The sequence below is a fragment of the Adiantum capillus-veneris genome, chromosome 3 (assembly GCF_014529385.1).
Source record: "Adiantum capillus-veneris isolate H3 chromosome 3, ASM1452938v2, whole genome shotgun sequence".
NCBI classification, from domain to species: Eukaryota; Viridiplantae; Streptophyta; class Polypodiopsida; order Polypodiales; family Pteridaceae; genus Adiantum; species Adiantum capillus-veneris.
In genome coordinates, this window is record NC_140933.1 from 97,330,472 (window position 1) to 97,402,560 (window position 72,089).

A 72,089-nucleotide genomic window follows, 5' to 3' on the forward strand; every position below is an offset into this window, starting at 1 on the left:
CATGATGTTATGTAGAAAAAACAAAACTCTGAAAGCCCTAGGAGTGTTAGTATTTGGAAACAGGAAGAAGTCCATCCAAGAGACCATCACCATCCTGCAAACGAGAGAGTATTCCAATCCATGTGGCAAGTATACATCAACGGCCATGATGCTCTTATGCTTAGCTATTACTGCTAAACCCAAGACATTTCTACTAATTTCAAATTTATACCGAACAATAGCCCCATATCCGCATCTTTACCGGTTTTGGTCCAGTAAACTAGGTCAAGATAGCTTTTATATCTATCCTAAGGGGTACAGTAAGACTAGCCAGTCAGAGTCTATGTCATATATATGAAAGGCCAAGAGTTTTATACCCGAGGTCAAGCTTATGTAAACCTAAACGAATCCCAAAAAGGCCAGTACCAAAAACTGTCCAACATGAAAATCGCAACGGTCCAGAATGTATTATCATGAGCTAGATCAGTTAGTTTATGAAGGAAGTTTTCTTCAAACTTGAATCATCCTTATATCAATATGTACTTCTTTTATCATGCTTTAAGCAAGGTAAGGTTAGCATAGGTCAAGACCTAGGTAGCAAATGAGTTTGACAATAGCACTATCCTTTGTTGGAAAAGATCAGTTTCATTAGCAAATAGCAAAGGAGATTTACAAGAATGAAATTTCCCGGCTACTCAACTCAGGGTCGACATCCTATGCCTAGGTCAAGACCTTATAATGGCTTAGGCAAGGTCTATAAGAGAATTTGATAGTAATCATTTAGCTAAGAGACCGTCACTTTCTAGCAAGGATCCCATAATACCATCTGGTTATTAATTCACCCCACAACATAACCCTATTCAGTACCATACCAACTACGGCCTAGAAAGATAGGTACAGTAAACCTTTAAGACCTAGACCAATGAGCCGAATGAAACCAGCCTATTTAGTAAGAAGTCTAGACTATGGAGTCTACTAAAACTAGCATTAGGATGAAGCAAACAAGAATATATCCATTATCCATGCTATATCTATGAGCATCCCATGAGTTTGATATCCAAAGTCAAGCTTATATAAAACCCTAAAATTCAGCAATGACTGTGCACAAACATAACCAGCAAGTAAACCTCCCCTCATTCCAATTTCTCGACCAGCACATACCTGGTTATATTGTTTTAAGCCAGGAAAGGCTAGTATTATGTCAAGACATTAGTACTTAATGAGTATAGAGTAAACCAATGTCAGTCGTTGGAATGGTCAGCAGTTGGAATGGACTAGCTTCCAAAGTAAACCACTAAATGAAAAATTACCCATCAAACCATACCCAAGGTCGAGACCTTAATCTTAGGTCGAGACCATATACTATCTTAGGCCGGGTCCATGAAGGGTGTTTAAGTCTTTGACATCAGTCTCATGCCAGGAAAAAAGTATGATCATCTTTGTACACTTGCATCCAATACTTATCCCTGAGCTAGTTTACATAGCCTCCTAATTAACCCAATTCATTCCACAAGTGGTATGTCATAATAATCAATATCTAATTCTCCTAAATGATTTTCTCATGTTAAACTGATCATTTAATATGGGGAAGTGCCAAGGGAGAAAAAGCTATAATATTGGTTAAGCTAGCAGACCGGCCACGGTAGGGATCCAAAGGAGGGCAAATAGGGATCCAAAAGGGGGGCTATCTGCAAAAGAGCAATGTGCACCAATGGGCTTAAAAGACCCTAAGGTTCAGCCCATTAAGACTTCCAAAATGCTAAGGTTCCAAAATTCAAAGGTTCTGTCCAAAATTCAAAAGCCTAGGGAAATTGGATGCTTTGTGTGTGTCCCAAAAGTCTTCAACCATCCCTACATAGGAGGGGGCGAGCCCTAGAAGTAGGAGAGGAGAGAGAAATTCACACACACACACACACACACACACACACACACACACAAGATCCCTTTACACAAAGGGAATGAGGGACACATGTCAGCTCCAGCCCAAATTCCCACAAGGTGTACTCAATTCCTATTGGATGGCCTTGGAGGCGGACCAATGAGAATTAAGCTAGAGTAAATCTAGTTTAATTAATTTAAAAACACTTAATAAAAGAACCGATAAGAATTAAGCTCTCTAGAAGACATAATTTAGTTAATTAAATTAATTGTTCATGCATTTATCAAGTCCTCTCTCTCAAAGGGGAAAGGGAGACACTTGTCCTAAGGCTAGCAAGGTTGCTTGATATGCACTCTGCATGTGATTGGCTAAGCCTCTAGGGGTCCAATCAATTTGAAGCTTGAGTTACAATGAGGGGTCGACCAAGGAATCTAGGGGCTTGCTTGCAGGGTATACTCTCCCTTTCTCTCTCTCTCTCTCTCTCTCTCTCTCTCTCATTGGGTGAAGTCCAAAGTGCAAGAACTCCATCTCCTTCTCCAAGCATGTTGAGAAGTTGAAAGCCTACACCAACACTCTTGGCTATGGAATGTAGATGCAACCAAGAGCTATGCTCCAATGCCTAAGCTTTCCATCTTCTTCATCATCATTATTATGCTATTATGCTATGCTATGCAAGAAGAGTGATGATAAGTGAGGAACTATTTCTTTCTCATGTGAATGTTTTTTCTTCCTCTTCCCTACCCTTATTCCCCGCTTTCTCTCTTCACCTTTGAAGGTGTTTGAGTCCTTGGGACTGAGGCCGAGGATGGTTAATGCTTTTACAAAGTTTATGTTATTCTCATGATGCGTGAAGCTTTCCATCTTCATCGCATCACCTAGGTCACAAGGAACACAAAGATTGTGTTGTATCGAGTCTCTCTTTATGGAAGAATCTATAATACAAAAGACTATTTGAGGGGGGACTGGCTCGACATAAACCCGGTCCTCAACTGTTGTCAAGTTCTCTAATTATCTCTCTTGCAAAAGTATTGTCCATGCCAAGTTAATTAAGTATAATGGTTGTGTTTCTACCACTAATTAAGTTCACCCTCTATGTTCTCAAAGTAGTCTCATAAAAATTATCACTATAATTCTCTTCATTCCACTATCCTCAAAGCTCATAGGCCATTTCCATTACATTTAAGCATATGATGAAAAAAGAAGCCAATGTGGCAAAAATAGGGGTAGGTACAGAGTCCCAATTGCTTAGGCTATAGAACACATACGGGGATAGGTATTTCCATGGCATGTTGTTCCCTGGGCACTGCAACAATCTAAGCAAAAGATGCCATGTGTTCAAGATGTCTACCACTGGCCAGGCTATGGAGTCGAACTTGTTAACCGAAAGCAACAAGATGGCAGTGGAGACTTAACGAAGATGGGTTTACTTTGAGCATGTTCACAGGGTTGTGGGGTGGACAACAATGGTTTCACATGTATACAATCCTACGTAAGTAGTCGGTACACAAGTCACAAGTTGTTCTATTCACTGCAAATTTTATGTAATACACTTCTCATTTTGATAGAATTCAAGAAATGCAAACTATTCCTATATGTGAGATGAAAGAAGAATATACCCAAGGGCAGATCATGTTTTGGAAAATGATGAATGCAGTGCTACTTGACAATGGACATCTCCTAGCTGATTTCAGAGGATTCATGGCCGATGATGCAGGAGAAAATTGGAGAGCAGTCCGCACAATCTTTAACAATGCCCGTTACGTAACAACATAATGGAAGGTAGAGAGCATTCTTGTATTTTTCATTGAGAACAATGCGTACAGATCCACACTAGTCAATATGTGCACAAGAATTTTCAAGAAGAGCACAAGCATCTGTGTGAATTCTAGCATCGTGCGAGAAGTGAAATGAAGTTATAGCTTTGTATAGAAAAATACGAGCTAGGTGGGCTTTGGGCAAAGTGGCTGACTCAAATTTTTCATAATGGACTGTTTGCTAAATTGGTGGCATGTGCAATATCCTTGGTGGAGAAAACACTTTGGGGTCAATATAGCCAAATAAAATTTTCTTTGTTTTTTTATAGAAACAACCTCTATTGAAACTAAAGTGCCTCTTTGATGCAAGCAATGGATGATTTATGGTCCGTACCCACCACAACCAACTTGGCGGGACTGTTAGCAGATTGATCAAACAGGTGTCCACCTGGCCGGACATGTGTTGGATGCCACATTTGTATTCTATTATTTTTCCAAGCTACTGTAGTGATACTCTGTGTAAGTCTTGATTCCATAGTAGCGGGTCAATTCCCTGAGTTATAATTCTGTCATGATATTTGTAAAGGTCCATGTGAGCCGGCCACTGGCCATTTAGAAAGCCCTAAGTATAAAGGTCAATAACTTTAATGTGAAAGGAGGCTTATCTTTTGAAGAGGAAAGAGCTCTATTGTACATACACTCAAGCTACGAAGCAGCTCCAACTTGTAATCAACTTTTCTAATGGTTGGATAATCCATTTTTTATTTCAAAACTTGTATTGTGTTTCTCTCTCTTTTTTCTTTCATTCAAGTGTAAGCATTGTCAATTTGTTGTGGTTCACGAATACACCTTAGTGAGCCTTAATTGAATATTTGAGTGCTTAAATCACTATTTTTTGACGTGTTGACTATAGGAGAGTGTTCCTAAACCATAGGGCGACCCAGTTTTCATGACCTTTTTCATGATGGATCGTGATTTTGTACCTTGTTGGATTGCAAACAAACTTGGTAGGATAGTTCCCCTAGGTGTTCTAGACCTCCTCCAAAAGCTTCATTGCATTACAAGTTCGTTCGAGTGCCGAAATGGTGTGATGACCTAGAGCAGTGAGAAAGGACATAGGGAGACTTCCCTGATCATTGAGTGGTGATTTGCTTGTTGAGTTGGTGTGTTTGCTTGCTAGGTTCACTTCTTGAGATTGAGAACCTCAAAGATTCTTCATGCCCCATCCGAGTCACTTCCCAGAGTATTGACATTATGTTAGTGCCAGATAGCTATGCTACAAACGTCTGTCTGCGGTGACCCGCTAACATTGGTGCCATTGCTAGAGATAATAATCCTTAGATGGTGAGTGAGCTAGTGCGTATGTAGAGCGTTCTTTTTCAAAGATTTATCCCTCCATTCCATTTACATCTTAGCAATGAAGCAGATAGACACTGGGTTTAGTGCTTGGTAGAGTCTAGAAGTCGAGGACTTGCTAGGTCTATTCTTGAGAGGTAAAGAGGGTTGTGAGTGAGATAGCCAAAATCATTTCATTCTTTGATTTTCTCTATGCTTTCAGAGTGTTGTACCGTTTTCCAGTTTGACTTTATTTTGTACCGTTTTGTTTGTTTTTATTTCATGTTTCATTTCATCACTTGGGAGTAGGGTAAGTAGAAACTACCACCATCAAATTTGGGCTAAAAGATTGAGGGAAAAAATGGTGAAAACCATATTTTTATCAAAAAAACCATAACTCTGAAATTCTAAAATTTGATGGTAGAGAACTAAAAAGTGATCCAAATACAAAAATTTGTGGATCAAGGACATTAGCAGACTCTCTAAAAGCAATCTGGAAAGTTTGGCTAGACGGATCGCGATCCATGACTCCCACATACCAATTTTGCAAAAACCAATGAGATTGTGAATCACTGGGATATTGCTTTGATCGAGTTTGCTTGAAAGAAAAACTCAAAAATCACAACAAAATTGGCTGGTTGGTTTTTCAACTTTTTGGGATCTAAATCAAAAAAGGGGTGAGATTTGTCTTCTACACGGAATAGAGAACCAGCAAAACAAAAATTCATGACAAAATGCTTCCAAACATGGATCACGATCCATGTACCTTTAGTACATTTGGGATTGATATTTGACCAATACATCCCTGATAACTAATGGAACAACTTTGCCAAAAGGGACCATAGCCAAAAATTGAAAAAAGTTGATCAAAACACCAAAATTCTGCTAGATAGCCAAAACCGCAAAGTAGACATAAAAAATTTCTTTTGGTTGGGCAAAAGTGATTCAAATTGAAAAACATTTGGGGAAGAGTGCCATCATAGCATGGACTATAAGTTGACCAAGTTTCTTTCAAAATGAAGTCAAACATGGATCGCGATCCATGTACCTCATCATGATTTTTGGTTGAGATTTGAGTAGTAGGTAGCTAAGACATAGACAAACACATTTCCCAAAAGAACCATTTGCAAAAAAGTTAAAAAAAGTGTTCGAAAGAGCCAAAAAACAGAACATTCTCAAAACTGCTACAACAAACTGTAGAAGTCACTTTTGGTTGGGCAAAACTGATTCAAATTCAAAAAAAAATTGTGTAGTAGACTACAAAGATCATAACTATCAGCACAACAAAGATTAAGTCCAAAAGTGATAGAACATGGATTGCAGTCCATGACCCCTAGAGAAATTTTTAGACAAAAACTATATCAACCTGTAGAAGAGACCATTGTGAACAAAAGTCTCCAAAGTAGTTTTGTCAAAAAAGTCAAAAAGTGGGTCAAAAGGGTAAAACATAGTTAAAGGTAAAACCCCTAAAACAGATTTTTGGATTGACTTTTGCTTGACCTAATCAAGTCCAAATCACACAAAAATCATATAGCAAAGATCAGTAAACCAAGGGGAAGCTGTGTGCCAAGTTTTAGTGCATTCTAACATAGGGGTACATGGATCGCGATCCATGTTTTCCTGTCACAAACTGCCAAACTTGCACCATAGCTAGAGGACATCACAAGGAGTCTAGTGGTCTTTTTTAAACTGAAATTGGATATCAAAAACCAAGTCAAAAGCCAGAACTGTCAAGCATACTGACAAAGTGCTAGAGGTGACCTAATTTTCAATCCAAAGGTCCATTTTCACAAATTTCTGATACCATAGGACCTACTAGTCATGTTGATTTTGATTTACCAAGAAAAGTCCATTTGGGATTCAAACATGGATCACGATCTATGACCCCATAGTGACATCTTGACCTGAAAATTTCCAGAGCAATAGTGCACACATAAGGAAATATATGCCCCAAGTCTATTTTTGAAAAAAAATCAACAAATTCGGGTCAAAAGGGAGCAAAAGAAGTGACAGGCTGAAAATCGCAGTACATACCAAGTATTGAGCATTTAACCTATCAAAACAAGTCCAAATCCAAAAATATTTGAGATTTAGCTTGTGGACATAGAGCGCAATAAGCTGCCAAGAGATCAAGTCCATATGTGGTTGAACATGGATCACGATCCATGTATCCCAATCTCAAAATTTGATGAAAATTGTTATAGATTCTGCATATGACCTTGTCTACATATTGTCAAAATTTGGGCCGAAAATTTGACAGGGGGTCATGGATCACAATCCATGTACCTCAGCATAGTGGGGGTATCTGACTTGATGATCTTGTATTCATACTTGAGCATCTCAAACCTCAAATTTGAGCTAAAAATGCCCTCTGGAGACCGAGATACAAGCCAAAGTTCTTGTGTCCTAGTCCTGAAACTATTTTGAGTGTTGTTTCAAGTGTAGTTCATTAAAATTGCTCAAAGCCATGAGAATTCTAACGGATTATGCTCATGAGGGCTTGTATAGATTCACAAACGGGGATCAATATATATTCTACAAGTGTGTAGAACCCAATGCTAGGGAGTTGACCACTCATAAGAATCTCTATGCATTCACGTACACAGATGCCCAAGGAGTGCAAGTTTTGATGGTAGATAAGTATGGTAGATAAGTATGGACGTGAGTATAAACTTGTTGATCCAATTGACCTAGAGATATATACGTACAATGGTACTCCAATATCTACTTCCTTTTAGTCAAAAATGATGCCATATGATATATCAAAGAGGATACCATCGAGATTTTCTCCACAAGAGAGAAGAGAGTGAGAGATGTCTTCCCACGAGACCATGAATTGGTTAGATTGGTGACTAAACCGGAACAATTAAGACCATATCAAGTGACCCAATGTGTTAAGACAAAGTACAATGGGTTAAGTGATCCATATTCTCATGTCTCACTCTTCACAAGTTTTGAAAGCCGAACAGAGTGCAGATTTCCACACACCGTATGAGGGATTTGGGTTGACATTGGAAGGAATAGCTTTGTCATGGTTCCAACCACTAAATAGAGATGATTTTCCCAACATACCACAACTCTTGCAAGAATTCATAGAGGAGTTCTCAAAAAGTGGAATCAAGCACAACACGATGTCATAGATCTATGCTTTCGAACAAAAAAAGGACAAAAAAGTGAAGCAAGCTCTGCTTTGCTTCAAACAGTACATAGATAGATGTCGTGTGAGAGAGCTATTGCAATATGAGAGATTATCAATTCTCTTCATAGAGGTCTTGAGGAAATCAAAAAGTACTATATTTGAAAGGATGCATGGTGTTTAAGCAAGTCACTAGAGAAGCTCTATATCTAGTTGTTGACAATTGTAAGGCATGTGGAGAGGTGACATACAATGTAGAAAGTGTGACTGGTAGTGCCTCTTCTCCAAAGAGTGAATTTGCAACAAAGCAAGATATTCAAACTTCTACGATGCAAAGCTTTGACCAAGTGGTTGAAGAGGTGATTAGAAGGATAAACAAAGTCTACATACAAAACCTAAATGTACGACAACCTCAATTGAGGAGATGTGAGACTTGTGGAGGGGATCACCCCACTCCATGGTGTGAACTCAACCAAAGTTGCAACAAATACTAGGGCAACAAACACCTCTTCTGAATACTAGTAGAGTAGTAGGCAACTACACTCAACCAACACATGTGCCACAATCCGTGAAAAACCAATACTCCATGGATGAGAATACACTCATGTTCAGAAAATCAGGAGTATGGTTTGAAGAAAATTCTTACCATGCAATAACAAACATTGACTAGATCACTAGTTATGCAACAAGAAGGTCCATGCTATGAATATGGAAGTGACCATTGGGCACGAGGTTGCCCAAACAAGGGTCCCCAAATAGAAATATTTATATTTAGTGACGGTTGTGGGAGAGACCATCTACTCTAACATTGTGCTAAGAATCTAGACTACAGAGTAAAATCAACAATGAATGTTGTAGACGTGATACCTTCTTCAAGAGGATTCAAGGTAGAACCCACGATTCCTTTAAAAGTAATGACTCGAGCTCAAGCTCAAAAAGCTGCCAAAAACAAATTGGTCAAGGAACCCACATTGCCACCTCAAAAAGAAATCGAGAATATATCGGTGAGAACTAGAAGAAAATCATGGAAAGCCAAACGAGACAAAATGAAATCAAAGGGCTGAATGAGAAAACAGCTTTAGAAACAGAACTAAAGCAAACAAAAGAACAACTTAAACATGAGCAAGAATTTAAGAAAGACGCAAAGGGAGTGGAAAAGTTGAAGATTGACTCAGGCGATTCAGTCTTGGTGGACAAAGTCTTCGAACCTTTAGATGCAATTTTAAAAGCCTATGAAGCTAGGCTAAAACCCAACCAAACCCAAGATCATAGATGGCTGATCCTCATCTAGGGTATGAAAAAGAGAGATTGCAAATGTGCAAGAAGCTCATCCGGGCGGCCCAAGCTCTTATGGAACCACATGTTCCAGATGCTTTAGAAATGGAGGTGCTAATCCGCAAAAGAATCAAGGAAATGGAGAACCAAGGTGTTGCAACTAGAGATTAGGAAGAGTCAAAAGTTGAGGCACCTTTAGATACAAGGAAAGTAGCCAATACCACAGATGGGGTGGGCTCACAAGCAGTGATGCCTATTTTGGAGATAGAAGAATCGTGGCCACAATCCTTATGGGAATTGATCAAAAACCAAAAAGATGGTAGTGCTACTTTATAGTCATCACCTATCCTTGAGATAAACATGGATCAAAAATGTTTTCCAAGGGATATACGATCTCTATATGGAGATGTCGAGTCTATCGCATCTGAAGAGAGCAAACCACGCTCTCTACAAACTTTTTCATCTTTCACAGGAGAACTAGATCTGCCATCTTTGCCATTTGCCACCTTTTTGGTGGAAAACCGCACCAAAAATGATGGATACCAAGAGCTTGCAGGAATTGATGTCTTCACCTATACAATGCACACTTTCTCTCTCAGAGTTACTAAAAATTAGACCACATCTATGGGACCAAATGGGTGATTGAAAACAAGGATGAAACTTTGCCTACAAAACCACAAGCAAAACCAGTACCAGCAGTAAATAAGGTGGGTGATTACTACAAAATCGAGGAAGGAAACACGACCTTACTTGTGGAGCACAAAGGAGTAAAAGACTATTGTAATATTAGATAGTGGGGCAAGAATTGCCATTGCAACCAAGGGGATGTTAAAAAATTTGGCAAATCTTGCTCTTAGGAAAACTTGAATGAAACTACAATTAGTGGATGGATACATGGAGAGACTGATAGAAATGTTAGAACAAAATCATTGTATCCTCGTGTGGCATTGCATATGAGCACACCTTTGCCATAATGAATTTTGACAAGAGCAGCAACTTTGATATCATATTAGGCATACCATTCATGCGTCAGCTCAAAATGGTACAAGACTGGGGTTATGACTAAATCTCCTTGAGACACAACGAGGTCAATACAAAAATTGATGTCAAAGATCATAGTTACAGAGATGTAGAGAAAACCCCAGGGGAAGAATTAAACTCCACAATTGAGCAGGAAAAGGAGGTACCTGCTTGGTTGCAAAGCAAATCGCACATTTGGATGTGCGGGGCATCAGAATGCGGGAGTCTTAGAAAGGAAGATTGCATCCTAGAGCGTTCACTAGAGGATGACTATTACATAAAGGAACCATTCCCACGTGAGTTGTTTGAACCATTTGGATGGGATCAAATACTAGCAACTCTTGATGTTTACGTAAACAAGGTAACCATTACCAAATTTTGCAATGACTCATGGCTATGGTATAAGACCCTTTCTAATGGTTTCGTGGTCCAAGAAATTGAAAACCACTCTGAAGCTAATGAATACCATGATTCAAGGAGCGGTGATTAGGAAAGGATGCTAAAGAAAAAGATTTAAAGTGGCTAATGTCTAACTAACCCAAATTATTTTCTCATATTAAACTGATCATTTAATGTGGGAGAATAAACGAGAACAAGAGTTAGAATATAGACATGTGCTTATGGATCTATCTCAGCACGGGACCAAAGTCAATGGGTCCAAATGGGAGATGGTCTGAAAGAGAAATGCTAGCTAATGGGTCTTGAAAGACCTTAGAGTTAGCTTCATTAAAGACCTCCAAAGGTTAGTGTTAAAAGTTCTTAGACCTAGGACCTTAGGCTAGCTAGGGTTGAGCTTGAGGTGGGAACCCGGCCCAAGCTTGAGGTGTTTGTCGTGCTTGTTGACTAAGGTGCTTGAGGTGCTTGTCATGCTTGCTGACTAAGGTGCTTGAGAAGCTTGAAGTCAAACCAAGGCCTACAATGAAGGGGGCGATCCCTACAAGTAGGGGATGTGAGAGACTACTCAAGGGTCACCCTTTCCGCAAGAGGCAACAGGGACACATGTCAAGCCTCCTCATGTTGCCCTCATGGTGTACTTTTATCCTATTGTCTAGGCTTTAAAAGTGTCCAATGAGCATTTAATTTAATAAAATAATTATCTAGGAATTATGAAGCTCTCTCTCTCTATCTCTCAAAGGGTTAAGAAGGACACTTGTCCAAATGCTACCCTTGTTGCTTGACATGCACTAAGCATGTGATTGGCTAGTTGCAGGGGTCCAATCAAATTCACTCATGAGTTACAAGGAGGGGTCGACCAAGGCAAGTTGGGGGTGTACTTGGGGGTATACTCTCCCTCACACACACTCACATGCTCTCATTCTAACTTTGTGAAAGTGCAAGAACTTCATCTCCTTCTCCAATCTTGAGAAGTGGAGAGCCTACACCAACACTCCTGTCTATGGAATGCAAATCCTACCGAGCGCCATGCTTCAATGCTAAGCTTGTCATCTTGTTCATCTCCATTACTATGCTACTATGCTATGCTAAGCTCTATGAGTAATGGTATGAGAGGACACTACTTCATTCTCGTAAGAATACTTCCTCTTCCTCTTCCCTACCCTCATTCCCCGCTAGCTCTCTCCACCTTTGAACGTGTTTCAGGTCTTGGGACTGAGGCCAAGGATAAGTTAATGCTTTCATTTAGCTAATTTATGGGCATAATTATGGTGCATGAAGCTCTCTATCTCCATTGCACCATTAAGGTCTCAAGGAACATAAAGCTTGTATTGTACAAAGTCTCTCTTTATGGGAGAAGCTATAATACAAAAGCCTTTTGGAGGGGGGACCGACTCCACATAAATCCGGTCCTCGTCAAGCTCTCTAATTCTCTCTTGCAAATTATTGTTCGTGCCAAGATAATTAAGTATAATGGTTATGTTGCTACCTCTAATCAAGTTCTCTCTCTATTTTCTCAAAGTATTCTCATAAAAATGCACACTACGGCTCTTTAAATTTTGCTATTCTCAATGTTCATATTCCAATTTCATTACATTGGTATCAGAGCTATTGGTTTCTCTTTTCTTGCTTAAGAAGAGAGGTAATTAAGTTGTTCATGAAAGGTCGGACATGTTCATTGCAAGAGAGTAAGTGGAACAGGGATCTATTATCTTGGTTGAAAAAGACTTAGTTCGAGGTACGCCGTTGGGAACTATAGACTTAATAATGGAGTCTCTCAGGGCTTGCCTTTGGCTTAATTATTATTGAGCTACTAGCAAGGTCAACAGGAACCATAATCAATCGAGCAATGTTAGATTCTCTCCACTACTCAATGCAATCAACAGTCTGTAAACCACGGGTGTGGCTGCTTGTTGAGAGCTAATTTTCAAAGGTAAAGAAGAGTAGCAACTAAGGTTTTTGAGGGTACCAAAGCACAATGTAGCATATACATAAGCTTAGTTAGCATGGCTGACAATAATAAAGAGAGTAGAATGAATATTGAAAACTTTGATTTTGCACATGAAGGTGCTACTGATGCTGCCCCAATGTTTGTGAACTGCCTTGTTACTAGGTTGCAACAAGCTATGGGAAATCCTACCTTGCAAGCAAAAGTTACCCCAACAACTTTGTGCTTATGGGATTTCCCTACCTCTCCAAGAATAGAAAGAGCTTAGGAAGCCTCTTGTTGAGACTTCCAAAAGAAGACTCTCTCCGATAAGAGAAGAGGAGGAATCCAATGAACGAGAAAGAATTGAATCTCCGAATTCCTCTGAAGATGTGGCTCCACAAAGATGGCGTTCTCAACAATCCCCAACTCCTCCCAAGAGAAAAAGATCATCCTATAGTCCTTCTCCTTGTTCGTCACTCTGAAAGGGAAAAGAGGAAACAAAGGAAAAAAGGCAAGAAAGAGATCACCCTCTCTTCTCCTTCTTCATCACCTTCCTCCTCTTCTGATGAAAGCAGCGGTTATTCTCCTAGGAATATAAGAGGAGAGGACATTGCAAATCCTACCCTACTTGGAAAAGGTCCCACAAGCTTAAGAAGTTCAAACAGTGAGGAAAGAGTATCTCTTTTCTCACCTACGATGGCACCTTTGGTGCTACTAACAAAGTATTGGCTTTCATCCAGCAATTTGATGCAACCTTTGGAGACGTGGGCTTCATTGACTCCTCCAAGCTACGTCATGTAGCTATGTACTTTCAAAAAATTCTCGTCAATGGTGAGCTAGCCTTCGTGGCATTAGCAAATCTCCAAAGACATGGAAAACTCTACGAGTTTCCATCATGAAGCAATTCCTGGCAAGCAATGCCAAAGATAAAGTGCTCACAGAATGGCAGAGTTTGAAACTACTTTCCAACAAGTCTATCCACAAATATGTAGAGAAGTTTTGGGATTTACATCTCAAATCTACAGTCTTTCAGAAGATAGACTTCACCAAGAAAAAGCAACATTTTTTTGCGGGATTACCTAAAGAAATGGCCGCATATGTCAACTCCCAATGGCCTGGTTCTATCATCGAAGTCATTCACCACACTATGGTTGCATCTCATATCGATTTCCAACCAGGGATTAAAAGGAATGCCAAGCCCATGGAAAATAAATATTGAAATGATGCAAGGGGGAAGAACAATGCTCAAAGTTCTTTCCAAGGCAATCCCAACAACAACAATAACAAGACCAAGGAGAAAGGAATTTACAAAGGTAAAAACAAACTCTCTCATGAAGATCTAGAGGCTTTTGCAAGGATCACAAATGCTTTAAGTGTGGGGAGCAAGGACATGGCTATCGTTCTTGCCCCAAAAGAAATTCCCGCAATGAGACTCCTAGAGCTTCCACGATCAAAGCTCCAAAAGAGGATGCTCATTGCAAAGGATCATCCCTTTCATATGCTTGGGGGAAGGTGGTGGAGCATGATGCCTTCATCCTATTTGATCCTGGCTCTACTCACAACTTCGTATCAATGGAGTTGGCCACAAAGTTGGGTATACAAGCTTTAGAGATGGGCGATATTGTAATTGTCAATGGGGCTTTCGGGATAGCAAGCCTCCTTTACTCCCTTGATTGGGAAGTTGAGGCTTCATATCCAAAGCTATGACAACAAAGATGACTTTTTCATCTCTCCTCTCCAATATGAGGATATTATCCTAGGGTCACCATGGTTCAACCGCATGGCTGCCAACATGAAGTTCCCTAAAAGGAGAATCTACTTCACCTACAAGGAAAAGAGCATGTATATAGATGCTAATGAGTCCGATTGTACTATACCAAATAAGTCAATGAAAAGCTGGGTTTCCTCATATATTATTTTTGTCAAAGAGTCTCTTAATGATGCTAATGTTTTAACAAAACAAAGTGATAGGAATCAAGGAGAATTAGACTTGTCTGGTTTTCTAAATAGACTCCAATATGTATTTATTCATGACATCCCTATGGAGTTACCTCCAAAACGAGGGGATGATGACCATAAGATAGAGTCTCTACCTGGGAGCTCACCGCTTAATAAACCTCCTTACAATGTTTCTCAAGCTCCACAAGAGGAGATTATGAGGCAAGTGCATGAGCTGATGAACAAGGGGATGGTGAGGCCTAGCTCCTCTCCCTTTTGTTCACCGGTCCTTTTAGTGCAAAAGAAAGATGGCACAAACCGCATGTGTGTGGACTATCGAGCACTAAATCGTAAACAAATTTCTCGTACCACGGGTAGAAGATATGTTTTATAAGCTACAAGGTTTGACCTACTTTAGTAGGATTGACCTTAAAAGTGGCTATCATCAAATGAGGATAGTGAATGAAGATACCGTAAAGACCACATACCGTACAACGCTTGGTCTTTATGAATATCTTGTCATGACTTTTGTTTTGACAAATGCTCCAACTACGTTCAACCACCTAATGCAAAAAATCTTTAGACCCTACCGCAAGTTCACTGGAGTGTTCTTCGATGGAATTATCATCTACTCCAAATCTTTGGAGAAGTGTAAGCAACACCTCCAGGTAGTTTATCAAGCTATAAGGGAGAATAAACTTTTCATTAACCAAAAGAAGAGTGATTTTTTCCTCCAAGAGATTCAATACTTAGGACATATTATCTCTCAAGATGGTATTTATATGGATCCAACCAAGCTTGAAGTAATTAAAGGATGGCCTTACCCAAGAAATCTACATGAGCTACGAAGCTTTATTGGTATGTATGCATAATATAGATGCTTCACAGCTAAATTCTCCCAAATAGCACGACCACTACATGACTTGACCAAGAAAAATGTTAAGTACATATGGACTACTAAAACGCAAAGTTCTTTTGAAAAGCTTAAAGAAAATCTTACCTCTCAACTCTTGCTTACATTACGGGATCTCTCAAAACCATTTGAGGCGATGCTTGTGGAGATTGCATTGGAGCAGTTTTGCTTCAAGAAGGGCATGCCATAGCATATGAGAGTCGAAGACTCAATTCCGATGAGCTAGTATTGGGCATCTAGAATAATGAGCTACTAGATGTCCTACATGCCCTCAACACATGGAAGCACTATCTTTTGTGGAATCCATTCATCCTATGCACTGATCACCAAAGTCTTAAGTACTTCATGACGCAAACCAAACTCTTTGACAAACAAATGAGGTGGGAAAATTTTCTTTTGCAAATCAATTTTCATATTGCTCACATTGTTGGAAAGCACAATCAACTAGCTAATGCACTATCACGATGGCCAAGAGCCAATGCGGTGTCCATAGCAACTCACAATGATCTATCTTCTATGATAGATGAGTATGCTACTGACCCGAATTTCAAAGATGTAATCTCAGCCCTTGCCTTAGGGAAGAAAGAAGAACCATCCACCTTGAAGGATGTTTATCTTCTCTATGGCAATAGGCTATGTGTTACTCACTCTCTTTGTGAGAAAGTGATGTATGAATCCCATGCTCCTCCCTATGCGGGGCATCGAGGGATTCAACCTACCTTTTGCGGAGTAGAGATGTATTTCTATTGGCCTACCATGAAGACGGACATATAGGACTATGTTTCAAAATGAATGGTATGCCAAAAGACAAAGTATGATAGGGGGAAGCAGCCTCGATTGCTCTAGACTTTGCCAATTCCTAATTCACCATGACAGAGCATATCCGTGGATTTTATCTTTGGATTGCCCAAGTTCATCCATGGGAATACGGGAATATGGACAATAGTAGACAGGTTTAGTAAACAAGCACATTTTATACCTGTCAAAAAGACTATAAAGCCACACCAAATGGCAACCCTCTTCATATCCCAAATTTTTAAACACCATGGCATGCCAACATCAATAGTGTCGGATAGAGATCCTCGAATGACCATTAATTTTTGGAAGGGTCTCTTTGAGAATCTAGGTACGAGGCTTAATTTCTCTTTGGCCTATCGCCCACAAATGGATGGCCAAAGTAAAATACCCAACCTTACGATTCTAGATCTACTAAAGACCTATGTTACCGAAGTAGATCAACGTTCACAATGGGAAAAGTACCTACCTCTAGTAGAGTATGTGTACAATAGCATTGTCCATACTACTATGGGGAAGGCACCTTTCAAAATCATTGAAGGAAGACCCAAATGTCACTTGCTACCCTAGGTACATGGGAAGATATTTGTTGCCAATGAGTATAGCCGAGACCTACAAGAATCTTTCCAAAAGATTAAGGAGGCTATATCCATCTCGTAGCAAAGGCAAAAGGTTGCTGCTAACAAGCACAAAAGGGCCTTAGCTTTCAAGGAAAATGATTGGGTACTACTCAAATTTCCCAATGCTCGATTGAGGCAGACTACGGGCAAAAATCCAACGGGCCACCAAAAGTATTATGGTAAACTAGCAAAGAGATACTATGGTCCTTTTCAAATCCTAAAACCAATCAATGAGATGCCCTATCAACTCAAGTTGCCCAACCATTGGCTCATTCATAATGCTTTTCATGTGAGCCTACTTAAGCCTTACAAAGGAGAGCCACCACAAGAACCAATCGTTGAGAACCCGCCCGAGATTGAAGATCAAGAAGAGGTGCTTCAACCCGAATAGATCCTTCGACAGGAACAATGCTTACAATGCTACATTAGAGTAAGCAAATGTAAATTTTTCTTTTAAATGATCAATATTTTTGTCTTATATTACTAGTTCTCTTTTTATTGTGCACTAATCTAAGTACTATGCATGCTTAGAATCATGTTTGTGATGACGACATTCTCAAACACCAAGTAGAATTTGTCACTCTACTTTGGGAGTATAACATGGACTCAAGAATAGACATGCTTGTGGCAGCTAAGTCTCCCAAGCACCAATTAGTCATCCATTCTAGAATGATGTCATTGGGTAAAAAGGGATCCTCTACCCGCTAAGAAACATAGACTAATGACCAAGGCTTTATCTCCTCTACCTCATAGTCGAGGACGACTATGATTTTAAGAGAGAGATAAGGCATGGAATCATCCCTACAACCCACCTAACACCAATGCTCATACAGCCAGTACCTCAACGTGTCATCAGAAAAACGAAAACCAATGTATGCCACCTTAGATGGTGCAACTAACCTCAAAGTACCACCAAAAAAACACAAACTAGTGTAAGCCGCCTTAAATGGTGATGGTATACGTAATCACGGGCCTATCTCTAGCATTTGGAGGCTCCATCAAGCCAACATGTGAAGGGCATGGATTCCAACAAATTGCCAAGAGCCTTTAAACAGTAAATGATAGCGATAGAGCAGAGGTTTTTTTTTCAACCCTTTAACTTTTAAACAATATGTACCAATTAACAGTGATGAAATACATCCCTAGCAGCTGTAATAAACCAAATATTTGTGTGTCCCTAACTAAAACACCCAAACTCTTAAGTAAAGCAAAACAGAAGTGTTTAAAAACACAACATAGTATCCCTTTCGACAGAGTGCAGTGTTGTGATCAAAGCGCCACAGTGCATAACGAAACCAAGCCAGGTAGTTCCACATACTTGTGAAGATTGCTCAGTGAGCTCCATATCCACACACTAAGTTGCAACGAGCACATCCCTTTCTTTCAAATACACAAACTAAAACACAATCAAGGCTAAGTGAGGGGCAAAAATCACCCTCACCTCCTTAAATAGAAACAGGTTGAGGTTGAAGCATCATGATGACGAGCCACGATCAGTATCTCCCATCACTACTTGCACGATCCGGCAGTGCACCATTCCATATGGGTCACAAATGTGGCCACTTTAGTGGAGGCTAGGAGTATGTAGTTGTAGTTTAAGGTGCACACGGAAACCTGAGAGCAGGATATGTGACAGAGGTGGAGAGAGGGAGAGAGGGGGGAGAGGCGACAGTAGGGGCGTGAAGCGGACATCTGTAGAAGGAGGAGAATTAAATCTCCACGTTTAACCTTACCATCACAAGGTTACATTTACTATGCACCCTCAATAAGGGTAACTTTCCACGAGGAAAATATCTAAGAGGTAACCAAGGGCAAAAGCAAAAAACTAGCCACCTTGAGTGGGTAGGTTTGCCCACAGACCCTTGCCGAGTCAAGGAAAAAGGAAGAAAAGGAGATTGGTTCCAGACTGAATATAGTCGTAAAGAGGGTGAGCGAGTGCCAGATTGTTTTCGTACCAGAGAACCATAAGGTGAACTGGGGTGGATTCATTAAGAAAAAAGACCATGTTTTAACCAATCAGGGCATGTAGCAATACCTCTGTGTGTGTGTGTGTGTGTGTGTGTGTGTGTGTGTGTGTGTGTGCGCGCGCGTGTGTGCGAGAGAGAGAGACACAGAGAGAGAGAGAGAGAGAGAGAGAGAGAGAGAGAGAGAGAGAGAGAGAGTGAGAGTGAGAGTGAGTGAACACATTGAAGTGCAATTCTGTTGCATGAGAGAGAGAGAGAGAGAGGAATCTTTGTAGATTCTCCTCACATTATTTTTCCAAAGTCATGACCATATATTAGCTAATGCTCAAAAACTTTGTGCCATAATGCATCTTACAAGGTTAGTCTAGCACTATATAAGGTTAAATAAGTATTACCTAGTTGATGGCATATGTATTGATCTATTGTAACCAGTTCAATATATAAATCCACAAATATTGCCTCTATAATGAGAGGAGGTGGAACATTACAACCTTGTTATATTTTTGTACATACAATCACGCATTCACAAGCTACAATCAATGATCATGCAAAATCATGATCATTGACATGTTTTGCATGGCCTTGTTTCAAATCATGTTTTTGGCTTTCTAAAACAAGCCTTAGAGGGATATATTTAAAACTTAACTACTTCCTATATTGATTAGATCTACTTTCCGTTTGAACAGTTGCAATCTTCTTTTAGTTTGTTAATGGGCACCCGGGCCTAAAGTTGACACGGGATTTTCTTGTCAAGGGACTATTTTTTCTATCAAAATAGGTACTCCAAAAAAAACCTCGTGTCACTTGACATGTTAGAATCTCAAAATTGCTTGTTATTTTTCATGTTTATACCCAAAAAATTAAGTTATATATGGCAAATTATGTAGGTTGATCACTTTACACAAAGCATATGAAAGGAGGGTTGAAAAATTGCATGTCAAAAGAAATTCTTGTCAATTTTAGGCCCTGATGGGCACCCTTGACACTAAGTAACACATAGCATTAATTGAAGGGGAGTGAGAGGATCGATGGTGCGAGACCGGTTGGTGAAATTTCGAGGTGAAGTAAACACGGACAACGATAAAAACGAGGTTGTACAAAGGCCTCCCACTCCCTCGCAATCAGGGTTTTGAACCCAAGACCTCACAACCCAAGTTTTGAGTCATGTGGCCTAATAACTTCACCCGTGCAACATCATGTACCCCTGACTAGGTTGCCCATGTTTTTGAGGTTTAATTTGTATCCAAGTTTAGTTTTAGCATGACATCTACGGTTACGACTGCCTAAGTTTTCAGATGTGGACTTCAACGCCATGGATCCCCTCACACACTGACATTCTTGCCCGCCTTTTTCATTAAATGAAATGTGTTATTTAGTCTTGAGGATGGGCACCTTCATTTCACAGCTTTACATCACTTGACTTCCCTTTCATTTGTTGTTTTAGAATGCCATGGTCATTTTTCTTGCTTTTTGCCATGCATTTTACCCGTTTTTGGGCATTTTGCCTTTTTTTGTTGGTGAAAATGTGGGCTACCCTTCAAAAAAACACACTGAAATGCTTGAAAAATCATAAAATCTTCAATATTTCAAGGGCAAGGGTGCATGCCGTCAAAATTCAACCCTTACATTGGAGAGGATACAAGAAGCAGGCAAGCACAACACATGCACCCTCGTATTTTGGTTAGAACCTAGAATTGACAGGCATAGTTGAACTTTCTTTCGACAAGCAATTTTCCAAGCCCCCTTTCATATGCTATGTGTAAAGTGGCCAACCTACATAATTTGTCATATATAAGACATAAACTTCAAGGTATAAACATGAAAAATTACAAGCCATTTCGAGATTCTAGCATGCCAAATGACGCGAGTTTTTTTCGAAACACTTGTTTTGACAGGCAAATAGCCCTTCACAAGAACTACCACTTAGTGTATGTATGCATGAGTACCCATATTCTATGCGAGTGTCTCCCCTACCATATTGAGTCGAGACAAGCATCCAGAGAGTTGTGGGATGAGTTTGCAAGTTGTAGCCTAATGGCATGCAATGTGTCAACCCTAAATACCCAAGCTTCTGCTCTATAAAGAGCCTCTTTCAACTCTCTTTTCCGTAAAACAAGCTTATACTTTCTTGACTTTTTTCATTGTATTATTGACTTTAACAACAGTTGGTAACATACCCAATTTGGATGAGCAATTCATTAATCATTGTCTCATTTAGTCAATAATATAAATATTTCCTAATCTGTGTTATTAGCTAAACATGGGAAAGTGCATGGGCAACCATTAGGCAACTAGCCTCCTTGGCAACATTGCCACTTCTTAGGAGAAGGTGTGTGTGTGTGTGTGTGTGGGGTGTAACATATTGCATGTACACCTTGCAATTCACCCTAGCCGACCTCCGTAAGGGCCTTCACAATAAAACCCTCGCCTTCACATTCTCCAAGCATTCAATAAACAATGATTTTGGGTTGAGGGGTGCATGGATTGATTTGAGTAGTTGGAATCAATTTGTAGTTTGTTTTGTCATTTCCTCACTTATTTTGCATCTCATCTAGTGCTTGGCATAGAAAGTATGCTCTCATAGCCCACCATCTGTGCATCCAAATTGAGCCCTTACACATAGATTTAGGAAGCCATTAGGGTTCTCAAGTCCCTCTCTACAAGTTTTCCTGATTAAGCTCTTAACTCTCCGCTTATAGCCTTTAGCCACTCCATTTGCCCCATAATTGTGTGGGGGGGGGGGGGGGGTACACGCGACGTTGTAACTAGGAGCACACAAACTAGTACTGCAAGACTATAATGGTGCTCCCCTAATCCTTCGACTGCGGGGGAAACGCAATTGTACCTCGTCTTGCCGTTGGACAAGGGTTGATTCTCACGTGACCGGATGTGAGTAGATGCCTTCCCTATGGGCAGCCATTGGCAAAATAGAGCCAGTTCCCACTAGCTCCAGCTTTTGAGAAAGGGCAGTTTCCCACCTAGACCTAAGTGTTTAAATGTGGCGGACATTCACAGCCTAGCCTTCAGCATGTATGCACACACACAACAATCTAACAAATTCTCTCTCTCTCTCTCTCTCTCTCTCTCTCTCTCTCTCACACACATTGCTATTTTCCTTTCATTTCTATCCTTTTTCTTCCTTCACTCACATTTTTGGTTACTCTGACCCTCCGCTCTCTCCAGATATAGAAATCCAAACTAAGATACCTAAAGCTAAGGATGTGTCAAACCGAAAGCAATGTTGGAAGGCTTTATTATGAATCCTGATGTGATAAATAGGCTATTGCACAACTGCTTTCTTGGGGGGGTGGGGGGGCTGTTATATAATATAATATCTTTGTACATCAATGACAGGAAGATGTATTGTTATATTGGTTCACAATGATTTCAATAGAGACGACAAATATGTTACAATTCTGGGATGGACTGCCGCAATACCGTCAAAAACCCAAGCTTCGGTCTACAGAGTCTATGAATCTTATAAGGAAGCACTCTGTTGAGGACAGGTACTCTCTCACTTAGACTTACTTGGAAGATCTCACCTACAAACATCTCAGAGACATAGAATATATGAAATGTGTCCATAACTCTAGTTAAGAATACACTCCTTGAAACCCTTCTCCAAAGACTCCCTCTCTAGCTTCTTTCCAATAAAAACAAGTTTGTTGACTCTCTTTTCATCAGCTTGCCAGTCTCGATCGGTACCTCCCTCAAAAAGCGCATGAACCGCCTGCATAAGAGGTACAAAAATGATACATTAAAACACGCACTAACATGAGTGTAATCAACACCACCATACAGAGGAAAGGTAGTGAATACCTGAAAAACATATCTTTGTTCGATACCATCCACAGACAATACTCCTTTGCAACGATAAATATCATCGGCATTTTCGGATAGAAGAGTCCCTAGCCACATGTTTATCTGCAAATGAAAAGAGACTCGGGCTGACAATGTATGTTATGCTATTCATTCCAGCTTCTCTAGAAAATAAAGCAAATGCCTTTTGCCTGCAATTGACTATTCTCATACCTTGTCCAAATCCAGAGTGCCTTCACAAACGATGCTTACAGAGCCGACACCAGAGTCATGTGCATGATGATGATGATGATGATGATGCTTGGAATGCTCCTCCTTGGCATGGCCATGCTCATGCTTCTCATGATGATGGTCATGATCTGTAGTATAACATCGACTTGATTACTTTTATCTCAAATGCATGAATGCAACATGAATTAGCAGCCGTTTAACCTCACCGTCGTGATTGCAAGTTGAATCACAAATATGGTCATGTCCATGCTCGTGTTCTTTTGCGGGCTTATCATCCATTATGTCTTTCTCAATCCTGGCAAATCAATGCATGAAATCTCAAAATTGAAAGCATAAAATGCATGAGGATTTTGTGTGTGTGTTCGGGGGGGGGGGGGGGGGGGGGGGGGGGGGGGGGGGGTTTGCACTCACCTCTCCAAGTCAAAGCCTCCAATACCCAGGACATAATCAAGATCCACCTCACCATACTTTGTTCGTTTCAATCGTGCCATTTCATTTATAGCCTGAAGATGTGGGCAGTCCACACAATAGGCTCAATTTCATGAGCAAAAAGAAGCATGCATCAACACAAACAAAAAAAAATTAAGAAAATGGAATTTCACCTTGATACGTTGACCCAAGACATCAAGATCACTTTCAGTTACAAGATCCACCTGCCCATCACAAAAATCTCTCTCTCTCTCTCTCTCTCTCTCTCTCTCTCTCTCTCATGCTTCTCCCAGTCTAGCTCCAGTTGAGAGCACATTGCACTATATGTCAAAAAGTAAAAGCTCCTCGGGGTAAGAAGCAAGGCCTCTTGCTTCCGCTGCCTATTCCCGAGGGACCTTTTCAGGATATCTCTATGGATTTTGTGACTAACTTACCACCAAGTCTGCATTCAAGGAACACTCAATGTTTAACTATTGTTGATCGTTTCAGTAAATTTTGCATGTTGATTCCTTGTAAGGCCATAGTTATTCTACAAGATGTTGCACGATTGTTCATAAAGCATTGGTACCCCCTCTGTGGTTTGCCAAAGTCTATTGTTTCATATAGGGATGTTAAGTTTACGTCCAACTTTTGGCGTGCACTCTTTGAAAATTTTGGCACAAAGTTGAATTTTTCATCCGCTTTTCATCCACAGTCAGATGGTCAAACCGAAATTTATTATCAGTTGGCTTTAGATGTGTTAAAATCTTATGTTCATGATCAACAGTCTCAATGGGAGCTCTACCTCCCATTGGTTCAAGCTATCCTAAATGATTCCTTCTCTTCTGCTATTGGTCGAACTCCGTATGAGGCAGTTTTTGGCCGTCCGTTCCAGTCACTTTTGACTAGATCGGTCAGTCAAATGCCTGATGCCAATGCTGAGAGTCAGTCATTGGATGAGATTTCTGAGAGTGTGAAGCTTCGGCTAAGCAAGGCTCAGGAATCTTATTCGAGACAGGCTAACAAGCATCGTCAGGAGGTCTCGATCAAGGAAGGAGATTGGGTGTATCTACGAATCATGAAACAGCGTCTTAAGCAAGTTGGAAAGAAATGTCCTAAGTTATCTTTTCGTATGTATGGTCTATTTCCAGTCATCAAAAAGATTAATGAGGTTTCAATGAAATTGAAGTTGCCTAACTCATGGTCAATGCACAACGTTTTCCATGTTTCTTGGTTGAAAGTGTTTCAGGGAACACCTCCAAAGGACGTTTCGGAAGAAGAAGAACCGAAGATCATCGATGAAGCTGAAGTCATGGAGCCGGAGCAAGTCTTGTTGCATCGGTTTCGCCATGGTTCGAAGAAACAAGTACGACAATATTCTTTGAAGTTCAAAGATCGAGGAACCCACGAAGCGGTGTGGGTAGACGAAGAGTTTTTCAGGGATTATCCAGAGTTTGTTGGCCGACTACAAGGAAGCCATGCAGCTCGGTACCAGTACCTCACTTTAAAAAGGAGGGGATGTCACGTGACACATCCCAACCCTATGTGTCCGTGGACAAGCTACACCATAGCAGGGTTCCCGTCGGTCAAGTCAATTAGATTAGCAATGATCTGGCACTTTTTGTGAGTATATTCGTGGACCGTGCATGCCCAATCACTTAGTATAGATGCATATCCTCTGGTTGCATAAGCATAAGCATAAGCATTTCCATTAGATTCCATCAGAGTCAGTTTGGGGATTTTTCAAGTGACTTTAGCCTATTTTTCCCTATATTTAACATTTTTCACTTATTTATTAAGTGACTTTTGTTGGGTACTCAGTAGGGAAAATTGGGTAAGTTAATATATAAGCAAACCCAAGTTAACACAATTTGGCAGATGAGCCAAGGAGCACAGCAGGCTACCAAGCAACAGGTGTTCCCTCCCTCTCTTAGCATGACCCTCTCCAAGCCAACTTGGCGAGGCCCCTTCACCCGCAGCCATCAGCGTTTTGGAATCGCCCTCTTCTAGCAGATCTTGGCATTCTCATTACCATCATCCATCGCCAACATCCTCCATCAGTTGGCGTTTTTCCCCTAGCACCAACATCAGCATTTTCAGCCCATTCACTAACGCCAGCAGGACAGATCCATTCAGCGTTTTTGCTCAGCATTAGGACCCCTTCCAGACCAGCGTTTTCAGCATTAGAGAACCTGCTATGGCAGCGTTTTTCAGCCAAGGTTGTTAACCTAAAACGCAGCCTAAAGGAGCAGATTCACCAGCGTTTTTCCTCAGCACATCAGCCCCGACAAGAACAGACATTTTCAGCCACAAATCAGCAGGAAAAACCAGTCATTTCAGCCCCCAAAAGTGGCAGAGATTCTCAGCCCTTGCCCCTTTGTGGACAGCAGATAAAGAAGCATCGATTTCAGCCCTAAGGTCTTCATCGTCTTCATCGACATAGTCCCCATTTGCATCAGTTTGTCCACCTTTGTGCAATCAAAGTAGACCACTCTCGCCGACGAGAGTGGGGCCTTCGGAGGAGGGTTTTACAACCTCTCAGGTGTCGTATCTCTTCTCTCTCCTTCTCTCAGTCTCATTCACTTGCACGCACAATATCCACTCACTTTGTTCGTGATCATAGCACTCTCCATAAGACGGATGGCTCTCTCCTTCCCTAATAACTAAAACGAACCTTGAGCAATAAAGATCACTAATCTTGAGAAAATACAACATTCATTCCGTTGCACCTTACAATTGAGGAGTTATTAGAGAAGAGGCTGATTCAGCCTAGTTCTTCACCTTTTTGCTCCTAGTGCTCCTAGTGCAGAAAAAGGATGGCTCATGGCACGTGTATTGATTACCGTGCGTTGAATAAGAATACCATCAAGAATAGGTTTCCTATTCCTAGGATTGATGATATTCTCGATCGTTTAGAGGGTGCTGCAATTTTCAACAGGATAGACCTTAAGAGTGGATACCATCAGATTCGTATAAGGCCAGAGGATGTGCACAAGACTGCGTTCAGAACGACATTTGGTCTTTATGAGTTTCTAGTGATGTCGTTTGGGCTAACAAATGCTCCTGCCATGTTCAACAGAATGATGGACCGGATTTTCTGCTCGCATCAACAGTTTGTTGGGACGTGCTTCGATGACATGATAGTCTATTCGAAGAATGAAGAGGAGCATAGGCATCACTTGACCATTGTGTTCGAAGAGCTGCACGATCACAGGCTACTTGTCAATCCTAAGAAAAGTCAATTCTTCCTGAAAGAGATCCACTTTCTTGGCCACATAGTCTCAAAGGATGGTGTCACAATGGATCCCGCAAAGGTCGAAGCTATTAAGACATGGCCAGACTTGAAGACTGTGCACAATGTCAGAAGCTTCTTGGGATTGTGTTCCTACTATAGAAGGTTTATCAAGAATTTTGCAGAGATAGCATCACCTCACGCTTTGCAAAAGAAAGAGGTCACTTTCAGATGGACCCAACAGAGATTTCAGTTTTTAGTCTCTTAAAGGAAAAGTTGACTTCAGATCCAGTAATTGTTTTGCCAAACCTCAAGAAGTCATTTGTGGTCTAGTGTGATGCGTGTGGCAGTAGCAACGGAGCAGTGCTAATGCAAGATGAACGGGTAAGAGCTTACGAAAGCCGAATTTTGCAAGGGCCAGAGAAGACTATGCAAGTCTATGAGAAAGAGCTCTTGGCCGTGATTCATGCGCTTTCTAGCTGGAAGCACTATCTCTTCGGTGTTGATTTTGTTGTCCAAACAGACCATCAGACCTTGGGATACTTCTTGACACGGTCAAAGTTATCCGAAAAGCATATGCAATGGGCAAACATTCTTTCTATGTTCCACTTCCAGATTATGCATGTGCAAGGCAAGAAGAATGTTGTGGCTGATGCGTTATCAAGGTACAAATTTCAGCTGTGTCAATTCCTTATCATCATGAGCTAGATGACATGAAGGAACAGTATGCTATTGATCAAGATTTTGCAAGGACCTTTGAACAGTTACAAGAGAGGCAACATCATGAGCACTACCTCCTCAAAGATGGTTTTATGACGATGCATGGCAGACTTTGTGTCACTAGGCCATTGCGACATAAGGTCGTGGAAGAGAGTCATGTCCCACCGTATGCAAGCATCGTGGTATTGATGCGACAGTTAAAGCGGTAGAGACATTCTTCTATTGGCCTACCTTGAGAAGGAAGTGGATGCCTTTGTGCGAGCATGCGTGATTTGCCAGAAGGTCAAGTTTGACAGGCCAAAGGCACCAGGACTGTTACAACCACTGCTAATTCCGAATAAGCCATAGGAAAGCATTGCTATGGACTTTATCTTTGATCTTCCAAGAACGCCAATAGGGAATGATGGTATATGGACCATTATCTGCACGTTCAGCAAGCATGCCCATTTTATCCCTGTCAGGAAGAAGATAAAATCTTATCAGATGGCACGCTTGTTCATGTACAATGTACCATGGTATGCCACAATCGATTATCAATGATCGTGATCCTCGCATGACCAATTTGTTCTGGAGAGGATTGTTTGAGAACATGGACACTACGCAAGTTCTCGTCTTCGTTTCATCCACAAACTGATGGACAGTCAGAAGAGGCTAATTCTATTGTCTTAGATCTGCTGAAATGCTGTGTGTTAGATAATAAGGGCAAGTGGGAACACTATTTGCCTATGCTCGAGTATGCGTACAATAATACGGTGCATTTGTCGACTGGCAAGGCACCTTTTGAGATTGTTGAACGCGGCAAAAAAGTTCCTCCCATTTTGCATACAAAGGACAAGATCTTTGAGGCAGATCGATATGTTCGGAACATGGATGAAATGTGTAAGAAAATTAAAGTTGCCTTGGAGAAGACTCGGGCAAAGCAAAAAAAGGCTGTTGATCGTCACCGTCATGAATTGTTGTTATCACCTGGTGATTGGGTTTTGTTAGGTTCGAAAAGGCAAGGTTAAAGAAGATGAAGGGCAAGGAACGGCTATTTCCTAAGCTCAGCATGCGTTACTATGGGCCTTTTCAAGGGCTTGACAAGATCAGCGATGTGGCTTACAAAACTTTGCAATTGTTTAGTCTTGTCATAAATTGCCTGATGCATGGAAGATTCATAATGCGTTTCATAATGAGTCTTCTAAGACCCGTCGTGGGTGATGTGCCAGAAGATATGCCAGATGAGGATCGGCCATAAATTGAGGAACTTGATGAGATCATGGTACCTGAGCAAGTTTTGGCTCGTAAGGACAGAAAAGTTAAAGGACAGGTTGCAAGACGCTACTTGGTGAAGTTCAAGAACTATCCGCCTATGGATGCGAAATGGATGGAAGAGCATGAACTGTCAGAGTCACCCAATGAATTGCAGCTTTACCTTGAAGCCTTTGGGTTACAACCTACTTATACCCCAACCCAACGTGTGCAAAGGAGGGGTAATGATAGGGCTAGCACATCAAATGTACATATGAATTCAGTGTAATAGATGGAAATGACAAAAGTATGAAGGTTTCATTAAGTCATTTGTATCTATGTGTTACGACCTTTCTTGCGGATACATGCGATGATAAAAGAGTGCTAATAGCACAAGATCATCAATGGCGTGTATTTATAATATGCAATCGAGGACGTTTGCGATTTCAAGAGGGGGGTATGTCACGAGGACGTGGCAACTGCTAACTATGTCACGAGGATGTGACAACTCCTAACCTTAGTTGTTGGTTTCTTTCCAATGATTTTTGTTTTATTTTAAGACCCTCTTTTTGAAGTTGCAAATGGTCGGACATTGTATGGCCAATGTAAACGGTAGTTTCACCCGCAAACGGGAAGCTGGTCGGGACTGGAATTCGTATAGTAAGAGGATGTCTAGGCTCAATTCAAGATCATGTAGGTCCCCCCGTCGCACTTAGCAAGTTGGTGGATACTAGGAAGTGAACTCAATAAAGGCATAAAGCCAAGGTGGGGTCTCCAAAGGAAAGTACCCGACAGTTGGGCCACATTGCATTTTTAGATGCCGTCCCAATGGGGACAGATGGTCAGAAGACCAGTGGGAGCCCAACGGAAGCATCTCCTAAAAATTAGGGAACTGCTATTTTGGGCCTCGAAATATGTTCACGTCATTACCTCCGGAATGACAAGGAGAACATTTTAGAACTCTGGCACGAAGTCAACTGGGCAACCAATCGGGAGATTTTTAGGCGGCAACCCCGAAACGGGAAAATGCTTGTAATCACGCCAAGTGGCACAAAATGGTGCACTTTCCTCTAGCAGAAAAATGGGCGCTGATTTTTATAGCTAGAAGACTCATTTACAGTCTTCTGTCAACAGGTTAAGAGCTATGGAGTGCATGCTTTTCTCTCTATGTACGGTGTGGGGCTAGGAGTGATGACCTGCACACTACACACTGCGCTCTCTTTCCCCTACGTGCAATTATGTGATGCCCCACAAGTAGGCTCTTCATTTGACTGATGTACAGCTGTGTGGTTTCATACTTTTGTGCCGAGGCAAGAGATTTTGTTTTGTTTTGTTTTGTTTTCAGAGTCGGGTAGGGCACGCCCGGTTGCTCCCTTGATACACCAAAAAAGTATACAAGAAGAACGACCAAGACTATGCACCCAGAAACCGAAGGCAGACGCTTTTGTCACTAGTTTCCTCTCGACTACGAGCGTCCAGAATTATCTACACTCTTAGGGCCATGACTAATCCCTTGAGAGACCCATTTCGCCAACTTGATTTGGGCGTGACAACGACCAAGTACCTCTGTTTAGAGGCCCAGGTACTGCGGGACTTGCTTCGGTCTTCCCTTTGTAGTTGCGTCATCCAGGTAACTTATCGCTCACCTCACTAAACTGCCTTTGAAACCCAAGGGTTTTCCACTAGGAAATGCCATACCCGCTTGGAAGGGCGTCGGCTCACAGGTGGCGTCGGCTGAGGTTGGTGGTGTCTCCCGTTTGCACCTCCCAACCCCTTTTAGGTGAAGTTGACCCCCCCGGCGAGGAATGGCACTTGGGCGCTCTTGTAGCTCATCTGGCTTCGCTTGGGGAGAATCACGTCATTTCCCCCGGAAGGGATCGGATTCAAAATAACAACATAGGAAGGAGAGAATTATCTCCCCATCCGCCTATGCAAAGCACCCAAATACCGGGGTACAACTTCACGAAGGAACTTCGCCACAAGCACGTGCCCTGCGGTTCTGTCCCTCAAGTGCCGATCACGACGTATCCAAAAGGGCATCCGCTTCCCGCGATGCTTCCCCACCAAGGAGGATAATGGTCCTTTCTTCAAGGTCCACGAAGGGTCGATTACGTTGAAGGTGGAGTTGACTCGGTTTAGCCACCTCCCCCTAGCTTCATCAACCGCCGAACTGTTCATCAAAAAACGCAAAAGCGAATGACCCTCTAACTGGGAGTATAGCGTGCAAATGCTGTGTTCGTGCATGTAGCTATCCGCCAATTTGAGCCCACCTACTCTCGCAAGAGCCAGCATTCTCTCCTCGTTCCTATTCACTATAGTGCTCCTATTGAGCTACAACACGTATCCACGTGTTTGTTCAAAGCTGGCCTCCTTATAGGGCTCGAACGCCAGGCACGAATGCCTCTCGAGTCTCTTCCCACTTGTCCCATGCGTGGTAGCGAACTGAGCTAAAGTCAGCCGTTGGGATATACTTATTCATCCAATTATGGGTTCTTGTCTTCCAAGTCCACCTCTTGAACGGTTGGTTCTTAGGCTTCTTGTTTACCAAGGAGCCTATCCAGGTAGATGAAACCGACCGTACTTGTCAAAAGCCCTTGCTCATTGTCCCCCACAAAAGGCAGGTACAGGTGGTATGTTAAACTCGTGATGGACAGTTGAGTCCCTACAGAGGTTGACCTTGCTCCCTTTCCGAGTAACATTCGCATCCCGGTGGCGACGAGATGCTGTAGAGAGTGAAGGGCACGCTGATCGTGAGCCCCCATAATTTCTGCGCCATAACAAATCACTGGATATATGCACGCCTTAAAAACAATCAGTCGAGACCATATAGGGATGGCTCGGTTCGCTAGTAGGTGCTGACATGCGAATAGACTTTTCCTCCCCTTGTCCGCTCCCTCCTTGACGATACGTTCAATGGAAAAGTTCGAGTCTACGTCGATGCCAAGGTACTTGTACGTTTCACCCACTGCAACCATCTCACCACCCAGAATAAAGATCCTCATAGAGAGATCCTGCAGGTTTCCGTGGAACACCATGACCATGCATTAGTCAATTCCAAAGGTCATGCCCCAGGTCTTTGCCCATTCACTTACCTTATCAAGGCTCGTTTGTAGGCTTTCAGGAGAGTCAGCAAGTAGAACCAGGTCGTCAGCAAAAAGGAGTCCTTTAATTCTCTTGAGGAGGTTAGGCACTGCCAGGCCCCATGTTTCCCCATCTGCGTCTAAAATATCGTTGATGTATATATTGAATAGATAGGGCGATCCCAGGCATCCTTGGTGGACTCCCCGCTGCACCGCAATCGAATCCGACAGTTGTTCCATGTGTCGGACTTTAACAAAGATGGACCTATAGAGCGCTTGGAAAAATCTAAGTGCTCGACCTTGCAGGCCAGCCGCAGCGAGCTTTAGGAACAACACCTCGTGCGGTATTGTGTCGTACGCCTTCTTGAAATCAATGTAGGCTGCATAAGTTGGGTTCCCATCCTTGTGTCACAAACCGGAGCACACACGAATAATCAACAAGATGAAAATAAATAATCTTTCAACTAAACAAAGTTGAGGGAGAAGTTCGACACAGTATTTGGGACCAGAAGATGGCCTGGTTCCCCCCTTTAAAGAGAATCCTTTATTAGGGAGAATCTTTTTACAAGCACAAGAACCGGAGAAAACCCCTCCGTTCTAAATCTCTGACTCAATGGTCGTTCCTTCCCGTAAGGGAAATTCGTCTGTAATCATAGTCGAGACTCCGCAGACAATTTCCGAATTCCGTTCCCGGAATTCCCAAGCGTAGGCTGAAGCCTTCTCGCTTCTCCTTCGCGATGAAGTACCTGCAAACACACACACAAACACGCGACAACAATTCGTATGGCGAATCCACAATTGATACCTGTCGCTCTTGCGCGGGAAAAAGCGACTTCCGTGCTTCATAGTCTCGCGATCTCTTGCGGTAGAGTCTTCTCTTGCTGACGTTGGTAACCTTCTTTCAGCGAGGGCATGTGGTGCTTTTATAGCTCCTTGGCCACGGCACGAATAGCTGCTCGCGTAGAGATCGCGGCCTCTTTTTTTCTTCTTTTTTTTGCGCTGCTTTGCCCGAAATAGGGAGAGAGAATTCGCTGGCTTGTTTTGTTGCTTTATTTTAATAAGTAGGCAGTATTAAGTGGGCGGCATTCTCTCTGGCTAGTTTTGTTGCTTTATTTTCTAAGTGGCTGCCCACTTATTAAGTGGACGGTCGGTATATTTTAAAATTGGTCTGAACTTGCCCAAAAACTCAATAAAACCTTATAAGTTAAAAACAATGCCTTTCACAACATTTCCCAGGCGTCCCTGGATGCAACAACATGCACGAATGCAATGCAAACATAGATTCCTTGCGGGAAAGCGTCTCCTCTTCCCGGAAAACTCGTTAAAATATTCCGCTTTTATAAAAAAAAAGCTTCTCAGAACCCATCTTTATTCTTGTGCTTGCGTCTTTACGCATATTCCTCTTTCCAATTCGGGTTTCCTGCCAGACCCACGAGATATTCCCTTTCCGATGCTCCCGTCACCCCATCACGTGATGCATCAGAAATATTCGTTTCCCAGTCTTTCCCACCGAACTAACGGTAAAACCCCTTCGCGATGCTTAATGTCACCCATCATATGACGCATCAGAGTTTTCCGTTCCTGATGGCTTTTAATAATTCCAGTAGATCTGCAGTTCCTAACCTTACGGTTCAAGTGCACATCTTTAAATATCCTAATTTCAATAAAAAGAAATTACTCGAGAAAATAAGAAAATAAGAAAATAGTCCATTTAGCAACATCCCTCTGGCTTCTAAACAATTGTCCTCAACTGTAGTGCTCGTACATATCCTTCCAGAATCTCAGGATAGGGTGCTAATTCCTGATCGGTCATCCACTGAGCATCTAGAGTAGATAATTCTTAAACTTTACCAAATACTTCCCGTGTAATCTTCCCGGACTTACGTGGCCGCTCCTGATGATGAATGATCTGTTCCGGTTGGAGTATTCCTTCCGTTTCCTCAACCTCAGGAGGTTCCTCAGCAATAGGCTGACTTGGAGGCGGTCCCACATATGGCCGGAGTAAACTAACATGGAAAGCATTGTGGATCTTCCAATTAGGTGGCAAGTCTAATCGGAACGTCACATCGTTCACTTGGTCAATTATCTTAAACGGCCCATAATAGCGATTGGAAAGTTTTACCACTTTCCCTTTATGAGTCGCTTGTTTCTTTAGTCTTGCCTTCTCAAACTTGAGTAAGACTAATTGACTGACTGTTAAGTCCAGATTCCTTTTGTGCTTGTCCGCAGCTTTCTTATGTTTTTCCTGAGAGCGCAAAATTGCTCTCTTAACTTGCCCGTAGGCCGTGTCCAAATCCCGGACAAACTCATCTGCTGCGAAAATCTTATCCTTAGTGACAAGGATCGGTGGAAGCAAAGGCTTACCATAGAGAATCTCAAAAGGTGCTTTCCCTGTAGACGAATGCACGGTATTGTTATATGCGTACTCAACAAGGGGCAAATACTTCTCCCAGTCAGATTGTCTCTCTGACACACAAGATTTCAACATATCCAATACTGTGGAATTAGCGATCTCACTCTGCCCATCCGTTTGAGGATGATGTGCAGAAGAAAAATTCAACTTTGTGCCAAGGTTATCAAACAAGGCACGCCAAAAGTTGCCTGTCATGCGAGGATCTCGATCACTCACAATAGACTTGGGCATTCCATGATGCTTAAAGATCTGTGCTAGAAAAATTCTAGCCATATGGTCTGCTTTGATTGTTTTCTTAACTGGAATAAAGTGAGCTTGCTTGCTAAATCTGTCCACGATAGTCCAGATTGCATCATTTCCAGTTTGAGTCTTTGGGAGATCCATAATAAAATCCATGGCAATACTCTCCCAGGGTTAATCAAGCACAGGTAAAGGTTGGAGTAACCGAGGCGTCTTATACCGATCATACTTTACTTTTTGGCAAACCAAGCATTCTCTGACATATTGATCAATGTCAACTTTAAGGCTTGGCCAAAAGAAATATCTTTCCAATGCTAAGGTCGTAGGGAGAATTCCCCGATGACCTGCATATGGTAAAGCATGTGCTTCTTCCATGATTTTCTTTCTCAAATGCACGCAAATTGCGTGGTGGTGATAGAGGTAACCATCCCGAATAGAATAGGGATATTCATCCTCTCCGTTCTGTAATTTATTCCAAGTGGAGGAGAAGTCTGGGTCATTCGGATACAACTCTGGAAGTGATTCCAATTCTTGGTGATACACAGAAGTAACTGCGTTCACCCTAGGCCGTCTAGACAATGCGTCTGCAGCCACATTCTTACTCCCAGCCGTATGGAGGATCTGGAAGTGAAACATGGACAAAAAGTTGGCCCATCTCATTTGCTTCTCAGATAATTTCCGTTGCGTAAGAAAATACCGCAAACTCTGGTGATCGGTTTTGATCACAAAATCCGCTCCTAGAAGATAACGCTTCCAGGTAGACAAGGCGTGGATCACAGCCATAAGTTCCTTCTCGTAGATCGAGGCATGCAATTCTGCATCCTTAAGTCGTCTACTTTCATAAGCCACTGCATGGGCTTCTTGGTTAAGCACTGCACCGATGCAATCACCTGAAGCATCGCAGTGAACCTCGAATGGTTTCCTTAAGTCTGGCACTATCAAAATAGGTCCATGGCTTAATAGGTACTTTAGCCTACCAAAGGCACCTTGTTGTCTCGATCCCCACCTGAAAGGGATCTTTTTCCTTGTTAGGTCATGGAGTGGTCCTGCTACTTGAGCAAAGCCTAGGATAAACCTCCGATAGTAAGAACACAATCCCAGAAAACTTCGTACATCATGTACCGTAGTGGGAGTTGGCCAATCTTGCACGACTTGGATCTTTGCGGGATCCATTTTCACTTGGTTGTGTGAGACTACATAGCCGAGATAGTGTATCTCAGTGAGGAAGAACTCGCTCTTCTTTGCATTCACATGCAACTCATGCTTTCGCAATTCTTGAAACACTATATCCAAGTGCTTCCGATGTTCCTCCTCGGTCTTTGAAAAGACGAGTATGTCATCAAAGAACACTCCTGTGAAAGCTCGGTGTGGGCTGAAAATTCGGTCCATCATTCGATTGAATGTGGCAGGAGCATTGGTCAAGCCAAACAGCATTACCAAAAAGTCATAAAGTCCAAAAGTTGTGCGAAAGGCAGTCTTATGGACATCTTCAGGGGCTATGCGTATCTGATGATACCCGCTTTTTAAGTCAAAGCGACTAAAGATGCTTGCTCCCTGCAGCTTATCGAGAATATCATCAATCCGGGGTATCGGAAAGCGATTCTTGATAGTGATCTTGTTTAGAGATCGATAATCTATGCACATTCGAAACGTGCCGTCTTTCTTCTGCACCAGTAGAACTGGAGAGCAGTAAGGCGAAGTACTTGGTCGTACTAGACCTTCCAAAAGCTCATTGACTTGCTTCAAAATTTCCTCTTGCTGGGCAAGACTAACCCGATAAGGGGGTAGGTTTGGGGGAGAGCTACCTGGTACGAGATCAATGTGATGATATTCCAAACGTTCCGGAGGTAGCTTGTCTGGTAGAGTATCCGTGAAACAATCTTTATACTTTTCAAGAAATTGAAAACGTTTAATTTCCAAACTAGAGAGCGAACCCTCATTAGTTTTATCTCTTTCATGTGCGAAAATCAAGTAAGCAGAAGCGCACTTCTTCATTTCCTTCTTAATGGAGATATGCCTTACAATAGGGAATAGCCAATACCCTGCATCGGCAAAAATTTTAATTTTCTTGCCCTCATGCTCAAAAGCGAGGGTCTTTTATACATAATCTGGGACCGGTTGCATATGGTAATGCCATGGCATACCCAAGATGATATCACATCCCTCGATAGGTGCCATCAAAAAGCATTCGCCGTCCTTGTATTCACCAATCCAGAGATTGAGTTGTCCTTGCACGGGAGTTGCATTGGTGGTCAACCCCTCAAATGCCGATCCGGAAGTGACTGGAGTTCCAAGCTGAGCCGGTGTAAGGCCCAAACGCTCTGCAATTTCCAGTGAAATGAAGTTGTCCATCGATCCAGGGTCGTAGAGGATCAACACCCGCTGGTTATTCACAGATCCCCAACCTTTAAGGAGCTGGCGCTTCTCTTTCTCGGTTTCTGTATTCCCTTGCACATCAGGAATGGAATTCAAGCTCGGTGGAGCGGGTTCCTTCTTCGATTGTTCCCTCTTCGAAGATGCTTGTTCCTGTCGTTGCTGCCGAACAGGGCAGTCGGGCTTCATATGTCCTTTTTCACCACAGAAGAAGCACCTTCCTTGCTCTTTGAAGGTTTGTATTTGGTTTGGTGTGAGATACTTAAGCCGTCTTCTAGTACCCTCTGGCTTCTTAGGCTCGTCCGGATCCTCTGGGGAACGCTTTTTGCCTTGGTTGCCATGGTCATCATAGACTGCTCTTTGCCTTGCATGGTATGTGCTATGTTCCATCCGTCTGGGGGTACCAGTGGAATGTAAATCCTCGGCAATGATCGCCGACTCCATCATCCGCTAAAGGGTGTCATGTGGGTACACCTTAATACTCTTCCGAAGCGGTAGTTGAAGACCTGCTTCAAACTTTCGCATCTTTTCTTCGTCGGAAATCTTCATAAAAGGCGTAACTTTTAGAAGAACCGACCAAAACTTGTCGACATAAGCCGTGACTTTCTCTTGTTGCTTCTGGGCGAGCCAGTCCCATTCCTTCCGAATGTCCTTCTCGAAATCCAGTGGAAGAAATTGTTCATAGAATTCAGCTTTGAATTGAGCCCAGGTTTTGGCTTGAGTACCTTCCAGAATTTTGGCTAGCCACCAGTTGCTTGCAGTCTTCTTGAGATGCATCCCAACATGACGCAACTTGGATTTTTCTGTGAAGTTTCCGTTGGCAAAAGCAACTTCAAACTGCCTGATGAAAGACAATGCCTTGGAGATATCTCTCCGTCCTGTGTAGTTATCAAACTTCACATCCTTGTCACCGGATTTGAAAATCCGCATCTTGCGGTGACGACTGCGGTTATCCCTCTTGAACTGGGGCTTCTCTTTAGTAGCATGTAGGGAAGTAGTAGGAGTTTTCTTCTTGGGAGAAGATTTAGATACTATATGAGAAGTAGATGTAGTAGTATAATCAGGAGAGTATGATGGAGAAGAGATAGAGATATCCTTGCTTTCATTAAGCAGAGAGAGTTCTTTTTCCTGGCCCTTGCTCTTAGAAGGCCGTTTGTCCTGATCCAGAGATCCCTTGTGCCTTTTGGCACCTTTTTCCACACCATCCACCTGCTGGTTGCTTCCATTAACAGGATTTTCCTGACGCCCATCGACATCCGTTCCTTGTGGCTTCTTGATTCCGTCCAAAGCCTTTTGGACAGCTGGCAACGAAATGAGTTGTTGCAATTCCGCGAGTTGGGCTCGCACTTGCTGAAGTTCGTCTTCAGCGGTTCTTCCGTGGCTTGTCATGGTTCTTCCCGTTGCTTCCCGGAATCGTCCTTCTTGGCAGAGAAAGAGAGGAATCCGAGCTTTGATACCACTGTCACAAACGGGAGCGCACACGAATAATCAACAAGATGAAAATAGATAATCTTTCAACTAAACAAAGTTGAGGGAGAAGTTCGACACAATATTTGGGACAAGAAGATGGGCTGGTCTCCCCCCTTAAAGAGAATCCTTTATTAGGGAGAATCTTTTTACAAGCACAAGAACAGGAGAAAACCCCTCCGTTCTAAATCTTTGACTCAATGGTCGTTCCTTCCCGTAAGGGAAATCCGAGAGATGAGCTCTCAATCCTTTTTTCGTCTATAATCGGAGTCGAGACTCCGCAGACAATTTCCAAATTCCGTTCCCGGAATTCCCAAGCGTAGGCCGAAGCCTTCTCGCTTCTCCTTCGCGATGAAGTACCTGCAAACACACACACACACACAAACACGCGACAACAATTCGTATGGCGAATCCACAATTGATACCTGTCGCTCTTGCGTGGGAAAAAGCGACTTTCGTGCTTCGTAGTCTCGCGATCTCTTGCGGTAGAGTCTTCTCTTGCTAACGTTGGTAACCTTCTTTCAACGAGGGCATGTGGTGCTTTTATAGCTCCTTGGGCACGGCACGAATAGCTGCTCGCGTAGAGATCGCGGTCTTTTTTTTTTTCTTTTTTTTTTGCGCTGCTTTACCCGAAATAGGGAGAGAGAATTCGCTGGCTGGTTTTGTTGCTTTATTTTCTAAGTGGCTGCCCACTTATTAAGTGGGCAGCATTCTCTCTAACTGGTTTTGTTGCTTTATTTTCTAAGTGGCTGCCCACTTATTAAGTGGGCGGCCGGCATATTTTAAAATTGGTCTGAACCTACCCAAAAACTCAATAAAACCTTATAAGTTAAAAACAATGCCTTTCACAACATTTTCCCGGCGTCCCTGGATGCAACCACATGCACGAATGCAATGCAAACATAGATTCCTTGCGGGAAAGCGTCTGCTCTTCCCGGAAAACTCGTTAAAATATTCCGCTTTTTTAAAAAAAAGCTTCTCATAACCCATCTTTATTCTTGTGCTTGCGTCTTTACGGGTATTCCTCTTTCCAATTCGGGTTTCCTGTCAGACCCACGAGATATTCCCTTTCCGATGCTCCCGTCACCCCATCACGTGACGCATCAGGAATATTCGTTTCCCGGTCTTTCCCACCGAACTAACGGTAAAACCCCTTCGCGATGCTTAATGTCACCCATCATATGACGCATCAGAGTTTTCCGTTCCTGATGGCTTTTAATAATTCCAGTAGATCTACAGTTCCTAACCTTACGATTCAAGTGCACATCTTTAAATATCCTAATTTCAATAAAAAGAAATTACTCGAGAAAATAAGAAAATAGTCCATTTAGCAACACCTTGTGACAGAGTTTCACGATCTCCTTCAGACATGCTATCTACCCGAGGCAAGAGCCTCCTTGAGCAGGAACAGGAGTAGCTAATTGCTACTCCAAAGCAAGCACCAGTGAGGGTCACAACCCCACCAAACAAGTGTGTTTTCAACATTGTGTATGCGCCGTTTTTGGACTGTTTTGCTGTCGCAATGACGCCACAAGCATTGGCAACCGGTACCCGATGATGGGAAGCCAGATGAGCAAGCTAAAGTGGAGGAAAGCAAGGAGATACTCGTTCCAAAAAGATATTGGCACACAAGGATAAAAAGATTAAAGGTAAAACGATTAGGCGGTTCTTGGTTAAATTCAAGAACTATCCTGTAGTGGATGCAAAGTGGATGGAGGAGGAGGACCTAGCACATACTCCTCACATTTTGGAACTTTACCTTGAAGCATTCGGTTTAGCATAGTCTACTCCGATAGAACCCTTATTTCACCATGCGTGAATCTAGTGCAACGGGCTTGCACAAGAGGGGAGTCACTCCGCTCCTTTGTCGACTACGCCGAATTTGATATAGAGTCACTGATGTCCCTTTGGGTTTCAGGGATACTGTTGGGCTGACCATATTTTGCTATATGACTTTATGAATAGGAATTCCCGAAAATGATACTAATTGATTTGTACTTGACTTGTTTGAGTGCAGGAACTGAAAGACGAAATGAATGCAGTATTTCAGTCTCATAAATCTCTATAGACATGATTGCAATAAGGATTAGTTAATCGGGCATGTGTGAGGTCCCGACTGGATCTAGGTGCGATTACTAATTACATTGTCGATAAATCATGGTCTGAGATTTGAAATGAATTTGAATGTGATGTAAGGCGCAGCGGAAGTGAATGTTGAACTTTGCTCAAGATGAGTGCTCCGAACTGTGCTCAAGGTTCCTTTTACTTACAAAAGGGAGAGCCTTTCGTTCCTTTAATGAGAGAGTGCAATGGATACAAACAAAGTGATGAACACTGTGAATGAAGAAGCTGAGACTGAGATATAGAGAGAGAAGAATACGACACCAAAATGTTGTCAAACCCTCCTCCAAAGGCCCACTCGCTATGGCGAGAGCGGTCTACTTTTAATTGCACAAATCTCTACAATGATTGGACTTGCCGACGATGTCGACAATGATGAGGACGACGACGAGACGGGCTGAATCTAAAAACGCTAATGGCTAAAATCTGCAAATCTTTATCTCCTGAATTCTGACTCTATGTCGATGACGACGGTGCAACGTCTACGCGCTGAAAACACAGATGCTGAAATCTGTGTTTTCCTGGCTGAATCTGCAAACTTCAGCGGGATCTGACCATGCCGCGAGAATCTGCTGCGGGAAGGTGAGATCTGCAAGGTTTGGGGGTTCTGCTACGGAAATTGACTATTGAAAGCTGAAAACGCCGAGTCTAGGACTGATTCCGTCGCGAAGATGTGCAAAAACGCTGAGATTGATCTGCAAACCAAAAACGCTAGGGGCTGAAGTCTATCCTTGCTAAGGAAACTGCTAACGCTAGGGCTGATTTGCTTTTGCTAGGGAATCTGCTATCGCTAGGGCTGATCTGCTGTGTCTTGTGGTCGTCGGGGCTGCTCTGCAATGCAAAAACGCAAAGGCTGATCTGGGAATGAAAACGCTAGGCTCTGCTATTGGGCAAAAACGCTAGGTTGGTATAGGGGGGTCCTGCTGAGAAGGTGCCTGTTGAACCGAAGCTCCTGCTGCCTCTTCTGCCAGAAAGTGCTAGCACTAGGTTTCTATATATACAACTTAGTAAATTTGCCCTACCTAGTTCCCAACAAAAGTCACTTAAAAATAATAAGTGAAAAATGTCAAAAATAGGAAAAATAGGTCTTCTGCACTGTAAAATGCTTCTGATGGAATCTGACTGAAAACTGATGATCATGCTAAGTGCAACCAAAGGATATGCATCTACTCTAGGTGTCTCGACATGCACGGTCTGTGAACAAACTCACAAAAAGTGCCAGAACACTTATTATTCTAGACCGACTTGACTGAACTGAACCCTAGTCATGTTGTAGCTTGTCCACGGACACGTAGGGTTGGATGTGTCACGTGACATGTGATTTGTCATGTGATGTCCTCTGATGTCAAGTGATGTCCTGTGATGTGACTGTCAATTGGTACATGTGCTAGATGTGTTGTGTCTAGTGCGTCGGTACTAACAATCAATGTCTACTAAGACAGTTTACTATTTTTGCAGGTGTAATCGAGGACAATTACAATTCTTCAAGAGGGGGTATGTCACAAACTGATGACGTGGCAGTGCCCCCCCCCCCCCCCCACACACACACACACACACATGTTGACGTGGCAACCAGTACGAACGGCTGACTGAATGCTGACGTGAGCCCAGATTTTGCAACGAAAACTGCGAAAGATTTCACGTTGATGACGTGGCAATCCATACATTGTACGGATCTGCGCAAATTACAATGGCCAGCTTTTGAGGCTTGATGCTTTAAATTTTAAAAGCTTTTGGAAGACCAATTATTTTGGGAGCTTTGCTTTTGAATTAGAGATTTTTGGGGCTCTGCTTTTGGGCATCCCTTATACCAGTAAATAAGTTGGTTGGGCCTCACTTCTCAGAGCATCTAGATGCAAAGTCTGAGAGTGAGTACCCGCCGACTCTCTTGTACTTTGAACACAGATTAATATAAAAAGAAATATCGAAAGGGGCACCAGTCTTTGGGGCCAATATCTCTGGGCACGGAACTACGCCAGGCCGTGTCATCTTTGTGAACTGTTTTGATGAATCTCTCTTGTGTCGCAGTAGAATCTTGACTTGGGATGTCCAAGTTGGTTACATCACACACACACCCCACACTTCCAGCTAGTAGCACTTCTAGATTCATTTACGTATCTCTTTTTTTGAATCCAGACATGATATCAGATTCACCAGTTTGTAACAGATTGGTCTCATAAGTCATTTTGGCCTTTTAAAGACGTTAATCTCTCTCTCTCTCTCTCTCTCTCTCTCTCTCTCTCTCTCTCTCTCTCTCTCTCTCTCTCTCTCTCTCTCTCTCTCTCTCTCTCTCTCTCTCTCCAGACCTTGTTTAGAAGAATTCGATCAGCATATGCTATCTGTTGCACAGCTTCATTAACCACACCTTCCGGCTTCTTCTCATCCAGATGCTGTGGAGCATGTTTAGCATCCACAAGCGTCAAGACACCATCCAATCGAACATGAGGAGCCAGCTCCTCTTCCATATAAAACGTTTCAATGATAGGTGCAGGATTTGCAAGACCTAAAAGGAGACTAGAAAAAATTAGAGGTCCAACTTTCGATCAGTAAATAAATACAAGAAACAGTAGACCACAATTGCATCCACAAATAACCAGCAGTGAGCTAGTAAAGCTTAGATGAAGCAATCACAGAACGAGATAGCAATGAACATGGACAACAATTACCGTAGTTGAAACTCTGTACCTGTGGTCTCTATCAATATATGATCAAACAAATCCTTCTTTGTGTTCACAAGCTCAACAATCATTCGCACAAGGTCACCTCGAACAGTGCAGCATAGACAGCCATTATTAAGCATCATAATATCTTCCTGCCCCGCCTGCTGAGCTGCAACAAGAGACCCATCTATATCGACTTCGCCAAACTGTCACATGATAAAATCTTTTGGTCAAAATTAGTAAGGACAACAAATCATCAAAATGATGGCAAAAACAAAACTTATACTCAATTCAAGAAAGAGACTCAGCTATGTCCACAATGCTATGCTAACATGACAAAAGAAGCTGGGAAAGCATTAAAGTGCATAATTTGACAACATGCAATAAATTACGCCCAATGCACTCCTGATAAACAAAGATACATCTATAACTGCTACATCTAGCAGATTGACTGACACTATAGGCAAAGCCTGCATACTATCTTCCAAGAAGAAAAACTCACATTTGTCATTAAGGTCTAAACACAATCTCAAATGCATTACATGCCCACTTGTATGCTTTGCATAGGCATGAATGTCTAAACCCAATCTCAAAGCCTTCACATGCTCGCTTACATGCTTGGAAACAAAATCTGCTTGCTCAACAACAAGTTCAAATACATTTTCACAACCAAAAAACAACCACAGTAAAAAAAAATGGAAATGAGCATACCTCGTTCTCTATTACTGCAAGCCTTTTCCCATGGTTTGCCTTTAGGACGTAGTTAAGTAAGGTAGTCTGCATGAAAAGGACAAGAGGCAATTGGTGCAGGTATAACACAAAACATAGCAAAACCATACCTAAGATTCTTCAAAGTATTAGCACATTCAGAATCCAGATACATGAGAGGCATTCTCGATCTCACTCTCTACTTGATGAAATACAATAGTAAAGAAGGACGACAGGGCAGCATGCTCTTTTGCAATGACTACGCAAACAGCTCCATTCACGGAATAAGCACATTAGGGTGGTTAACACATAAGTTCATGCTTTCATACCTGTACTTTTATGAAAGCATGAATTCGAGGCTTTGAACTCGGTCATATGCTACCCTCATATTTGGCTAGCATTGTAGTTAGGAGAGAGATAATTGCATTGTAAGACAAACTGAAATTTGAGAGCATACAAAAACTTGAAGCTTAGAGTTCCTGTGAGGCAACAGACAAGAGTATAACCAGCTCCATTGATTGAGACCTGCTTAGTTTAACGCAAAATGAATGGGTGCAATTGATCTTTAAACTCAATAGGGTCTAGTGCCAATGAGGCGGAACCCTTTTGCCACCTCTTTTTGGCCTGCTGGTTGGTGTACTCCAAAATCCAGCTCGGCAATTGGTGCACAGCTATGCAATCCATCCAATGAGCTTAGCTTCTTCCAGCTGGAAGACACGGTGGTCCAATGAATGAGCACCAAGAAAGGCAACCAGCCTCTATATTGTGTGCCAATTAGACCACTCCATGCACTCTATTCACAAATTCTAATCTACGACCGGAATTATACAGCAAATCATCCATCAACAAGGGAATACTGACAGCATCTCATGCAGTGATCCCGGTTGTATCCTTTTCAGTACGCCTGAGATGCCCCATCGGATCAATGGAATAAAGCCCACATACAAAATAAGAATCTCAAGGGAGGTAACTTACTTTTCCAGAACCAAGGAAGCCAGTGATGACAGTAACTGGGACGCGGTCATCATCTGTAGAGGACTGCGACACAGGGTCCTGGTAGGCTGAGCGCGCACTCGAGAGGAATCGCCGTCTGCAGGCACAACTGTTTCTTGTAGGAAAACGACCAATTCTCGGTGTGAGGGAGAGGAAACCCCATGAGGAGGAGGAAGTAGACGCAGGAGAAGAACCGGCGGACGAGAAGAAAAGGGCACTCCTTCTGCAGTGAAAGCCCGAAAGAGGCTTGCAAGGCAGCAACGCTCTTGCAAGCATGGCGCTGCGCACGTCGTGCAACGAAGTTTTGAATGCGGCAGCCATCGCGAAGTCCTCAGTACACACGCACCTACACTCTCAACTAAACCCTTCCCTCGCTGAGAAATGCTCTCTCTTTGGAGTTTGGAGTTTCCGGAAAGTCCAGATATTTTGTCTCACCCTTTAAAGTGTGGCCAGTCATCCACTCTTTTGTTGGCCTTTCCCCTTAGGCCTGGTTCACTATAAGCGGCGGAAGAAACTGGTTTCACAAGGTGATTTCCGGGCGGAAGGGACATGAAAGTGCTCTTCCACTGCCTATGAGTTCACAGTGCACGGCGGAAGCAAAAGCTGTCAAAGCCCACCTGGAGAAAGGTGATTGGTGCTCAATTCTTTTGTCAAGTGTGGAAGAACCCTTTGGGCGAGGGGGGAGGGGTCAGAAGATGGAATGGGGGGGTGGAAGAAAACTAAAGGTGACGTGGACCACCTTTTCCCATCTACCTCCTCCCTCTGTGAGCAGCCATGTCCAAATGGCATCCCATCATTAGAGCTCTCCCACTCTCCTTTCTTCCACCGAGCTGTTGTGAACCCAGCTTTAGAAGAAGAAGAAGAAGAAGAAGAGAAGTTTTAAAGTCGTACAAATAATCCCAAGAGACCTCATAGGGTAGAGGTGCCAATGGTGTGACAATGTAATCGACACCCTGGGCATTTCATTCCATGTGAGCGCTAATCACTAACACCTTCTTCTTTGCAATGAATGAGTCTCTTCAAAGAAAAACTCCCTCGACCTTGTGCAAAGGAAATGGTATGCAAAGGATCATGTAAAGGCACCCTTCTTCTGGGGTTGAGAAGCAAACGCATGTGCCACTAGGCTAAGATGTTGCTCATGCAAATAACAGCATTATTGGGTAGATCCTTCACTCCAATGGGGGGCATCACCTTATTAGCCTGTACTCTTGATATTTCCAAAAAGTCTTAACCTCATAGAGTCTATAGGGAAGGTTTGCCTCAGCTTAGCCTAGAGCCATCTTCCCTCCGCCCTCTTAGGAGACGCTCACGCTATTCTTCCCCTCTCTCAAAGTCATACACAGAGAATATGTCGGCATACACATCAAAAGTCACCACCACCCAAGAGTCCCTTCCCTTACTTTGCTAGAAGCAAAAAAGAATGAAAGAGAGCATGAAAGAGTAGACAATTACCATTAGTTTTGTATCATTACAAAACCTTTTAGTGTCCTTTTTGCTCCCTTGTCACCGCTAATTAGCACCCTTATTTCTAAAAGCCAATCAAAAGATGCTTTTTTCCAATCTCTTTGGTGAGTAAACCTCTAAAAGAAATTATCTCCTAGATTGTACATCATGGAATGGAGGAATGGATGGTCTGTGTAGGTCATGTTCCAACTAAAGGATGGTGCATCTTTGAAGGCTAGTGGATTTGAATGTCATTATTCGATTAAAGGCAAAAATTTTGAGAGCAAGTTTTGAGCAAAGATAAAAAGCTTTTTTGCTAATTATTTATAAACGAGATTTATGGAGAAGCGACGAAGAAATTTGAATGTTGACTTTACATAGAGCAAACTTTTTTTTTTGCCCATACTCATAATTGTGAGTTGAGAGAATTTATATCAACCCGATAAGAAAACAACAGCCCTCAAGCACTACGTGTGCCTTGAGGGGGCTAGGGTTCCATCAGAGACTTGTACGTAGAAGACCATATGTATTACTCCTATTCTCTTGGGGTTTACCTTTGCAATCTAAATTATGATGCGCACAACTTTTTTGACAAAGAAGAGCTAAACAGTCTCTCTCCATAGCACTTTCAAGCTTTCCAGTCAAGCGGTGTGGAGCAGGGAGGAAGGATTAGGATTGATACCTTTTCTAGTAGCCTTCCGACAAGGACTTCCTCCTGGAGCAAGACGTTGCAACAAATCTTCAGATCCGTCAGGGTTTTCCAATCCCCTTTCTGATCATTCCACAGTGCATCCAAGGTGTCAAGGCTCTTGTTGTTCAGATTCCTACCATTTTGAGCCAATGGTTATCAAGGCTCGAATCTTCCACAATGGGGCCCCACGGAGACTAGTGTCTAGCCGTCCATTTCCATTATCTAATCCCCTCTTTCCACTCGAGTGCCACGGTAGCTTTAAACATTTTTCAATAAACTTTCCAATAAAACCACCTACTTGAGCCATCACTTTAAAGGGGGGGAAGCAGTCTATTTTGTAGACTGAGATTGGACTATAAATTGCCTTTCGTTACCATTTTCCTTGCCATGACAGCCCAACTCTCATCGGAATTGGTGAGGGTCCAGAAAATTTAGCACATAAAGCTAGGTCATGAGTAACAAGGTCAAGTGTTCCCAATCCACCCTGAGTTTTCGGTTTGGAGATAGCAGCCCATTTCCCCCATTGCCAAGGTCTACCTACAGTCAGCTTATTTCTCCATAAAAATTCCTTAATTGGTTTCAAAAAGGAATTCCAAATTTTTGGGGATAATTGTAGGAGTGGCAACGTGAAGGTTATATATGTGATGAAGAAGGTATTAATTATCGTAGCTCTGCAATGGAAGGGAATCAAGATGAATTCCCAGTGCTTCATTTTCTTTTTTCTTTTTTCATGAACCCAGTCAAAGGCAGTCTTGTGAGTAATTCCTTCCCCTACGGGCACCCCAAGGTGGTGGAAGATGTTGCCTCTCTTCACAACCTCTCCAGCCCAACTTACAGCATCAAAGTTGTCACCTTCCGTCAAAGAAATAAGCCTTGATTGTTCTATGTTGCATTGAGACCATGACACTGTGGCAAACACCTGGACAATCTCCAAGGCTTGCCTAACATTGTTTTCATCCGCTTGGAGGAAGAGTAGCGAGTCATCTTAAGTGCATAAGTGAAGGGTTAGTTTAGGAAATGAAAAGACCCATGAAAGACTTTTTGTGTCCAATTAAAAGTTTTGTCGAGTGCACATTGATACATTTGTGTTTTGCTTGCTTTCCCTTTAGTGTTTTCTTCTCTTTCGAGTGTCCTTGCACTATACACTGTATAGATAGTGATTTATTTATTTTTTGAAGCCATTAGGAGAGCTATATAATGTAATCAAAAGTGTAAGTTCCATTCCCTGATGATAATGTATCAAAACTTGGCATGGAGGACTAGCCTCTGGCAATTGGTAGTATAGCATGTGCTAGAGGAGAAAAGATCAAGAAACTTATCAAAGATGATTAAAAACCAAGACCATCGATGCCTCATATCGTACAATGAGACATGTTGCACATGAAGAACATCTTCACTTGCAGCTCCTATTGTAGCTGAGTTACATCGACATGTGAACGTGGTGCAAGCACTAAATTCATTGATTGAGAAGGTTGAAAATGTCATCTATTGTCGACGATATCAATAATCCATGTCAATATGTTTAGGTTGAATCAAACCATCTAAATATAACTAGAAACCAAGACCATAGATGCCTCATATCGTACAATGAGACATGTTGCACATGACGAATGTCATAATAATCAATATCTAATTCTCTTAAATGATTTTCTTATGTTAAACTGATCATTTAATATGGGGAAGTGCCAGGGGAGAAAAAGCTAGAATATTGGTTAAGCTAGCAATAGGGATCCAAAGGAGGGAAAATAGGATCCAAAAGGGGGGCCATCTGCAAAAAGCAATGTGCACCAATGGGCTTAAAAGACCTAAGGTTCAGCCCATTAAGACTTCCAAAATGCTAAGGTTCCAAAATTCAAAGGTTATGTCCAAAGGTCAAAAGCCTAGGGAAATTGGATGCTTTGTGTGTGTCCCAAAAGTCTTCAACCATCCCTACATAGGAGGGGGCGAGCTCTAGAAGTAGGAGATGAGAGAGAAACTCTCTCTCACACACACAAGCTCCCTTTACACAAAGGGAATGAGGGACACATGTCAGCTCCCTAGCCCAGATGCCCACAAGGTGTACTCAATTCCTATTGGATGGCCTTGGAGGTGGACCAATGAGAATTAAGCTAGAGTAAATCTAGTTTAACTAATTTAAAAACACTTCAAAAAAGAACCAATAAGAATTAAGCTCTCTAGAAGACTATTGGACAGTCTCCCAAGGGGTCCAATGAGCATTCAGCAGCCCAATGGATGCCTGATTCCTATTGGCCAAGAGGCAAAGGGGTCCAATGAGAGTTTAGTTGAATTAAATAATTACCTAAAGCTCTCACAAAAGGCGAAAGGGGAACACATGTCAAAAGACTATCACTTATGCTGCTTAATTTCCATTGGCTAGGCCTGGGGAGGTCCAATGGGATGTGAGGATGAGCAAATAGCAATAGGGGCCGACCAAGAGAGAGAGGGGGCTGATTTTTGCAAGGGATTATCACACACACACTCACACAATCTCATGGGTGAAGCAAAGAAGACTCTCTCTCCTTCTCAAGTTTTAATGGAAAGCTTACCACCTACTCCAAACTTGTGAGAAGGGAGGCCTACACCAACAACTCTTGGCTTTGTGATGCAAATCCAACCAAGATCCAAGCTTCAATGCATGCTCATCTCCTCTACCGTGTTAATTACTAAGCTAAGCTATGCTAATATGAGTGATTATGTGAGGAGATGTACATCTTTCTCGTAAGAATACTCCTTCTTCCTCTCGATGTACTTCCATACCCCGCTAGCTCTCACCATCTTCGAAGGTGTGTGAGGTCTTGTGTCTGAGATCGTGAGGAAATTGATGTTGTGTTTGATAAGTGTTTTGCTTAGTGCATGAAGTTTCCATCTTCATTGCACTAGCTAATATTGAAGGAACACAAAGAATTGTATTGTAAAATGTCTCTCTTGATGGGAGAAATCATAATACAAAGCCTTTTGGAGGGGGGACTGCCTCCATGCAAATCCGGTCCTCAATTGTTGTCAATTGCTTAATTTCTCTCTCTTTTGAAGTATTGTTCATGCTATCTAACTAGGTGTTATACTTTTTGTTGCTCTCCCCACCCAAGCACTCTTGTTATTCTCATTAGGTAGCTATTCTAATGAAATGCTCACTATGTTTATGCTATTTTCCGCTACACACAAGTTACTAGACCATTAAATGTTACATTGGTATCAGAGCACAAGGTTTCTATTTTCTTGCTCAAGAAGGGAGGTCCTCAAGCACTACAACAAAAAAAGGTGTCATCGACGCAGATATTGACGCACCGCGTCGCTATATGCGTCGATATACTCGTCCTTGTAAACCTGTCGCTATTTGCGACGCAGATAGCGACGACCATAGCAGAAAAAAAAAATCTTGGGCAGAGGGCAGGTAGCCTGGCCTGTACCCAGTTAAAAGATGGACACAACCACAGCCAGACTTCCTGCCCTCTGCCCAAGAAAGCGAGCAACACCAAAATCAACCATGCTCTCGCATGCAGAAATTTTGGCAGAGTTCCCTTTGTTTTTACATAAACTTTTCAAAAAAAACCATATCATGTATACGCCTCCTACATGCTATCCATGTAGGATCTCACATGAGATTTAAGGCTAATGAAAGACGAGTACCGTACCAACTGAAAAGCATAACCATAACGAAACATAACCATGACTTAAAAGCATAACCATAATGAACCATAACCATAACTTAAAAGCATAACCATAACGAACTATAACCATAACTTAAAAGCATAACCATAATGCAGATAACCATAACCATAAACAAAATTAACAATAACCATAAGCATAACCAGAAAGTTAAACATAACCATTAACAAAAACTGAACCATAACTATGTCTATACAAGAAATAGCTATAGGCGCGCCATGGTCCACTTAATTTTAAATCAACGTCTTCACACAAACACTTACAGGCCTAGGCCTCGACGAGTGAGGCATCATCGATAAGATCTTGCACCGTATCATCGTCTATCTCTAATTGCAAACATAACTCTGCCCCAACTCGTTCTGGCAGATTGTCTTCATCCATTGCATCTTCATCTACAAGTGTCAATTCTGGCTCATCTGCGTCATCCCTCGTATATCTGTCAGCTTCCTCTGTCATACCTTGCTCCATCTCATCTAATGTCACAGTAGTATGGACGTCGTCTGACTAACTTTCCTCCAGGAGATCTTGCCCTTCAAATACTTGTATATTTCTTGGAGCAACTTGAACCACAAACCACCATTGTCGCTCTCGAGGGTCCGGTATAAAGACCACTTGCTCGCAATGTTCGGGGAGAGAAAATGTGTCGCTCGCATCTGTCCAAATCTTTGTAGAATTTATTTGCACAAGTTTGTTTCCATCTCTGCGTACCGTTGCATTGCGACCAGAAGTAATCACCTTGAACCACTTCACATCCAACAAAAACATCTCAAACCGCCTGAAGCTTACTTTTAGGATATCTGACACCAAACCACAGTAATCCAGGTTGCTAGTGCTTTCATTCATGTCTCTAGCACTGGCCCTGCTCTTTTGCATGAAACTAATCATTACCCCACTGTCAAACGTGTTTCTTATGCTGTCAATTTGTTGTGTTCTGAAATGCTTTCCATGCGACCACAGTGCCATGTATGTATGATACTTCCAGTCACATCCAATAGCCAGCTCTTCCTCTTCTAGAGATATGGGTTCTCCGATCTGTCGAGCTGCTCTCACTGTCTTGTCCAACCATGCCATTGTAGGGAATTCAGGTAGAGGAGCGAGATAGTCTTGCAAGGGTAAGCCTCTAGTCGTTCGACTTCGCCTGAAATCCTGTCGCCCCCTATTGCGTCTCTCTTTCTCTTCTTCGTACCTTTCAAGCCATTTTTGCAAACTTCTCAATCATACAAACTGCCTCAATGGAGTTAGCCCTTGCGACTGCAATAGATTCCTCCCGTATCTCCTTGGAAGAGATCCACCGCACTAGCTCTGAAATCTTGTATATGCAGGTCCGCACTTCCTCCGTTAAACACCCCTTGATCGCAATTGGAAGAATGAACTGCAAGAACTTATGCTAGACGTGCGATTTCAATCCTGACAGTTGATCGTCACGGGTGAATGCCGTCTTGAGACAACGCATATATCTTGTTGGTGTCCTGAACTCTGAAATCACCCTTTTCACTTGTCGCTCTTCGTTTTTTAGCAATACCCATGGCGCTCTTGGAAGTTTTGTTTGGCCAGATGCATTGGTGAAAGGCCATAGCTCTGGCATCTTTCCAACCAACTGCAAATCATCTCGTGAAGCTCGATTGTCTTTCATTCCCATGATTGTCTTCCAGAGGAGCTCTCCCACATTCTTGAATATATGCATTGGATCCAGCAAATGGTTAATTAGTAGATCACCCCAGTATGGCAACGTATGGAGAATGGACAAACGTTTCATTCCTGGAACAGGTTGTCCCTCATGTTGCTCCCATCGGCGACGCCACTCTTGTACATGCATAGGACGACATTCGACGCGACCAAGCTGACCTTCGCGCAAGTGATGGCCATCTGGAAGATAACGGTGGTAGCCTTGATAAATTGTCTTTCGAAGAGAGGCAGAATAGCGCACATCCAAAGACTGCCCGCAAATTGGACATGCATTGTATCCCGAAGTTGTTAGCCCTGCATATATTAAAGCATGAATCAGGCCAAGGCAAAGGGCTTGCGAATAGGGAGAATTTTGTAAATCAATAACCATTACCAGAAGCTTCTCCGTATCCTGGTCAATCATGCATAGTCCACATAAAAAGTCCATGGATCCTTGCATGTTGTTGTCCTACTGGTTCAACCGCATCTGTTTGTAGCGCATTGCTCCGCACTTAGGACACGATAGACAATCTTTGAATTCTTTGCGAAAAAGAATGCAATGATTTGGACATGCATGAATCTTGTTGTAGTCCAAGCCAACTTAGGTCAGAAGTTGCTTTGCGTGTGGCCTGGAGGGGGGCATTTCATTGCTAGCCGGGAGAAGTTGCTCCCGCAATAACCTGTTTAAGCCACATTAAATTAAAAAGCTCTCCGAGCACATCACCGTTGCAATCGGAAAATCTCTTTTGTAAATTACGTACCTAAACAAAGCAGTGACGCTTGCATCTGACCACCCGTACACTGACTGAAGATTCAAAAACGCCAGACAAGTACAAAGCACAGATATTTTGGCGCCTTCATAGATTGGTTGACGTGCCAACTTCCTCAACATGTCTTCAGGAGATAGGCGCACAGCTTCTGGTGCTGCTTCGTTCGCGTTCTCCTTGCTTGTCTAGAAGAAGGCATCCAACATCTCCTCCATGCCATCGTCTTCTATCTGTAAGCCCTTTTCTGCTTCCATCCGTGGCTCTATATTGGTCGGACCTTCACGCATAATCTTTTTTCTCTCTCTCTCTCTCAGATGTAGGTGCTATGTCGCAGAAATCAATGCCCGTTCCGAAGGAGTCGTATCGCAGATTCTGTACGGTTTCTCTAGCAAACTCTCCGTACTTGTGCACATGCTCATTACATATCCTACACTTGCGCAGGATTTGATACTTGCAGAGCGTGCACGAGCATGCAATCTTTTCCTCCATGTTAGTTGATGACGTTGCCATCTACAATGATTATGAATGTTGTTTTAATATATATATATATACTCCTCACAATGTAAACTACCTCGCATTCTCTAGTCTTGCCCAATCTCCGTACACCTCGGTCCAGAGGTGTACAGAGATCAGGACCACCGGGTCAAAATCTCGTCTTTATTGGTCAAATCCTATATGGGTAGACACATACGTGCACTCCCAGGTGTACATGGCAATGCATGTAGCAGGCAAAACCCCTTCGCCTCTTTTAGTTCCATAGTTTCTTCTCTGTCTACGTACCCTATCTCTCGTTCTTTCTCTCTCGATCTCGCTCTCGCTATCTCTCTCTTTCTCTCTCTCTCTCTCTCTCTCTCTCTCTCTCTCTCTCTCTCGCTATCTCTCTTTCTCTCTCTATTTCCCTATTTTTCTATCTCTCTCTCTGTCTCGCTCTCCACTTCCCTATCTCTCTCTCTCTCTCTCTCTCTCTCTCTCTCTCTATATATATATATATATATATAACTCTCTTTCTCTATCTCTCTCTCTCTCTCTCTCTCTCTCTCTCTCTCTCTCTCTCTCTCTCTCTCTCTCTCTCTCTCTCTCTACTTACCTCTCTCTCTCTCGCTCTCTACTTCCCTATCTCTCTACTGATCGAACGAGCGACTGAGCTAGGGAGATCTAGACACCCACGACTGCGGAGGACTACACAACATCGACATAGGCTGCATCAAAGGATCTAGCTAGGTCACTTTGGCTCGACATGCACAACGCCCGGTCAGACTACTGACCATGGAGGACATTGATGAGATCCGCCAGCGACAGATGCTGGATCTCCTATGATCTACCTATCTCAGCTAGTTGGTTTAGCCATTTAGTCCACACCCAGCAGTTTATGATTCCATAATATTTTATTTTGTCATCTTCTTACTCTGACTTTGTATCAGATCCATCACATTGTAACTTTCTTGTCTCATGTCTCATAGGTCACTTTGGCCTTTCGAAGACGTTAATATAACATTTCATTTCATTTCTCTCTTTAATTTTTTTTCTTTAATTTAATTTCCTAAGCATACATTAACTCTCTCTCTCTCTCTCTCTCTTTGATTACCTACACACACACACATTTCTCTCTCTCTCTCTCTCTCTCTCTCTCTCTCTCTCTCTCTTTCCTACACACACACACACACACACATTTCTCTCTCCCTCTTTCCTACACCCACACACCTCTCTCTCTCTCTCTCTTTCCTACACACACACACACCGCTCTCTCTCTCTCTCTCTCTCTCTCTCTCTCTCTATTTCCTACACACACACACACACCTCTCTCTCTTTTTCCTACACACACACATGCACTCTCTCTCTCTCTCTCTCCACACACACACACGATGTAGAGAGAGAGAGAGAGAGGGAGGGGTTGGGGGGGGAGATGGACATAATACCTGCGCAGCAGGTTTCGGCCAAGATCTTAGCAGGCGAAAATGGCCCCTGCGCGCGGGTTTCACTTTTTTTTCCCCAATTTTTTTTTGCGTCGCTATACGCGTGGCAAAAAAGCCTTTCCACGCATATATCGACGCACATTGCGACGCGTATATCGATGCACGCTAATCACGTCGATATACACGTGGAAAAGCATGGCCGTCGATATATACGCGTCGATATCTTCATATAGTGTTGTAGTGAAGCTAGCTAAAATTTATTGGTACTATTAATTGCATGTGAGTAAGTAGAATAGGGATTTTTCAGCCTTGCAGTGCGCCTGCCTTTGTGCAGTTAACGGGGCATCATCGACGAGAGCTATGGTCTTAATAGTGGAGTCCTACGGGGCTAGCCTACGGCTTAACCACTATTGAGCTATTAGAAGCTTGACAGGAGCAGGTGCTATTTTGGTGTTGAACAACCCTCTCTTCTATTCCTTGCAATTAATGGTATTTGAGCCACGGGTACAGTAGCTTGAGTGCTTTTTTAAAAGGGGTAAAGAGGAGTAGCAACTAGGGCTTGAAGTGCAAAGTATACCTAGAAAATTTACACCTAAAAAGTTGTTAGAATGGCTGACAATAGTAAAGAGAGTTAATGTTGATAACTTTGATTTTGCTAATGAGCAAGCTACTAATGATGCCCCAATGCTTGTTAACTATCTTGTTTCTAGGCTTCAACAAGCCATGGGCAATCCATCCCTCCAAAGTGAAGTGCAACGGAAGCTTCGTGCTCATGGGATTCTCCAAGCTCCCCACCACGACGAGAGAGCACCTACGAAGCCTCCTTGCGAGACTTCCAAAAGAGGCCTCTCTCTGATTCGGGATGAAGAAGAGGATCCATATGAAGGGCTTAGAAATTTGCTCCTTCATAATGCATCTCCTTCTCGAAGGAGAATTCAAGAGCCTCCACCGAAGGAACGAGAAAGAAGTGAGTCTCCTGCCACCTCAGTGGAGATGGCTCCACGAAGACGGCGGACTAAACGCTCTCCATCACCTCCAAAATGGAGAAGACCATCGCATACTTCTCCACACTATACTTCAAAGAGGGATGACAAAAAGCAAGAGAAGAAAAAGGCGAGAAAGAGGACACCCTCTTCTCCATCTTCTTCATCCTCTTCCTCTTATGAAAGTGACGGCGAACACAAAGAAGATCAAGGAAAGAAAAAGGCGAGAAACAAGTCACCCTCTTCTCCATCTTCCTCAAATTCTTCATCTTCTGAAGAAAGTGATGGTGCAACCTTTGAACCATAAAAAAGAAGAGGCCATAGGAAATCCTATGCCGCGTGGAAGAGGTCGTCCAAGCTCAAGAAATTCAAAGAGGGAGGGAAGAGCATCTCTTTCCTTAACTATGATGGCACTTTTGGTGCTACGGACAAAGTCTTGGCCTTTATCCAACAATTTGATGCGGCGTTTGGAGATGAGGGCTTCACGGAGTCCTCTAAGCTACGCCATGTAGCTATGCACTTTCAAAAGTCCGTCAGGCAATGGTGGTCTAGGCTAAGGGCCAACGGTGAAGCTCCACGAACATGGAAAGCTTTATGAGCTTCCATTATGAAGCAGTTTTTGGCCACCGATGCCAAAGACAAAGTACTCACCGAACGGTGAAGCTTGAAGCTCTCTCCCTACAAATCCATTCACAAATATGTAGAAAAGTTTTGGGATTTAGAACTCAAAGCCACTGTCTTCAAGAAGTTGGATTTTGGAGAGCAAAAGCAACAATTTTGTGCGGGCTTAACTGAAGAAATGGCGGAGTATGTCAACTCCCAAAGGGCACACACCATATAGGCGCTTATACACCATACTATGGTGGCCTCTCGAATCAATTTCAAAACGGGGGCTAAAAGAAATCCTAAGCCCACTAAAACAAGGGTTCAATTGAGCCTAAGGGGAAGGACAATGTCCAAAAGTCTCTTAAGGGCAACTCCAACAAAGCTAAACAGAAGAGAGTTTATAAAGGCAAAAATAAACTCTCTCTTGAAGAGATTGAGAGTTATCGCAAGGATAACCTCTATTTCAAGTGCAGTGAGGAAGGGCATGCGTATCACACTTGTCCCCAAAAGAACACCCGCCATGAATCTCCTAGAGCTACCTTGCTCGGAATCCAAGAGGAGGAAATTCACCACAAAGGATCTCCTCTATGCCATACTTGGGGAAAGGTAAGAGAACATGATGCTTTTATTCTCTTTGACCCTGGTTCTACTCACAATTTTATATCTATAGAGTTGGCCACCAAGCTAGGCATACAAGCCTACGAGATGGGAGATGTCCTACCCGTAGACGGTGCTTTCAAGGGGCAAGAAGCTTCAGTCACTCCCTTAATCGGGAAATTGAGGCTCCATGTCCAAAGCTATGTGGACAAAGAGGACTTCTTTATCTCTCCTCTAAAGAATGAGGAAATTAATTCCTAGGGGCACCATGGTTTGATCGCATGGTTGCCAATGTTAAATTCCCTGAAAAGAGAATCTCCTCCAAGTTCAGGGAAAAAAATATGTAATGGAATTTGCCTATTCAATTTGAGAATAGCGGAATTTAATGAGAGTACTTTCAAGAAATGATTTTGTGAGCATAGCGGGTAGACATAATTGAAGATAGCAACATAATCATAGCAATTAGTTAACTTGGCATAGACAATACTTTTGCAAGAGAGAGAATTTAGAGAACATGACAACAATTGAGGACCGGATTTATGTGGAGCCGGTCCCCCCTCCAATAGGCATTTGTATTATGATTTCTCCCATAAAGAGAGACTTGTTACAATACATTCTTTGTGTTCCTTGTGACCTAGGTGAAGCAATGAAGATGGAAAGCTTCATGTATCACCATCATAGCATAACCTAAACTTGAAGAAAGCTTTAACTATACCAAGCCTCAGTCCCAAGACCTCAAACACCTTCGAAGGTGGAGAGAGCTAGCAGGGAATGAGGGTAGGGAAGAGGAAGAAGAAACATTTCATACGAGAAAGAGCTAGTTCCTCACTTATCATAACTCTTGTGCTAGCATACATAATAGCATAGTAATGAAGAAGAAATAGATGGCAAGCTCAAGCATTGAAGCATGGCTCTTGGATGGATTTGCACTCCATAGCCAAGAGTGTTGGTGTAGGCTCTCAACCTCTACTTGCTTGGGGAAGGAGAGGGAGCTCTTGCACTTTGCATAGTACACAATGAGAGTGTTTGTGAGTGTGTGTGGGTGAGTATACCCCCTAAGCACCCCCCTAGCTTGCTTGGGTCGACCCCCCCTTGTAGCTCATGCTTGAAGCTCATTGGACCCCTCCAGGCCTAGCCAATCACAAGCAGAAGCCATTACAAGCAACAGGGATAGCCTTGGGACAAGTGTCCCCCTTTCCCCTTTGAGAGAGAGGACCTTGATAAATGTAAAAACAATTAGATAATTCAAGTAATTTATCATTGGACCCCTTTGAAGCCTAGCCAATAGGCTTCAAGCAACACATGAAGGTAACATGGGTAGGGACCTGACAAGTGTCCTTGTTGCCTCTTCAAGCTGGGGCTTCCCTTGTGAGTGTGAGTGTGTGTTCTCTCTCTAATCCCTAGGAAAAGGGCTCGCCCCCCCTCTTGTAGGGATTCTTTTGACTTTAGGAGCTCAAGCACCTTAGTCATCAAGCATGACAAAGCACTTGGACTAGGGGGTATTCCCACAAGCAGCTCAGGCAAGCATGTCGGGGCACCTCAAGCACCTTAATCAAGCGGAAAGTCAAGCACCTCAAGCATGGAGTAAGTCAAGCACCTCAAGCACCTTAATCAAGCACCTCAAGCAGGACAAGCACCTCAAGCAGGTCAAGCACCTCGAGCTTGGGCCGGGTTCCCACCTCAAGCCCAGCCCTAGCTTACCTAAGGTCAAAGGACTTTTACACACATTATTGGAGGCCTTCAATGAAGCTAACCCTAAGGTCTTATGCTCCATTGGTTAGCCTTGCTCTTGATAGACCATCTCCCATTTGGGCCCCTTTACTATTGGCCCCGTGTTGAGATAGATCTATAAGTACATATCTATATCTTAACACTTGTTCCCATTTATTCTCCCACATTAAGTGATCAATTTAATATGAGAAAATCATTTGGGTTGGTTAGATATTAGATTTTATGACATTACCTCTCTCTTGAAATCATAGTCGTCCTCGACTATGAGGTAGAAGAGATAAAGCCTTAGTCATTAGTCAATCGTACTTAGCGGGTAGAGGATTCCTTTTTTTTACCCTACGACATCTTTCCAAGATGGACGACTAATCCATTTGGTGCTTGGGAGACATAGCTACCGCAAGCATGTCTGCTCTTTAGTCCATTTCATTCTCCCAAAGTAGAGTGACAAATTCTACTTGGTGTTTGAGAGACGTCGTCATCACAAACATGATTCTAAGCATGCATACTAGTTAAATTTGTGCACAATTAAAAAGAGGACTAGTCATATAAGACAAAAACATGAGTCATTTAAAAGAAATTTGTACATTTGCTTACTCTAAGGTAGCATTGTAAGTATTGACAAGGTTCATACTATCCTTAAGTTGTATTCCTTGCATCCATTTAGCATCTTCAAAAGGATAATTTTTGAACTTAATAAGATACCGTCGGATTATCTTACCATGTCGTAGTACCTTGTCTTCATGCCGAAGGACAGCTTCGGGTTGTAGCACCTCTTCTTGGTCTTCAACTTCGGGAGGGTCTTCAATAATTGGTTCAATTGGTGGCTCTCCTTTATAGGGCTTAAGTAGGCTTACATGAAAGGCATTGTGTATAAGCCAATGGTTGGGCAACTTGAGTTGATAAGCCGTCTCATTGATAGGCTTCAAGATTTGGAAAGGACCATAGTATCTTTTTGCTAGTTTAGCATAATACTTTTGATGGCCCGTAGGATTTTTGCCCGTCCTTTGCCTTAATCGAGCCTTAGGAAACTTGAGTAAGACCCAATCATTTTCTTTGAACATTAAGGCTCTTCTGTGCTTATCAGCAGCAACATTTTGCCTTTGCTGAGAGATGGCTATAGCCTCCCTAATCTTTTGAAAAGATTCTTGTAGGTCACGGCTATATTCATCGGCGGCGAAGATCTTCCCATGTACTTTGAGTAGCAAGGGACTTTTAGGTCTTCCCTCTATGATCTTGAAAGGTGCTTTCCCCGTAGAAGTATGTACAGTATTATTGTAGGCATACTCTACTAGAGGTAAATACTTTTCCCATTGTGAGCGTTGATCTACTTCGGTAACATAAGTCTTGAGTAGATCAAGTATCGTAAGATTGGCTATCTCACTTTGGCCATCTGTTTGTGGGTGATAGGCCGAAGAGAAATTCAATCTTGTTCCTAGAGTTTCAAAGACACCTTTCCAGAAATTACTGGTCATTCTAGGATCTCTATCTGACACTATGGATGTGGGTAATCCATGGTGTTTGAAAATCTGAGATATGAAGAGAGTTGCCATTTGATGTGCCTTAATAGTCTTTTTGACAGGAATAAAATGTGCTTGCTTGCTAAACCTGTCGACTATTGTCTATATTCCTGTATTCCCATGGATAGACTTGGGTAATCCAAAGATGAAATCCATGGATATACTCTCCCATGGTGAATTTGGAATAGGCAATAGCTGGAGTAATCCAGGTTGCTTCCCTCTATCATACTTGGTCTTTTGGCATACTACACATTTTGAAACATACTCTTGTATGTCCAGTTTCAGGGTAGGCCAATAGAAATACGTCTCTACTCCTAGGAGAGTAAGTTGAATACCTCTATGCCCTGCATATGGAGGAGCATGGGATTCATACATAACCTTCTCACGAAGGGCATGGGTAACACATAGCCCATTGCCGTGGAGAAGATAACCATCCTGCAAGGTGAATGGTTCCTCTTTCTTCCCCAAAGCAAGGGCTGACATTATGTCTTTAAAGTCAGGGTCAGTAGCATACTCATCTATCATAGAGGATAGATCATTGTGAGTAGCTATAGACACCGCATTAACTTTTGGTCGTCGTGAAAGTGCATCGGCAACTTGATTGTGCTTACCAGCTATGTGAGCAATATGGAAATTAAATTGCGAAAGAAAATTTGCCCACCTCATTTGTTTGTCGGAAAGCTTGGTTTGCGTCATGAAATACTTGAGACTTTGGTGGTCAGTTCGTAGGATAAATGGAGTCCCCAATAGGTAGTGCTTCCATGTGTCTAGGGCATGTAGAACAGCTAAAAGCTTTTTCTCATAAATGCCCAAGACTCGTTCATCACTATTGAGCCTTCGGCTCTCATATGCTATGGCATGCCCTTCTTGAAGCAAAACCGCTCCAAGGCAATCACCACACGCATCACATTGGACCTCAAATGGCTTTGAGAGATCCGGAAGCACGAGGACTGGTTGGGAAGTAAGCTTCTCTTTGAGTTTTTCAAAAGCATTTTGCTCCTTAGCAGTCCATACAAACTTAGAGTTCTTCTTTGTTAAGTCGTGTAGTGGTCCTGCTACTTGAGAGAATTTTATAAAGCTTCTTAGCTCATGTAGATTCCTTGGGTTAGGCCATGATTTTATTACCTCTAACTTTGATGGATCCATACGAATACCATCGTGAGAGATAATATGACTTAGATATTGAATCTCTTGAAGGAAGAATTCACTTTTCTTTTGGTTGAGAAAAAGTTTGTTCTCCCTCAAGGCTTGAAAAATCACTTGGAGATGTTGCTTATGTTCCTCCAAAGACTTGGAGTAGATGATGATATCATCAAAGAACACTCCAGTGAATTTACGATATGGTCTAAAAATTTTCTCCATGAGACGATTGAAAGTAGCTGGTGCATTAGTCAAGCCAAAAGGCATGACTAGATATTCATAAAGACCAAATGTTGTGCGAAACGCGGTCTTTAGGATATCTTCATCCACTATCCTTGATGATAGCCACTCTTAAGGTCAATCCTACTGAAGTAGGTAGAGCCTTGTAGCTTATCAAACAGATCTTCTACCCGAGGCACGGGAAATCTGTTTTTGATAGTGATATGGTTTAGTGCTCGATAGTCCACACACATACGGTATGTACCATCTTTCTTTTGCACTAAAAGGACTGGAGAACAAAAGGGAGAGGAACTAGGCCTCACCATCCCTTTGTCTACCAATTCCTGTACTTGCCTCATAATCTCCTCTTGTTGAGCTTGTGAGACTCGATAAGGAGGTTTGTTAGGCGGTGAGCTTCCTGGAAGGAGCTCAATACGATGGTCATCATCCCCTCGTTTTGGAGGTAGGTCCATAGGGATATCATCGATGAACACATCTTGGAATCCTTTTAGAAAAGTAGACAAGTCTAACTCTTCTTGATTCCTATCATTTACATTTGATGAAACATTATTAGCTTTTAGAGACTCTTTGACATAAATCATGTACGCAGAAACTAAGCTCTTCATTGATTTATCAAAAGAAAGAGGATTTACAAGTGGAATAGTGCGACCACGCTCACTAGCATCTATATACATGTTCTTTCCCGTGTAGGTGAAGTAAATTCTCCTTTCAGGGAACTTCATGTTGGCAGCCATGCGATCAAACCATGGTGCCCCTAGGATAACATCCTGATGTTGGAGAGGAGAGATGAAGAAGTCTTCTTTGTCGACATAGCTTTGGACATGAAGCCTCAACTTCCCAATCAAGGGAGTAACGGAGGCTTGTTGTCCCTTGAAAGCTGCATCAGCTGTTACTATATCTCCCATCTCAAAAGCTTGAATGCCCAACTTGGTGGCCAATTCTATTGATATGAAGTTGAGAGTAGAGCCAGGGTCAAACAAGATGAAGGCATCATGCTCTCTTACCTTTCCCCACGCATAGGAAAGTGATGATCCTTTGCAATGACCATCCTCTTTTGGAGCTTCGATGGTGGAAGCCCTAGGAGTCTCATTGCGAGTATTCTTCTTGGGGCAAGATCGATAGCCATGTCCTTGCTCTCCACACTTGAAACACTTATGGTCCTTGCGTAAAGCTTCAAGCTCTTTAGGAGAGAGTTTGTTTTTACCTTTGTAAACTCCCTTCTCCTTGGACCGATTGTTGTTGTTGTTGTTGTTGGAAGTGCCTTGGGAATTATTTTGAGCATTGGATTTCCCCTTTGCATCATTTTTATCTTTGTTTTCCATGGGCTTGACATTACGTCTAGCCCCTTGATGGAAATTGATGCGTGAAACAACCATGGTGTGGTGGATTACTTTGGTAATAGTACCGGGCCGTTGAGAGTTGATGTATTCGGCCATCTCTTCAGGTAATCCCGCACAGAATTGCTGTCTTTGTTCGGCAAAGTCTATCTTTTGAAAGACAGTAGCTTTGAGATGTAAATCCCAAAACTTGTCTACATACTTGTTGATAGACTCATGAGAGAGAAGCTTCAAGCCGCGCCATTCGGTAAGAACTCTATCTTTAGTATCGCTTGGAAGAAATTGCTTCATGATGGAAACTCGTAGAGTTTTCCATGTCTTTGGGGCTTCTCCATTCCCACGAAGGCTAGCCCACCATTGACGAGCTGATTTTTGGAAGTGCATAGCTACATGGCGTAGCTTGGAGGACTCTGTGAAGCCCTCGTCCCCAAAGGCCGCATCAAATTGCTGGATGAAGGCCAACACTTTGTCGGTAGCACCAAAGGTGACATCGTAGGTGAGAAAAGAGATACTCTTTCCTCCCTCCTTGAACTTCTTTAGCTCTTGTGACCTTCGCCATGCAGGAAATGATTTGCGATGTCCTCCCCTCTTGTATTCTCTAGGAGAATAGCCATATCTTTCATCGGAAGAGGAGGAAGGTGAAGAAGAAGGAGAAGAGGGTGACCTCTTCCTAGCCCTTTTCTTCCTTTGTTTCCTCTCTTGCCTTTCAGAGTGATGAGGAGAAGAACTATAGGTTGCTCTTTTCCTCTTAGGAGGAGTAGGTGATCGTCTAGACCGCCGTCTTCGTGGAGCCACATCTTCAGAAGAACTTAGACTGTCATTGCTTTCTTTCTCTTTGGATTCCTCCTCTCGAATGGGAGAGAGTCTTCTTTTGGGGGTCTCTTCAAGAGGCCTCCTAAGCTCTCTCTCCTCTGGGAGAGGAAGAGAAATTCCATAAGCACGAAGTTGTTGAGTAACTTCGGCTTGCAAAACAGGGTTGCCCATAACTTTTTGCAACCTAGTGACGAGATAATTCACAAACATGGGAGCATCATCATTAGCACCTTCATGTGCAAAATCAAAGCTATCAATGTTCATTCTACTCTCTTAATTATTGTCAGCCATGTTAACAAAATTTATGTTTATACTTAGTGTATGCTTTGGCAATACAAAACCTTAGTTGCCACTCCTCTTAGCCTTTGAAAATCGGCTCTTAAGTATCTACACCCACGGCTCAAAGTGGTTAATTATAGAGAGTAGAGGAGTAGGTCTAACATAGCAGAGTTGCCAAGGGTTAGCTCCTTTCGGACTTCTTATGGCTCAATAATGGTAAAGCCGTAGGCAAGTCTAGAAAGACTCCATTATTAAGTCCAAAGCTCCCGAGGTGTGCACCATCCCCCACATAGTGGCTTAACAAAACCGATATTAGATCCCAGTTCCACTTACTCTATTATAATTAACAACATCAACCATTTATAGGATACTTAAGGACCTCTCTTCTAAAGCAAGAAAAGAGAAACCAAATGCTCTGATACCAATGTAATGGAATTTGCCTATTCAATTTGAGAATAGCGGAATTTAATGAGAGTACTTTCAAGAAATGATTTTGTGAGCATAGCGGGTAGACATAATTGAAGATAGCAACATAATCATAGCAATTAGTTAACTTGTCATAGACAATACTTTTGCAAGAGAGAGAATTTAGAGAACATGACAACAATTGAGGACCGGATTTATGTGGAGCCGGTCCCCCCTCCAATAGGCATTTGTATTATGATTTCTCCCATAAAGAGAGACTTGTTACAATACATTCTTTGTGTTCCTTGTGACCTAGGTGAAGCAATGAAGATGGAAAGCTTCATGTATCACCATCATAGCATAACCTAAACTTGAAGAAAGCTTTAACTATACCAAGCCTCAGTCCCAAGACCTCAAACACCTTCGAAGGTGGAGAGAGCTAGCAGGGAATGAGGGTAGGGAAGAGGAAGAAGAAACATTTCATACGAGAAAGAGCTAGTTCCTCACTTATCATAACTCTTGTGCTAGCATACATAATAGCATAGTAATGAAGAAGAAATAGATGGCAAGCTCAAGCATTGAAGCATGGCTCTTGGATGGATTTGCACTCCATAGCCAAGAGTGTTGGTGTAGGCTCTCAACCTCTACTTGCTTGGGGAAGGAGAGGGAGCTCTTGCACTTTGCATAGTACACAATGAGAGTGTTTGTGAGTGTGTGTGGGTGAGTATACCCCCTAAGCACCCCCCTAGCTTGCTTGGGTCGACCCCCCTTTGTAGCTCATGCTTGAAGCTCATTGGACCCCTCCAGGCCTAGCCAATCACAAGCAAAAGCCATTACAAGCAACAGGGATAGCCTTGGGACAAGTGTCCCCCTTTCCCCTTTGAGAGAGAGAACCTTGATAAATGCAAAAACAATTAGATAATTCAAGTAATTTATCATTGGACCCCTTTGAAGCCTAGCCAATAGGCTTCAAGCAACACATGAAGGTAACATGGGTAGGGACCTGACATGTGTCCTTGCTGCCTCTTCAAGCTGGGGCTTCCCTTGTGAGTGTGAGTGTGTGTTCTCTCTCTAATCCCTAGGAAAAGGGCTCGCCCCCCCTCTTGTAGGGATTCTTTTGACTTTAGGAGCTCAAGCACCTTAGTCATCAAGCATGACAAAGCACTTGGACTAGGGGGTATTTCCACAAGCATCTCAGGCAAGCATGTCAAGGCACCTCAAGCACCTTAATCAAGCGGAAAGTCAAGCACCTCAAGCATGGAGTAAGTCAAGCACCTCAAGCACCTTAATCAAGCACCTCAAGCAGGACAAACACCTCAAGCACGACAAGCACCTCAAGCAGGTCAAGCACCTCGAGCTTGGGCTAGGTTCCCACCTCAAGCTCAGCCCTAGCTTACCTAAGGTCAAAGGACTTTTACACACATTATTGGAGGTCTTCAATGAAGCTAACCCTAAGGTCTTATGCTCCATTGGTTAGCCTTGCTCTTGATAGACCATCTCCCATTTGGGCCCCTTTACTATTGGCCCCGTGTTGAGATAGATCTATAAGCACATATCTATATCTTAACACTTGTTCCCATTTATTCTCCCACATTAAGTGATCAATTTAATATGAGAAAATCATTTGGGTTGGTTAGATATTAGATTTTATGACAAATATGTTTAATAGATGCTAAGGAAATGGGTAACACTATACCCATTGTACATACACAAGCTTTCAACAAGTCAATAAAGAGCTCTATTTCCGTGTACATGATTTTTGTTAAAGATTCTCAAAATGAACCTAATGTTTTCGCAAAAGAAAATATACACAATCAAAAGGACTTAGAGTTATCCAATTTTCTCAAGGGGTTTCAAGATGTCTTTATTGACGACATCCCTTGTGAGCTACCTCCTAAACGAGGCAATGATGACCATGCAATTGAACTTCTTCCAGGAAGTTCACCGCCTAACAAACCTCCTTATAGAGTTTCTCAAGCTCAACAAGAGGAGATTATGTGGCAAGTGCATGAGTTAGTGGAGAAGGGCATGGCTAGGCCTAGCTCATTTCCATTTTGTTCTCTTGTTCTACTAGTGCAAAAGAAAGATGGCACATATCGTATGTGTGTCGACTATACAGCACTAAATAGGATCACTATCAAGAATAGGTTTCTCGTTCCACGGGTAGAAGACCTATTTGATAAGCTACAAGGCTCCACCTACTTCAGTAGGATTGACCTAAAAAGTGGCTATCATCAAATAAGGATAGTTGATCAAGACATTGTAAAGATCGCATTTTGCACTACGTTTGGTCTTTACGAATACATTGTCATGCCTTGGCTTGACCAATGCACCATCCACATTCAACCGCTTGATGGAGATCTATTCAGGCCTCACCAAACCTTTACTGGAGTGTTCTTTGATGATATCATCATCTACTCTAATTCACTAGACGAACACAAGCAACACCTCCAGGTAATATTTCAAGTTCTAAGAGAGAATAAACTTTATGTTAATCGAAAGAAAAGTGAATTTTTCTTACAAGAGATTCAGTATTTAGGTCACATCATCTCTCAAGATGGTATCCAAATGGATCCATCAAAGTTAGAGGTAATAAAAGGATGGCCTAAACCAAGGAATCTTCATGAGTTAAGAAGCTTTATAGGTATGTGCGCATAGTATAGACGCTTCATAGAAAAGTTCTCACTAACAGCAGGACCTTTACATGACCTAACAAAGAAAAAAGGTAGGGACACATGGTCTGCCAAGGAGAACAATGCTTTCGAAAAGCTTAAATAAAAGCTTATCTCTCAACCTGTGCTTACACTATCGGATCTCTCAAAGCCATTTGAGGTCCAATGTGATACTTGTGGTGATTGCCTTGGAGCTGTTTTGCTTCAAGAAGGGCATGCCATAGGCTATGAAAGTCGAAGGCTCGACCCTGTTGAGCAAGCTCTAGGCATATATGAAAAGGAAATCCTCGCAGTTCTACATGCCTTAGACTCATGGAAGCACTATTTATTGGGGACTTCTTTCATTATGCGACGAACGGATCACCAAAGTCTTAAGTACTTCATGACGTAGACCAAGCTCTCCGACAAACAAATGAGGGGGGAAAATTTTCTTTCGCAATTTCATTTTCATATTTCTCACATTACTGGCAAGCATAATCAAGTAGCCGATGCACTCTCAAGACGGCCGAGAGTGAATGCGGTTTCCATAGCAACTCACAATGATCTATCTTCTATGATAGATGAGTATGCTATTGATCCCGATTTAGAGATGTGATTTCAGCCCTTGCAGTAGGGAAGAAAGAGGAACCATTTACTTTACAAGATGGTTATCTTCTCTATGGCAATAGACTATACCAGCTCACTACGTGAGAAAGTAATGTATGAATCTCATGCTCCTCCTTATGCAGTGCATAGAGGGATTCAATCTACCCTAAAGGGGATTGAAACATATTTCTATTGGCTTACCATGAAAGCAAACATACAAGAGTATGGTATGCCAAAATACAAAGTTTGATAGAGGGAAGCAACCTGGATTGCTTCAACCTTTGCCAATCCCTACTTCACCATGGGAGAGCATATCCATGGAAATTATCTTTGGATTGCCTAAGTCTATCCATGGGAATACAGAAATATGGACGATAGTAGACAGGTTCAGTAAACAAGCTCATTTTATACCTGTCAAAAAGACTATCAAAGCCCATCAAATGGCAACCCTTTTCATTTCATAAATTTTCAAGTACCATGGCTTGCCAATGTCCATATTGTCGGATAGAGATCCTAGAATGACCAGTAATTTCTGGAAGGGTCTCTTCGAGAATTTCGGAACAAGGCTAAACTTCTCTTCGGCCTATCACTCGCAAACGGATGGCCAAAGTGAAATAGCTAACCTAACAATTCTCGATCTACTAAAAGACTATGTAATGGAAGTAGATCAAAGATCCCAATGGGAGAAGTACTTACCCTTAGTGGAGTATGCCTACAATAACACTGTACATACTTCCACAGGAGAAGCACCTTTTGAGGTAATTGAGGGAAGATAAAAAAAAGTCCCTTGCTACTTAAGGTACACGGGAAGATCTTCGCTGTAGACGAGTATAGCCAAGAAGAATATTTCCAAAAGATTAAGGATGCTATCTCTATCTCACAACAAAGGCAAAAGGCTGTTGCTGACAAGCACAGAAGAGCCCAAGCCTTTAAAGAAAATGATTGGGTCTTACTCAAATTTCCCAAGGCTCGATTAAGGCACACGATGGGCAAGAATCCTGCGGGACACCAAAAGTACTATGCTAAGTTAGCAAAAAGGTACTATGGTCCCTTCCAAATTCTTAGGCCAATCAATGAGATGGCCTATCAACTCAAGTTGCCCAACCATTGGCTCATACACAATGCTTTCCATGTGAGCCTACTAAAGCCTTACAAAGGAGAGCCACCTCAAGAACCAACTATTGAAGACCCACCGGAGATCGATGAACAAGAAGAGGTGCTGCAGCCCGAGTCCATTCTCCGACACGAAGACAAGGTACTAAGAGGCGGTAAGACTATCCGACGATATCTTATTAAGTTTAGGAATTATCCTTTTGAAGATGCTCGATGGATGCAAGGCATACAATTAAAGGATAACCTAAACCTTGCCAATGCTTACAATGCTTCCCTAGAGTAAGCAAATGTACAATGTTAAAATGAACAAAGTTTTGTTCTTATAAGACTCTCTTTTTCTTTATGGTGCACAAAAATGAAGTAGTATGCATGCTTAGATCAAGTTTGCGGAGACGACGTCTCCCAAACACCAGGTAGAGCTTGTCACTCTACTATGGAAGATTGATAGGACTAATGTGCAGACATGCTTGCGGCACCTTAGGCTCTCAAGCGCCAAATGGACTAGTCATCCATTCTGGAACGATGTCGTAGGGTAACATAGGGATCCTCTACCCGCTAGGAAAAAGGACTAATGAATATGCTTTATCTTCTCTACCCCATAGTCGAGGACGACTATGATTTCAAGAGAGAGGTAATGTCATAATAATCAATATCTAATTCTCCTAAATGATTTTCTCATGTTAAACTGATCATTTAATATGGGGAAGTGCCAGGGGAGAAAAAGCTAGAATATTGGTTAAGCTAGCAGACCGGCCACAGTAGGGATCCAAAGGAGGGAAAATAGGGATCCAAAAGGGGGGCCATCTGCAAAAGAGCAATGTGCACCAATGGGCTTAATAGACCTAAGGTTCAGCCAATTAAGACTTCCAAATGCTAAGGTTCCAAAATTCAAAGGTTCTGTCCAAAGGTCAAAAGCCTAGGGAAATTGGATGCTTTGTGTGTGTTCCAAAAGTCTTCAACCATCCCTACATAGGAGGGGCGAGCCCTAGAAGTAGGAGATGAGAGAGAAACTCACTCTCTCTCTCTCTCTCTCTCTCACACACACACACAAGCTCCCTTTACACAAAGGGAATGAGGGACGCATGTCATCTCCCTAGCCCAGATGCCCACAAGGTGTACTCAATTCCTATTGGATGGCCTTGGAGGTGGACCAATGAGAATTAAGCTAGAGTAAATCTAGTTTAATTAATTTAAAAACTCTTAATAAAAGAACCAATAAGAATTAAGCTCTCTAGAAGACTATTGGACAGTCTCCCAAGGGGTCCAATGAGCATTCAACAGCCCAATGGCTTGCCTGATTCCTATTGGCCAGGAGGCAAAGGGGTCCAATGAGAGTTTAGTTGAATTAACTAATTACCTACAGCTCTCACAAAAGGGGATAGGGGGACACATGTCAAAAGACTATCACTTATGCTGCTTAATTTCCATTGGCTAGGCCTGGGGAGGTCCAATGTGGTGTGAGGATGAGAAAATAGCAAGAGGGGTCGACCAAGAGAGAGAGGGGGCTGATTTCTGCAAGGGATTATCATACACACACTCACACAATCTCATGGGTGAAGCAAAGAAGACTCTCTCTCCTTCTCAAGCTTTAATGGAAAGCTTACCTACTCCAAGCTTGTGAGAAGGGAGGCCTACACTAACAACTCTTGTCTTTGAGATGAAAATCCAACCAAGATCCAAGCTTCAATGTATGCTCATCTCCTCTACCGTGCTAATTACTAAGCTAAGCTATGCTAATATGAGTGATTATGTGAGGAGATGTACATCTTTCTCGTAAGAATACTCCTTCTTCCTCTCAATCTACTCTCATACCCCACTAGCTCTCACCATCTGCGAAGGTGTGTGAGGTCTTGGGTTTGAGACCGTGAGGGAATTGATGTTGTGTTTGATAAGTGTTCTGCTTATGCATGAAGTTTCCATCTTCATTGCACTAGCTAGTATTGAAGAAACACAAAGAATTGTATTGTAAAATGTCTCTCTTGATGGGAGAAATTGTAATACAAAGCCTTTTGGAGGGGGGACCGGCTCCATGCAAATCCGGTCCTCAATTGTTGTCAATTGCTTAATTTCTCTCTCTTTTGAAGTATTGTTCAAGCTATCTAACTAGGTGTTATGCTTTTTGTTGCTCTCTCCACCCAAGCACTCTTATTATTCTCATTAGGAAGCTATTCTAATGAAATGCTCACTATGTTCATGCTATTTTTTGCTACACGCAAGTTACTAGACCATTAAATGTTACAAAGTACATCTTCACTCACCTCCTATTGTAGCTGAGTTACATCGACATGTGAACGTTGTGCAAGCACTAAAATTCATTGATTGAGAAGGTTGAAAATTCCGTCTATTGTCGACAATGTCAATAATCCATGTCAATAATCCATGTCAATATGTTGAGGCTGAATTTTTGAGCCTTCACTCTACATAAACCCAAACCAAATTAAACAAATATCAATAGCTCAAAACAATTGATGCAAAATTATTCGTTTAAACTTAATGCTTGTAGTGATCCAACCATTACGTTGAATTGCTCACAAGAGATTTGGTTGTTCTCGAACAACCATCGCCAAGTTTCAAATTCAGTATGCTACTTCCGAACCTTGACCATTCTCTGGTTGGTCGACAGAGTGATATTTTTCTAAGTTAGGAATAACAATAACAAATCATCAACTATAATCTTTATAATCACCGGTTTAGGTTGTAATTTAATCAATCTTACATATTTGTCCTTCCGTGCTGCTTTGCCTCCCGAGCCATAGTGCGTGGCAGTTTGTCTGGCCCAAGCTTACCGTTCAGCCCGAATGTGTACTTGATGTAAACTAGATGTAAACTCGTTGTGAACTTGCATGTAAACTAGATGTAAACTCGAAGTAAACTTAGTGTGAACTGAGATCGTGACCGGCAGCTAGGAGTACATAATATAATGCTATCATCCTCCATGCCTTTCAAAACGCGCGCAATAGTGTAGCGGTAAATCAATAGCATTGGGAGGGGGAGTTTGCGAGGTCGAATCCCACCACACACCCTTCTTTTTTCCTCCATATGGGGAAAGACCACAACTACAGGGGTGCCCCAAAGGGAGGCGCCCCTGGCTGGGCAACCCGTTGTTTGCCTGCTTGGAGTGCTCATTGTCTTCTATTTTTGGATCCAAGGCTCCTTGAGGGCCGCTAGCCTTTGTGCGAGGAAAGTTGATACAATCTTGGCAGTGTTGTGGTCTTGCAACTACAGGGGTGCCCCAAAGGGAGGGGGCCCTGGCTGGGCAACCCGTTGTCTGCCTACTTGGAGTGCTCACTATCCTTCTAT

General features: G+C 42.4%; 1 protein-coding gene across 1 annotated transcript; it reads right to left on the reverse strand.

Annotated features, from left to right (window-relative positions):
• Positions 1-22,279: 22,279 nt before the first annotated feature.
• Positions 22,280-45,018, reverse strand: LOC147461359 (uncharacterized). Its single transcript, XM_086508921.1, has 10 exons — positions 44,609-45,018; positions 43,637-43,702; positions 42,951-43,131; positions 42,572-42,768; positions 23,584-23,634; positions 23,393-23,484; positions 23,188-23,276; positions 22,964-23,109; positions 22,751-22,855; positions 22,280-22,661 (listed from the first exon to the last, which is right to left on the reverse strand). The coding sequence occupies exons 1-10, from the start codon at positions 44,945-44,947 to the stop codon at positions 22,521-22,523; spliced, it is 1,407 nt and encodes a 468-aa protein (XP_086365047.1). The 5' UTR covers positions 44,948-45,018; the 3' UTR covers positions 22,280-22,520.
• Positions 45,019-72,089: the final 27,071 nt, after the last annotated feature.

Bases quoted from the DNA above. Each gene is read 5' to 3' on its own strand.
- LOC147461359 (XM_086508921.1), bottom strand. From the start codon at position 44,947: ATGGCTGCCGCATTCAAAACTTCGTTGCACGACGTGCGCAGCGCCATG. The intron at 23,635-42,571 runs GTCTGGAGAGAG...TGTGATGGGCAG, and splicing joins ATCGAATTCTTCTAAACAAG to GTGGATCTTGTAACTGAAAG. The intron at 23,277-23,392 runs GTGAGTGCAAAC...TTGATTTGCCAG, and splicing joins GGAGGCTTTGACTTGGAGAG to GATTGAGAAAGACATAATGG.